Source organism: Monodelphis domestica, chromosome 8 (assembly GCF_027887165.1).
Source record: "Monodelphis domestica isolate mMonDom1 chromosome 8, mMonDom1.pri, whole genome shotgun sequence".
NCBI classification, from domain to species: domain Eukaryota; kingdom Metazoa; phylum Chordata; class Mammalia; order Didelphimorphia; family Didelphidae; genus Monodelphis; species Monodelphis domestica.
The window spans coordinates 71,227,819-71,299,387 of NC_077234.1; the positions used below are offsets into that span (position 1 = coordinate 71,227,819).

The 71,569-nt window shown below is 40.9% G+C and overlaps 2 protein-coding genes and 2 long non-coding RNA genes across 9 annotated transcripts in view; 2 read left to right on the forward strand and 2 right to left on the reverse strand.

The window, feature by feature from the left end:
• Window positions 1-6,535, reverse strand: part of CATIP (ciliogenesis associated TTC17 interacting protein) — a 7,754-nt gene extending 1,219 nt beyond the window's left edge. For 3 of the 6 annotated variants that reach the window (XM_056808219.1, XM_056808218.1, XM_056808223.1), the window contains exons 1-8: window positions 6,483-6,535; window positions 6,206-6,298; window positions 5,133-5,333; window positions 4,734-4,789; window positions 3,924-4,010; window positions 3,557-3,724; window positions 2,942-3,066; window positions 540-616 (exon numbers count right to left, since the gene is read on the reverse strand). In XM_056808219.1, coding sequence (XP_056664197.1) covers window positions 540-616; window positions 2,942-3,066; window positions 3,557-3,724; window positions 3,924-4,010; window positions 4,734-4,789; window positions 5,133-5,333; window positions 6,206-6,298; window positions 6,483-6,495 — 820 coding nt within the window. In that variant the 5' untranslated portion in view covers window positions 6,496-6,535. Of the gene's footprint in view, window positions 1-539; window positions 617-2,941; window positions 3,067-3,556; window positions 3,725-3,923; window positions 4,011-4,733; window positions 4,790-5,132; window positions 5,334-5,454; window positions 5,539-5,836; window positions 6,142-6,205; window positions 6,299-6,482 lie in introns of those variants that run through there. The other 3 variants (XM_056808220.1, XM_056808222.1, XM_056808221.1) reach the window with 3 other exon arrangements.
• Window positions 6,536-16,490: 9,955 nt separating this feature from the next.
• Window positions 16,491-44,325, reverse strand: LOC100011627 (probable hydrolase PNKD). The gene is made up of 9 exons (XM_056808526.1): window positions 44,041-44,325; window positions 27,202-27,317; window positions 25,878-25,990; window positions 24,747-24,805; window positions 24,235-24,327; window positions 23,509-23,672; window positions 22,090-22,176; window positions 21,206-21,321; window positions 16,491-18,980 (listed from the first exon to the last, which is right to left on the reverse strand). The coding sequence occupies exons 1-9, from the start codon at window positions 44,208-44,210 to the stop codon at window positions 18,807-18,809; spliced, it is 1,092 nt and encodes a 363-aa protein (XP_056664504.1). The 5' UTR covers window positions 44,211-44,325; the 3' UTR covers window positions 16,491-18,806.
• On the forward strand, window positions 21,288-23,793 carry LOC130455977 (uncharacterized). Its single transcript, XR_008914257.1, has 2 exons — window positions 21,288-21,426; window positions 23,243-23,793. It is a non-coding gene; the product is annotated as an uncharacterized LOC130455977 (long non-coding RNA).
• A 12-nt stretch (window positions 44,326-44,337) lies between the features above and the next one.
• On the forward strand, window positions 44,338-47,936 carry LOC103098996 (uncharacterized). The gene is made up of 3 exons (XR_008914256.1): window positions 44,338-44,770; window positions 45,249-45,499; window positions 47,729-47,936. It is a non-coding gene; the product is annotated as an uncharacterized LOC103098996 (long non-coding RNA).
• Window positions 47,937-71,569: the final 23,633 nt, after the last annotated feature.

A 71,569-nucleotide genomic window follows, 5' to 3' on the forward strand; every position in this document is an offset into this window, starting at 1 on the left:
GGTTCAAATCTAACTTTGCTGTGTGACCCTGGGCAAGTCACTTAACTCCAGATGCCTACCCCTTACCACTCTGCTACTTAGAACTGATACTTGTATTGATTCTAAGAAAGAAAGAAAGAAAGAAAGAAAGAAAGAAGAAAGAAAGAAAGAAAGAAAGAAAGAAAGAAAGAAAGAAAGAAAGAAAGAAAGAAAGAAAGAAAGAAAGAAAGAAAGAAAGAAAGAAAGAAAGAAAGAAAGAAAGAAAGAAAGAAAGAAAGAAAGAAAGAAAAGAAAGAAAGAAAGAAAGAAAGAAAGAAAGAAAGAGAAGGAAGGAAGGAAGGAAGGAAGGAAGGAAGGAAGGAAGGAAGGAAGGAAGGAAGGAAGGAAGGAAGGAAGGAAGGAAGGAAGGAAGGGAAGGGAAGGGAAGGGAAGGGAAGGGAAGGGAAGGGAAGGGAAGGGAAGGGAAGGGAAGGGAAGGGAAGGGAAGGGAAGGGAAGGGAAGGAAGGAAAAAAAAAGCTCTAGGTCACTGTTCCCATACCTGACTTGACCCCTTACTTACCCTCCTCCCTCATTATGGGCTTCTTGGTGATGATGCAAGAGAAGGGGGATCCCACCTGGATTCTCTTGGCCAGGTGCCTGACATAGAAGGAAAAGAGAATATGAGGCACTGAGAATGGTAAAAGTGGGGTAGGGGGAAATTTGGAGGGGAAATAATATTCAATTCTTCCCTCTCTTCTCCTGGTCACTCATTCATACCTCCCACTGACTCTCAAATTCATTCATCACCATCTATAGTCAACTACCATCTATTTACCTCTGTGTCCACCATGAAAAAAAACTAGGCAACAATTCATGTGAAAAAAGTCCATGGGTCTCAGTGAAATGCAAGATCAATAATTATAATTAGTCTCAGGAGGCAGTTAGGTGGATTAATGGATTGAAAACCAGGCCTAGAGACCAGAGGTTCTGGCCTCAGACACTTCCTAGCTGTGTGACCCTGGGCAAGTCACTTAACCCCCATTGCCTAGCCCTTACCACTCCCTCTGCCTTGGAACCAATAATTCTAAGACAGAAGGTAAGGGTTTTAAATAAAATTATAACTAGTTTGAGAAAGAACTGATGGCACGTGGAAAATGCTGAAACATGCTTTTTAAACTCTATTATTCTTAAATTTGGGGTCTGTGTTTCCTTTTGCAACTTGACTAATAAGGAAACTTTTTTCATGACCAGACATGTCTAATTTATATAAAATTTATATAAAATTACTTGTCTTCTTAAGCAAGGAAGGCAGGAAGAGAATTTGGAACTCAAACTTTTTAAATAAGTGTTAGAAATTTCTCTTTACATGTAATTGAGGAAAAAATAAAATAAAAATTATATGAAAAAAAAGGAGCATGAGAGGGCAGCCAACTAGCAAATGAGAATCTTAGATTGCATCAAGAGAGAAAAAAGGTCCAAACAAGGCAGATAGAAAACTCTATTCTTCCCTAGTCAGACTGCATATGAAATATTATATTGTTATTTTTTCCAACCCTTTCCTTCTGACTAAGAATCAACACTAAGTATTGGTTCGAAGGCAGAAAAATGGTAAGGGTTAGGCAACCTGAGTTAAGTGACTTGCCCAAGGTCACACAGCTAGGAAGTCTCTGAGGCCAGATTTGAACCCATAACCTTTTGCCTCCAGCCTTGGTTTTCTATCCACTAAACCACCTAGCTGTCCCATAGATCAAGTTTTAAAAACACACCTGCAGAGAATTCAGCTTTGTAGGAACATATCAGAATAATTGACAAGATGATTCCAGTAACATAAAGGAAAACCACTTTAAAAGATGTCAGAACTTTGAAGATAATCAAAGGACAGATGTTGACATATGGCCCCCACCTCTTGGCAGAGTGCAGAATGAGACTTTTCAGGTGTTGTCGATGTGATTTTTGGAAGGATCTTAGCAAACTGGAGTGAATCCAGAAGGCCAACAAGTATGGTGTGGCTGGAGTTGTTCAGTCCTTTTTCAGTCACATTTGAGTCTTCAAGCCTACATTTAGGGTCTTTTTTTTTTGGCAAAGATACTGGAGCAGTTTGCCATTTCCTTCTCCAGCTCATTTTATAAGGAGAAAATGGAGACCAACAGGGTTAAATGATTTGCCCAGGGACACACAGCAAGCAAGTGTCTAAGGCTGGATTTGAACTCAGGAAGACATCATCTTAAATCCAGGTCTATCTGCCACACACTGTCCTACAAGCATGGTGAGGGGCCTGGAATATGCCATGTCAAATGAAGATCTATAGAAAGAAATATGGCTTGGAGACAGCTAGATGGTTCAGTGGAATGAGAGCCAGGCATGGAGGTGGAAGGTCCTGGGTTCAAATATAGCCTCAGACACTTCCTATGTGTTCTTGGGCAAGGCACTTAAGCCTAGTCCTTTCCATGCTTCTGCTTTGGAACCAATATACAATATTGATTCTAAGATGGAAGATGAGGGTTTAGAAAAAAAAAAGGAAATATGGATTTCAGGCTCAACAAACCTGAAAAAAATTGGGGGGAAGAGGAATGGTCATTCTGAGTTTGTTTCCCTTTCTGTAAAATGAGGGAGTTTGGATTCACTAAATTCTAAAGTCCTTTCCAGATCTAAATCTATCATTCTTGAAATGAAATGTGTTACCTCAGGAGTAGTGAGTTTCCAGTCACTTGAGGTATTCAAGTAAAGACCAAGGCCAAATGATCACTTGTCAGTGACATAGAGATTTCGGGTTAGACTTGTTGACCTCTGAGGTCCCATCCAGTCCTGACATTCTGGGATTCAGTCCCACCCCCCACCTACATCTATACCCACCATTCACACCTTTACTCAGTCATTACTTTGACCCCCCATCCCTATCCCCTTACCTCCAGATTCACCATGAGCCCCTCTCACCCATTACCAGCCATCGGCTACGACCCTCTACCCAGGAAGCTGGCTCACCCATCAGCTAACAGGTAGTACTGCCATGTCATGGGGATGTCTTCATCAGAATGCATTGTCTGTTCTACTACCATTGCTTCAGTCCTCTCGGAGCCTAACTGAATGGTTTGGAAGCCCAGAGATTCCTACGGGAGGCAGGGATGGAGAGGCAAGAAGGGCATGGATCAGGGGCACCCCTTTCTTCCCCAAAGCTCAACTGGACCCCCTTCTCCCTGCTTCCCAGCCCTCCCTCCTTTACCCTGTCTCAGTACCGCTTTTCTTTGTTGAGCCCTCAATCCTCCCTGAACAATCTGAACCCCGTCTTTTGTCCTGCCCTTGGGGGCCTCCCGGGGGTCCATGAGTGGGAAAGGACATAGTGGCTGGCTTTTCTCCTGCCTCTTCAGTGCTCTCTTTTTGGCCTCTCATTTTTTTTTGCCCTGAATGGTGCCCAACTCCAATCCCCTGGTCTCTGAGCCACTTCTTCCTCTCTCCCTCACCTCTTCTCCCACTTAGGACCCTAGATAACTTCTCTCCCAATTCACCCTTCTCCCCTAACTTCCTGCCAGATTCCAGACCATCCACTCCCTTTCGGCCGCTCTTCCCTCAGCTCATCCCCAGACTACGCAGCCCCCTCACATAGGTGGAATGGCAGAGCTTTCCTTCTGCATCGAAGGTCAGGAATTTGGCGTTGTGGGGAACCTTCCGTCGCCACCCCATCACTCTTAGTAGGACCAGGTTGGCAGACTCTGAGATGAACCCATTCATGATATTCAGGTTGAACTTAAACTTCTCTGTCTTCACTGCCTGCCCAAGACATTATAGGAGTCAGAATTCCTCATGGCAAGGGGAAGGGAGAGGGGGAGAATGGGAGTTAGTTAGGGGAGAAGAGCCCTAAGATGAGTTTGGTTCTTGGTCCAGCACCCCTGGCCTAGTAAACGTCCAGTGTGGCCATTCAGAAAGGAGCCCAACAATTCCCTCCCTCTCGTCGAGGATGCCCACTCACCTCGCCTTCCTTGACGCTCCTAGTCATAACCATGTTTCCTTTGCGCCTCATTAAGGTGATCTTCCTGTCAAATGCCATTGGGAGGAACTGCCACGTTTAAGAGGAATGGGGAGCCATGGGAACAAGTTGATGAGGGGACTAAAGGCTTAGAGGAAGGGCAAACGGGATTGGGAGAAGAGCCCAAAGGAACAGCTAGAATCCTGGAGCCCTTCTTGAGTGATAGTGGGCGCCCCTGCTGGGGTAGATCTCTGATCTTGGGATGGGGTGTGTTAAGGGTCAGTTGACCCTAGGGATACTGTAATTGGTATTGGGGAGAGCGGAAAAGGACCACTGGACAAAAACTACCCTCTATTCCTTCCGAATCCTCTCTTTGTCTGTGTTACATGCTATTGAGGGGATGGAGCCTAAATTGTGGGGAAGGGGAGATTTAAGACATTAAAGGATTCTGGGGCACCTGAGAATAGCAACAGCAACTCAGGCAGGTGAAGTTTTACAATTTGCCTTCCTCACATCATTCTGGTGAGGTAGGGAGGACAAAGATGAGCAGTTCTATTTTGCTGATTAGCAAACAAGATGAGAACCAGAGTGACAAAGTAACTTGTCTACAGTCACACAGTGTTCAAGCCTAAATTTGAACCTGGGTCTCCTGATTTTACATGTAAGTGCTCCTTGGCTCATCCAAGGTCTCCCAGCCTCCCCACGCTCCCAAATCTTCCCCTGATGGGCAGAGCCTCTGTCCGTAGACCGAAGCTAAGCGCCCATGATGATGGAGGAGAGAGAGGTCAGAAGAAAAGAAGGGGGTCATGACACCTTAATAAATTCATGATGGTGCTGTTCATATGTTTCCAACGACCAGGAGACATAGCCTAGAAAACAGAAAGGAGGACCAGAAAGAGACCTGATGCAAGGGGGAGAACTTGGTTGTTTGAGAGATGAGTAGAAGGGCAGGGAAGTTGTTGGGAAGAAGGTTCTGACACTCTATGGACTGGGGTTTGGGTTTGGGACCCAGACTGGAAAAGCAGGGTTAAATCCAGCCTCCAAGAGACTGCTGGGATGTCTGGAGATCCCCTGATCCTGTTAGAAGAAAGCTTTGCCTGAGGAGTTTCTCCTGCCTCAACTCTGAGCATGAGATATGGAGAGAAGAATGGAGGAGCTCAAAGGATGGATTGGTTGGAGGCACAGGGGAGCGGCAGGAGCCAGGAGCCCTACCTGAGATAGAGGTCCCACAGGGTATTTCATCCAGCTGGCCCCTGCTGGTAGCATGCACCAGGGCACTGAGTGTGAATTCCCCCTCAGTGGTAAGGAAATATGCTTGTCTTATGTCCACAGTATACTCCCCCAGAGGCTGGCCACTCTCAGACACCATGCACAAGGTCTCCGAGAAATAGAGCAGCTGAATTTCTTCTTTACCTATGATGGGCAAGAGAGGCCTGGGGGATGGGTCCATACAAAGCTCTGTTTCCTCACCTTCCCCACCACTCCCACAGCCATCCCTCCGACAGCCCAGGGACATTTGTTTTCAAACCCTTACCTTCTATCTTGGTATCAATTCATAGAGAGAACAGTGGCAAAGGCTAAGCTGGTGGGGCCAAATGACTTGCCTAGAGTCACCCAGCTAGGAAATATGGGAGGCCAAATTTGAACCCAGGTCCTTCCAACCCAGTAACTTTTAAAGAGCTAGCCTCCCCTATTCAAACAACAATTGTCCATCATGGTTCAGAAGAACTTGGGCCAGGAGAGAGGGAGGAACAAGGATAGCTAGCATTCCCAAAGAGACCTGAAAATCATCCAGAAGAAGGGGGTGGGGGCTCTTAATCTGGGGTCAGGGGGTACCCAAGAGGTCCTGATAGATTTCGGGGAGTCTGCTGAACTGGGAGGGGTGAGAATTACATATCTATTTCCTTTGTCCTTACATTAAAATTTAGTATTTACTTCAATTTAAAAAGATTATTCTGAGAAGCACCAAAGCGGTTCTCTGAGAAACAAATTCCGAGAAGCCCTGCTCTCCTCTAATCCCAGCAGGAAGACACCTGACAGATTATGGAGGCGAACTCCCTTATTTCAGAAGTTCGAGCCCCTCCTTTGACATTTAGGGACACTGAGGCTCCGAGGCTTGAGATCACGCATGGTTAATGCGTGGGCCGCCAACCCCGCTGGTTTTCCAGAAGGCCACAACTGAATCTGAGCCCAGGCCCGAGGAGCAGCTTCTTCTCTCTTCCCCCGTGCCGCCCCCCCCCCCCCCCAACTCCGCTTCTCCCCGTCCCCTAGGCACCCGGTCTCACTGAGCGAAGCAAGAAATTCCAAGGCTTCAGAATTGACTTCAAGTGGGGGCGGCGGTGGTTCCGGCGGCACTTCGGGCTCCTGGGTTTTGAAGCCTGGGGACACAGGTTAGACGGACTGCGAGATGGGGTCCCCAAAAGGGAGGGGGCCGGAGGCCAATTCCAAGCCTCCGCCCCTCGGGGACACAGGATTCTCTAGGAGGACTAAGGATGAGATGGGGAAGCGCCTTCCCAGCAGAGAGTGACTCGCCAGCACCCGCAACGCAGACCCCCTCCTTACCTTTGGGCGGCATGCTGCCTGCACCCGGGTATGTATCCGCTGGTCCCCATGGCAACCCTCAGTCCGCAGTCTCTTAAAGAGCCATCACCTGTTTTATTCCGCCCTTTTTAGCACGGCTCCCAAATTCATTGAGGAGGGAAGTTTTCAGGGATGGGTTAAGTCATCGTGTGTGGTGTGTGTGTGTGTGTGTGTGTGTGTGTCTGTCTGTCTGTCTATCTGTCTGTCTGTGTCTGTATCAGTGTCGGTGATATAAATCAACTCAGTTCAAAAATGATATATTTAATATGTGCAAAGTGCTGTCTCAGGCGCCAGAGGTTCAAAAAAGAAATAAAGCCAGCCCTAGTCCTCACAAAGCACTTATATTTTACTGGGGAAGGGAGTACAACATCTAAACATTATCATTTCAGGAAGGGGGTCCCCAGCAATCAATCGACAAGCATTTATTAAGTGTCTGCTTCAGGCCAGGAACCATGCTGGGCACTGAGGATACAAAGCCGTTCTTGCCTCAGAGGATTTTACAGTCTCGCAGGGGGAAACCTGTTTGACCATTTATAGGTATGTACAAAGTAGATAAATACAAGGTCGTTTTGAGAGGAAGGTTAGGGAGCAGCTAGGAAGATCAGGACAGGCTTCTTGTTGGAGCCTTGAAGGAAGCCTGAGAATCTTTTTTTTTGTTTTTTAAATCAGCTCTGATATCTTTTGTTTTTACATTGCCTAAGTTTCTCTTGTTCCTTTGATCACCCTTCCCAGAGACCCATATCTTATAATAATTTTTAGAAGAAGAGAAGAAAATTCAGTGAAGCCAACTAACATAGTAAAACAATTTGACTGGGGGCAGCTAGATGGTTCTATGGATTGAGAGTCAGGCCCAGAGATATGAATTCAAATCTGGCCTCAGACACTTCGTGACCCTGGGTAAGTCACATAATTCCCCTTGCCTGGCCCTTACCACTCTTCTGCATTAGAACCAATACACAGTATTGAAGACAGAAGGTAAGGGTTTTAAAACCCCCCACATAATTTGATTTTATATGCAAAGATCCACACCCATGGACCCCATCTCTGCAATCTTGGGGAGGGGTCTTCATTGGTCTTTCTACTTTCATAAATTCCATTTCAGATTTTTTGGGTGGTGTTCTTTCCATTAAGGTATTATAATTATGTGTATTGTTTCCCCACCTTTATTTTCTGCATCATTCCATATAAGCCTTTGGCTCTAAGAGGTTGAAAGGAGTAGAATGCCTTTCAGTCTATCCATAGGCACAGAGAAGCAAGAGATGAAGTGCCAAATTCTGGGAACATTCAGTAAGTCAGTTTGACTGAAATAGGAAGGTTGTTTTCAACTGGTGAAACAAGTTGTGCCATATGACTGTGGTGGAATAATATTGTGCTAGAAGAAAGGATCACCAGTATTGTTTCAGAAAAACCTGGGAAGACTTCTATGAACTGATGCAAAGTACAGTGAGCAGAACCAGGAGACCATTGTACATAGTAATAGCACTATGGTAAGGATGATCAACTGTGAAAGACATTTATCTATTCTGATCTATAAAATGGTCTAAGACAGTTCCGAAGTACCCATGATGAAAACTGCTCCCCATCTCCAGAGAAATCAGATGAATTAATAGTGCAGATTGAAGCATCCTTTCCCTCCCCCACTTTATGTTTCCTGCTACTATTGGTTTGGTTTGGTTTTTGCAACATGGTTAATATGGAAACATGTTTTACATGATTTCACACATGTATAATTGATATACTATCACTTACTTCTTAATGGGGAAGGGAAGGGCAAAAGGAGGGAGAGAATTTGAAACAAATTAAAAAAAAAAAAGAATATTTGGACCTTAGGTAAGTCACTTAACCCCCAGTGCCTAACCCTTACTGCTCTTCTATCTTGGAACCAAAATACAGTATTGATTCTAAGATGGAAGGTAAGGGTTTAAAAAAATGATAAAATAAAATTAATGTTTGTCAGAAAACAGTTGTCAAAATCATTTCTACATGTAATTAGGAAAATAAATAAATAAGCAAAACAAAATTAATTTTATTTAATTAATTAATTTTGAAATATTTTTCAATGGTTACATGATTTATGTTATTTCTCTCTCCTCCTCCCCCTCCCCTTCCCAGTATCTGACACGCAATTCCACTGGGTTTTACATTTGTCTAAAATGAATTTTAAAGAGGCATCTAGGTGGCTCAGTGGATTGAGAGCCAGGACTAGAGACAAGAGGTCCTGGGTTCAAATTTGAGCTCAGATACTTCCTTAGCTCTGTGTCCCTGGGTAAGTCTCTCAATCCCCATTGCCTAGCTCTTACTGCTCTCCTGCCTTAGAACCAATACACAGTCTTGATTCTTTTTTTTTCCTGCTTTTTTCTATATAAAATATTTCATTTTACCAATTACATGTAATACCAATTCCTACATAAATTTTCTGAAGTTATATGATCCAAATTGTCTCTCTTCCTTCCTTCCCTCCTCCCTCCTGGTGCTGGCAAGCAATTCAATCTGGGTTACACATGCGTTATCAGGCAAAATCTATTTCCACATTGTTCATTTTTGTAAGAGAAAAATTATAAATAATCAAAAACCCAAATAAACTAAAGTGAAAAACTGTGTGCTTTGATCTGCATCTGGACTCCAACAGTTCTTTCTCTGGAGGTAGATAACATTCTTTGTCATAGGTCCTTCAGAAGTGTCCTGGATTCCTGAACGTACCCAAGTCTATAACAATCGATCATTCCACAATATTGTTTTTACAGCATACAATGTTCTCCTGGTGCTACTTACTTCACTCTGCATCAGTTCATGTAGATCTTTCCAGCTTTTTCTGAAATCATCCTGTTCATCATTTTCTTACAGAAAAATAGTACTCTATCACCAACATATATCAAAATTTGTTCAGCCATTCCCCAACAGACATCCCTTCAACTTCCAGTTCTTTGCCACTATAAAAAGAGCAGTTATATTCTTTTTTCTACAAGTAGTTCCTCCCCCCACTCTCCTTTTTTAGATCTCTTTAGGATACAGACCTAGTAATGGTATTTCTGGATCAAAGGGTATGCACAGTTTTATAGCCCTTTAGGCATAGTTCCAAATTGCTTTCCAGAATGGTCAGATCAGTTCACAAGTTCACCAACAATGTATGTGTCCCAATTTTGCCACATCCTCTCCAACATTTATCACTTTCATTTGCTGTCATATTGGCCAATTTGATAGGTATGAGGTGGTAACTCAGAATTGTTTTAATTTGTATTTCTCTAATCAAGAGGAATTTAGAACATTTTTTCATATGATTATTGATAGCTTTGATTTCTTCATCTAAACATTGCTTATTAATATCCTTTGATCATTTGTCAATTGGGGAAATAACTTGCATTCTTATAAATTTGACTTAGTTCTCTATATATTTGAGAAATGAGACCTTGATCAAAGAAATTTGTTATGAATTTCCCACCCTCCTATTTGTTATTTCCCTTTTAATCATGGTTACATTGGTTTTGTTTGTACAAAACCTTTTAAATTTAATATAATCAAAATTATTTATTTTATATCATATAATATTCTCTGTCTCTTGTTTGGTTATAAATTCTTCCCTTCTCCATAGATCTTAACAGGTAAATTATTCTGTGTTCTAATTTACACAGTCTTCATTCTAAGACTAATAAGTTTTTTGTTTTTTAAATTGATATTAAACAAGAAAGCAAGCTAAATGCTATAGAGATTCATGATTTCATGTGTTATTCCTTTTCCCATTCTTCTGTTGCTGCTTCCTGGTGATTGTCAAGTTCTGAATAATACAAAATTTAAAAAAATTTTAATAAAAAATTAGTGTTAAAACTAAATAAATAAATATAGAATGAAAAAATACAAAGGGGATGAAGGGAGGTGATGTGTAACAAAACTGGAAAAGTTGGTTGGAGCCAGACTGTAAAGGGCTTCAAGTTCCAAACAGAAGAGTTGGTACTTGATCCTAGAGGCAGGAAAGTGATTGAACAAGGGAGTGACACGATTCAACTTGTACTTTAGGAAGAGTATTTTGGCAGCTGGGTTAGTTGGAGAGAATAGAAACTGGAAACTCAAGGCTTAAGTAGGAGTCTAGTAACAACAGTCTGAGCAAAGTGATTTATGGACCTGAGCTAAGCTGGTGACTGTGAAGGGAAGAGGACCGATGATCCCTAAAGGTCTCGTCCACCTTGGAGAGTTATACTTCTGTAAAAATTATAACTAGAGGACCCATCCCTAGCTGGTGTGTGATTAGACACTGAATGTCTCTGGGTCTCAGTTTCTCTATTCATCAGATAGAAATAGGTGATTCTTCAATGCTTATCAAATTCTTCCTATTCCATCATTCTATTCCTAAGGTCAGTCCTTACACTTGAAAGCAGCTTTGTTGATATTTAAAGCCAATTGCCCACTAGGGGTCACTGCCCCACCAGCTTCAGAAAAGCCCCCCCACCCCCACCTGCTGGTACCTACCACGTGGAGGCATCAAGGGACTCCCCCCCCATCCCCCACCAACTTCATCCACCCTAGTACTACCAAAGATACATCACTTTCTACCTTGCTTCTTTCTCTGATTTCTGCCACCCATCAGCCTCGCCCAATTTGCTTCTCACCCAGTCTAAATTCCATTACGACATGTGACCCAGGAAAATGAAACTAGCAGTGATTGGTTGGGTCAATATTCCCCAAGACCAGGAGTCAACAACCTTTTAAGGAAAAAGAGCTATTTCCCTCTAATATTCTTGCAACTTAAATATATATTTAATGTTATCTATAATCCATTATGATATTGATATATTTAAATACCTATTTAGTTTAAAACATTGAAAATTCAGCTAACCAAACTTGTAAAGTCTTTATATTTAAATTCATTTATTTCAACTGATAAAGTATCATGACTCTTTTTTTACTCACTAGTATTCTTTATTCATTCTTTTCACTCATTTTTTATTCATAGTTAATATATACCTTTTTCTTCTAGTTTCAGGGGGGTTTGCACATCTGTTGTGTTAGTGCACCACAATTTTTTTCTTTAGCAGTTCCCATATTGTTGGGCATTTAGGTTATTTCCAGGATTGTTGGAGTGTCATGTTAATGTGTGTGAGTGAGTGTCTATAATTATCTATAATGCTATTCTGAAGATCTTAGCCACATAGATCTTTTTTGGGATTTAATAGCACTTTCAAGGTACATTCCTAACAATGAACTTTTATCTTATTTTTTAATATAATTTATTTTTTCCAAATACATATGATAAACAATTTTTAATATTCATTTTCTAAAATGTTGAGTACCAATTTCTTCCTCCCTCTTTCTCCTCCCCTCTTCCTCTCTCTCCTCTTCTCCCTGAGAGTAAGCAATTTGATAAAGGTTCTATCTGTGCAACTATGCAAAACATATTTCCATATTAGACATATTGTAGAAGATGTATATCCAAAATAACCCACAAAGAAAACACAATGAAAAAAATAGTATGTTTTGATTTGCATTGAGACTCCATCAGTTCTTTTTTTTTTTAATGGGTCCTTTGGAGTTATCTTAGATCATTGTATTCCTGAGAAGGATTAAGTTGTTCACAGTTGTGATCATTGTATGATATTGCTCCTAGCACGCTATATTCTGGTTCTACTCACTTTATTTAGCATCAGGTTGGGAGTAGGTCTTTCTAGACTTTTCTGAAATCATCCTGTTCATCATTTTTTATGGCACAATAATACTCTATTACAGCCATATGCTAAAACTTATTCAGTCTTTCCCCAATTGATGGACAGTCCCATAATTTTCAATTTCTTACTTCCCCCCAAAAAGAGGTATTAGAGATACTTTTGCACAAATAAGTCCATTCCCCTTTTTAACAATGGAATTTTTAAGACAAAGGGCAGGATGATGTTGGGGGTAATTTTAATAGTGTATTGCCACAGAATTTCTACAAGTTTGTAACTCAACCAGCAATGAATGAATTTGCTGGTACCTTCAAGTCCTACTGTTGTGGGGGGATTTGAGGTGAACCCCCCATCGGGACAAGTACCATTTGCAAGAATACAAGACTCGGGGGCGCTGGGTAGCTCAGGGGATCTAGAGGCCTAGAGATGGAAGGTCCTAGGTTCAAATTTGGCTTCAGACACTTCCTAGCTGTGTGACACTGGGCAAGTGACTTGACCCCCATTGCCTAGCCCTTACCACTCTTTTGCCTTGGAACCAATACACAGTATTGATTACAAGATGGAAGGTAAAAAAAAAAAGAAGACTCCTTTGAGAATTGATCCAACCATTCTGGAGGGCAATTTGGAACTATGCCCAAAGGGCGATAAAAGACTGTCTGCCCTTTGATCCAGCCATAGCACTGCTGGGTTTGTACCCCAAAGAGATAATAAGGAAAAAGACTTGTACAAAAATATTTATAGCTGCACTATTTATGGTGGCAAAAAATTGGAAAATGAGGGGATGCCCTTCAATTGGGGAATGTCTGGAGAAATTGTGGTGTCTGCTGGTGATGTGTGAATTTTAGATTTACTCCACCCTGCTTAGTCTTTAGAATTTTAGCAACCAGGAACGTATACACACCCACTTTAGGATTAAAATTTACGCTTACAGATGGAATACTATTGTGCTCAAAGGAATGAACTGGAGGAATTCCATGTGAACTGGAAGGACCTCCAGAAATTGATGCAGAGTGAGAGGAGCAGAACCAGGAGAACATTGTACACAGAGACTGATACACTGTGGTACAATCGAATGTAACGAACTTCTCTGTTAGTAGCAATGCAGTGATCCAGGACAATCCTTAGGGATTTATGAGAAAGAATGTTATCCACATCCAGAGAAAGAACTGTGGGAGTAGAAACACAGAAGAAAAACAACAGCTTGATCACATGGGTCAATGGGGATATGACTGGGGATGCAAACTCTAAATGATCACCCTGGTGCAATTATCAATAATATGGAAATAGGTCTTGATCAATGACACATGTAAAACCCAGTGGAGGGGGTGGGAGGTGGGGAGGGAAAGAATATGAATCCTGTAACAATGGAAAATTTCTCTTAATTAATCAATTAAATTAAAAAAGAATATGACTCCAAAACATAGCTTAAAAATAAAAAGATAAATGTGTTAATTTGGTAGTAATGTTGAAAGGTCAAGAGACAGGTGCAAGAGTGGACACTGCCTCCTGGAGGAGATGGATTCTGGGCTTTTTATACCCTTTTGACAGCAGGGGCTATGGGAACAGAATGAGGTTGGATAGAAGTAGGGGATGTTTGTCACCTGACTGGGGCTAGAGTGAGGTTTTGTGTCTTGAAGACCCAAAGGGTGACCAGACATAGTTTAGGGGACATGTAGATGTCCTAGATTATAGGACATCTATTATATAGGACTATAGGATTATATATTATATGTATATATAATATATGTTATATAGGATTATAGGACATTATATCAGAGCATAACTGGAAGATATTTATCTGTGTGCATCTCAAAATCTAGGGGAGACTCCAAGAGAAAAATGTGAGTCTCTGATGCCCAGAGTCACCTTTTCCTCAGCATTACAAGAATGCAAGGAAGGAAAGGAATTTTCCTGTTTTCTGTTTGACTTGAAACACTTGTGGAGTTTGGGGTGTCCAAAGGGAAACCCAGGGTCCCATGCCACTACCAATATTGAGTTGTGTTCCTGTTAATGATTAAATATAATTTTTTGAAGAATGATAGCTATATATTCTGTTTCTAATTCTAACCCTATGTCCATTTCTATATACATTTTAAAAAATGGTTAGATCTGATTTCATCGAGAGGGAATTCCTGGGGAGGAACTTCCCTCTGTGAATTATGATAGACGTCTTCTCTGAAATTTATAGACTTAGAGAAGTGAATGGGAACTCTGAGAAATCTGACTTGCCCAAAGTCACACAGCCACTATGTGTCAAAGGTCAAATTTCAGAACTCTGTGACTGGTGGTTGGCTCTCTATCCACCCTGCCACCATGTCTATTTGGACATATTTAAATTACTGGGTGACTTTCAGGGAGTGTCCAGGAGTGCTCCATAATTTCTTCTCTTAAAATGAATGAAAACAGAATTTCATCCTATAGATTTCCCTGGAATGGATTTTGTCTGTATAAAGCAGGAAGGGTATATATGTATTTACTACAGACACACACTGCATATATATTTCACTTAATGGGTGCCAGAGATATTTTACACCAAATTCACTTGAGTTGGCCATTATATCTTACTTCTCTTATACTAGTTAATGTCGTTCAATCGTTTCAGTCATGTCTGACTCTTTGTGACTGTTCTATTTGGAGTTTTCTTGGCAAATATGCTAGTGGTTTGCCATTTCCTTCTTGAGCTCATCTGACAGATGAGGGAAAAGAGGCAAACAGGGTTAAATGACTCGCCCAGAGTCATACAGCTAGTAAGTGTCTGAGGCTAGATTTGAACTGTCTTCCCGATTCCACTTTATCTACTTTACCACCATGAGGCCTACAATTGAGAATTATTTGTTGTTTCTAAAAGATACAATCATGAATGACCTAGGAATTGTAGGAAGGGCCCTGAGGAGCTTTTGTATCCTCTCATGAACACATTAATACAAGTTGGATAAATCAACTAATTGTAGTCTAGGGAGACGAGATAAATTTGCCCCCTGAGGATGATATGGGGAGATCAGGGAACCAAGATTGAAAGTCACAATCTGAGGGTGGCTAAATAGCTGAGTGGATTGAGAATGAGGTCTAGAGATAAGTCCTGGGTTCAAATCTGGTCTCAGACACTTTGTAGCTGTGTGACCCTGGGCAAGTCTCTTCACCCCTATTGCCTAACCCTTATTGCTGTTCTGCCTTAAAACCAATATTACAATATTGATTCTTAAAAAGTTAAAAAAGGGGGCAGCTAAGTGGCTCAGTGGATGGAAAGCCAGACCCAGAGATGGGAGGTCCTGGGTTCAAATCTGACCTCAGATACTTCCTAGCTGTGTGACCCTGGGCAAGTCACTTAACCCCCATTGCCTAGTCCTTACCACTCTTCTGTCTTGGAACCAATGCACAGTATTGATTCCAAGATAGAAGGTAAGGGTTAAAAAAAAAAGGAATCCCTAGGCAATTGTTTTTATTGAATAGTGTTAACTGGGGAAAAAATACAGAACTATTAAATAGTCAGAAAAACCACTCTTTAATTAAGGAAAGGGGTACAATGCTGTTAGATCTCCAGGCAGAGCTTCAAGCTGACACCCACAGGACCTCCCATCTCCAAGCCTGGATCTCTATCCACTAAACCACTCGACTATCCCTTAATTAATGATTATGGACTACTGATGTCTTTCCCCAACTGTCCAGGGCGATCCAGTCATCATGTTCATGACTTTCTTCTAGATCTCTTGACATGGAAGGATTAAAACTCTTGAGAAATTAAAAAATCATTTTATTTTAAATTATTTTACGAATCCATTGCTTCATAAACAATCTAAAATGCCTGGCGGACTCCTGCCACAATCTGAACCAGCACCAGAGAGGACGCAGGGCAGCAAAAAAGCGGGACAAGAGAAAAGGTGTTCCTCTGGTGTGGGGCTTCTGTATCCTTTGTGGCCTCCTCAATCTCTTCCTCTCTGGGACATCCTGAGACATCTCTGATGGGTGGACTTAGAGACCCCAACTCCTTCCCCATTATGGTGTCACAGGAAGAGGTGGGTCTTTGTCCACAGGAGGAGGACACCATACAGCCTTTCCTCCTGGCCACAGGGCTGGGTCACTGAAGTCCAGCAGGGTGCCTGGAGGGTGCTGATTTTTCTGGTTTACAGATAAATAAGGAGCAGGACAGCACCCAGCAGGTAACAAAAGCAAACCTAGTGAGGTAGCTTGAGGACTGGGAGAGATTATTTTAGCTTGAAAGCTGAAGGTTTAAGAAATGTTTCATATAAAAATGATTACAATTCAATAGCAATTTTCTGCAGACACACGTGGTTTCTACTGTAGGATAATGAAAGGGAATTTGAAAAAGAAAGAACAGCTATTAATGCCAAAAAAATATAGATAGATTTTTATTAGGGATACAATAACTCATGAGGGAAGGTTTGTGGCTTACCACACTACAGGTGAAGAAATAAGGAATACAAAGACACAATTGGATCACAGTCACTGGTGAGGCAAAGAAACAACTGGCACCAGAGGGGATGGCGCCCATCAGGTCTGGGTCAATGAGGGTGTGGCAAGAGGAGGGGGGCCAGAAAGAGGCACCCTCCTGGCCCCATGATGTCATTCCTCTTGTGCTGGGCACACCTGGGTCCATTCCACCAAACAGAGTTGCTCTGGGAGGAGGAAGAGAGACAAATGTTTTCTGGGGAGGATTCAAGCTCTCTTAGCAGGAATGTCTGATTGGCTTCCTCGCCTTTAGGCTGGTGTCAATTGGCTAAAAAATTGTGAATTTATAGTAATGGAAATTTTACATACAGAAGACTATAGAGAAGGGGCAGAGCAAGAGTACTGGGAAGAAGGATGATCCTGTCTACAGCAGACAACCCATCTTAAGGAGCAGTTTTAGCTAGACTATGACACTTCCCCATGTGAACCATTAGTCTTTTTTCCCCCATAACCTTTATTTTCTGTCCTAGTAACAACTAGTACAGAAGGGCAAGGGCTAGGCAGATGAGAGTAAGGGTCTTACCCAGCTGGGGTCACCCAGCTAGGAAATGCCCGAGGCTAGATTTGAACCCAGATCTCCCCAACTTCAAAGCTTGCCCTCTATCCATTGAACCACCAACCGCCCTGTGAACCAAGACTCTTAAACAATAATGCCATGTTATTCTGGAGATTTGGATAAAAGCAGCTGGGCTCTTCATCTAAACCTTAAAAAGGAGGCAGCTCAGAAAAATGGAAATATACTGTGTGTCTTCATTCCATTCACATCATCATCATTTCAAGTCTGTAGTTGACACTATTATATATATATATATATATATATATATATTGAGCAAAGGGGAGTTGATCATTAATTTTCTCTCAAAAAAACAAACCCCACAAACCAGTCAATATTTATAAAGAAAGGAAAAAAAGAAAACAGGCCTCTGAGCAAGAAGCCCCAAGTTCAGGCTTTGCCTCTTAAAAGACTAGAATAGCTGATGATATTGGTGAGATTATGCATGTTTGTGACACTAAGGAAATCCCAGATCGAATCCCCCCACCCAAAAGAAATGAAAAGTAATGGAGGGGGTTTCCAAGAATTGATCTTGAGTGTGAAGGGTAATTTCATATTCCAGAGGGTCTCTCCAGCTACACTAAAGATGGAAGGAATTCGATTAAAAGTAGAGAAAGAAGGATGTAGGTGAGAAAAAATGTACCACCGATTGGAAGGAAGCAGGAGTCAGTGTCATAGGAAACTCTGGGGTCTCTCTGAAGGAACCAGCAGCACCTCAGAGGCTCTTGCTGCTGCCATGGCTGACAAGTACTAGAATAGAGGCAAGTCTCTATTATTCAGAACTTTGCCTCTCTAGGATCTTAGGGTTGGAGTCAAGCAAAGGGGTCTTTCTTAAAACACTGTTTTCTTTTGGAAAGTTGGTGTGGGACGTGAAATATTGAAGTACAGTCAAGGTAAGAGGAGGGCCACTAGAGAAGGAAATGGAATGCCTCCTCGGCCTTTCTATTTTCCTTTGGTCCTTGGAGCTCACTGCAAATACGAGCCCTCCACGAAGGATAGGAACCAGGAGAATGGGAGGACAAAGAGATTTTGGTTTCGAGTGGAAGGGGGTGTTCTAGGAGAACCAAAGCAGGTCAGACAAGGAACCCCACTCGCTACCTTTCCCCAAAGAAGCTCAACACTAGATTGATCCCCTTTAAGGACTTTATTTCAAACTCCCTGAAAGGGAAGGAGTGGGGAGGATTCGATCTCGATCCCAGTGGCCCTCCTCTCCCCCCACCCTTATCCTGCTGCCACTGCTACAGAACCTACTTGAGGTCCTCAGTGAGAAGCAGCAGCCCTGAACAGCCACTCTAGATGGATGGAGGAGTCTAGGGGCGGAAGTCGGGGGACTCACCTAAAACTGACCAATATCCTCCTAGACTCCAGTCCGAGGGAGGACGGGAGGGGACGACGCCTCTCTATTTCCTTTCTCCCTTCTCCGTTTCCATCCAGAGCCACCAACCCCCTTTCCCTGGAGATCTCGCTTTTCATTCACCCCCTCCTTGGAAGTCTACCATGAACCCGACATCCTTTTTGTGCCTCCTCCCCAGAGTCCGAGTGAGGGAAAGAGAGGCAATGCTGGGGAGGGCAAACGTGCAGATGAGAGGGGAGGAAGGGGGCGGGGCATGAAAAGGGACCCAACCAATAGGGATCTCATTTGCCCTTATGCTGATCCTTGCGTCTGCGAAGCTCTTCCAGTATGCGGGCTCTGGAGGGGCCAGCGTCCCCTCCCGCGCCAGGCAGCGGTCCCAGGGCTTCCTGCAGAGCAAGGCAGTGAGTCCTCAGGAAGGGGTTGTACGTCTTCTCCTCCCCGAGGGTGGACGGGCACTGTGGGGAGGGAGCGAGAGAAAGCATTAGCAGCAGGGAAGGGGAAACTGAGCGAGCTACACGGGCTTGGAGTGGGGAAAGGCGGCACCCCAAACGGAGCACTGTACTGGGGATGCTCTCTGACTGGGAGAGAATTTAGATCGCTGTCTACCACACTGCGACTTTTTTCCCCCCCAAAATAAATTGCTAACTAGCCACACTTCCATTTATATTGTCATTCATATAGTAAATGAATAAATCAAATAAAAATCAAATTTAAATATTTTTAAAAGGAGGGCAGCTGGGTAGCTCAGTGGATTGAGAGTCAGGCCTAGAGACGGGAGGTCCTGGGTTCAAATATGACCTCAGACACTTCCCAGCTGTGTGACCCTGGGCAAGTCACTTGACCCGCATTGCCTAGCCCTTCTGCCTTGGAACCAACACACAGTATTGACTCCAAGATGGAAGGTAAGGGTTTATATGTATATGTATATATATATATATATATATATATCTCAGTAAATAATGTATTTCTTGGACCCAGATGCAAGATTTAAATTGCTCTCTTGCATTCCATTTGACTTTTTTTGGAGTTCTTTTTGGATTGACTCTCAGGCTATGCATGAGTGTGTCATCTGCACATTCGTACTGTCATGGATCCCAGCACAGATGCCTGGGGCACTCCGATGCAGACTTCTCTGCAAGTTGCCATCAACTCATTCATAACTATTCTTTGGTTCTGACCCTTCGGCCTTTAAAAATTCACGCCTGTGCACAATAGCTAGCTCTCACCTCTCCCTCCTTTAAGGGGTTTTTGCTAAAATCTAAGGGAACCACACCTATGGCATTCTCTTGAGCTAGCAGTCCAGGAATCTGTCCAAAAGGAAATGAGGTCAGCCCTAACCTTTTCTTAAAGAGGATCAAAGTGATCATGGATTCCTTCTCCAGATAGTCAATAACCAGCTCTTTAATAATATGCTTTTGAATTTTAAACTTCAAATTCCAGCTCGCTGGCCTGTAGAGGCGCAGAGATTGCATTTCCTTTTATGAAAACCAGGCCATTTTCCTTTCTCTAGTTCTGAAGGATGAAGATTTTGCAGTGATTACTAGCAATGGCTCCAAAATAAAATCTGTCCTCTCTCTTTCTCTCTTGTTTTTAAATCTTTACCTTCTGTCTTAGAATCAATACTAAGTACTGGTTCCAAGGCAGAAGTGTGTTAAGGGTGAGGCAATGGGAGTCCAGTGACTTGTTCAGTCAAGGTCACACAGCTAGGAAGTGTCTGAGGTCACATTTGAACCCAGGACCTCCTATCTCCAAGCCTAGGACTCTATCCACTGAGGCACTTGCTGCTCTTTTACCAGTTCTCTTAATACCTGAAGCATTCAGGGTTAGTCATTGAATCAGAGATGGCTGGGTGGGGAGGTCTCTTACTTTCCCCTACCTAAAATGACATATGTGGGCTCACCCAAGATATCAAAGCCATTAGAAAGACTACATAGCACCACAGATATTTCTTTTTGGAGGTATAAAAAGTGGTTTTTTCTCCTTGCTAACCATATAAACTTGGGTGAGTATCTTACCCTCTTAGGGCCTTGGTTTCCTCATTTGTAAAATGAGGATGACGATGAAACTGTATCTTAACTACCACACATAACTGTTCTCTCCTTTGCTCCCAATATTCCCTACTTGTGTACACATCACATCTCCTTTAGTGGATTATAAACTACTGTGCCTTTTGGGGCTGTTTCCTTGCATCCTCAGTGCCAGGCAAAAAAAGAAGTGCTTAATGGCTTAATAAATATTTGCTGAATTGAATTAATTGGCTGAAACCACACAAATGTTAGTAACTACGAGGATCAAGATTTAAACCCAAATCTCTTAATGCCAAGTCGAGTGTTCTTTCTAGGGTGATAAGCAGATTGGTACTTCCCCAGAGTGGGGAGGTGAGCTTGTATTTTTTTTTTCAATCGGAGAGCTGGCTTGGAAGATTAGAAAAAGGTCTGACTTGAGAGCGAGAAGACCTGACTATCGTTGACTTTATGCATATCCTTTTTTCCTTTCATGGAAATTCAGTTAACATCAGTAAAGTGAAGATAATACTTTACCGTCTGTGAAATAGAGATAATACTTAGCCTCCTTCCTCTGCTGGAAAGTTGTGAGTATGATAAAGGACTAAAAGGGGGAGTTATTACAAATGCTGTTATTATTTCTCTTCCCTGGGGTGTCCCACGCCTCCTCTCCTCACCGTGCTCCTGTACTGAAGGCGCTGTTGCTGAACCCACTGCATTTTCTTCTCTCGTGCCATGTTTTCTGGCTCCACCAGGCCAGCAAAACTCAGATTCTCCTCCGAATACTCATGACCTGGGCCATAAAGGGGAGAAACAAGAAGGGTGTTACCTGATAAGAAAAAGGTGCCAACCCTCCACCCCCTTCAGAACTCCATGATTGGGCAACTGCAGGATTAAGGTGAGGAGTCCAAGCTTCAGACAGCTTCTCCAAAGCAGATGTTTTAAATCCATTTCCAACCAAGAGAGAACCACCAATTAACACACACGATGACTGATCACAAACTGCACCTCACACTATTCCCCTCTAGCCCATGGAAGACTGTTTTCAACTGAGCTATGGCTGTTAGGCAGCCCCTCCCCCCAGTCACCCTTTGGGCTGGGTTCCTGCTAGTCAGGAACCAATTCTGAGTGCCCTTCCCCCTCCCATGTAACCGAGCAGGGCCATCCCTTAGGGATAGAATCCAGCAGGGTGTTTGAGGCTCTCCAGGTTGATGCTAGGGGTGCTAGTTGGCTACGTGGCATTGGGATGCTGGGCCCAGAGGAAGAGGAGGAATGCCATTCCACTTGCTTGGGAAGGGGGGAATTAAGGGAGAGCAAAAATCCATCCAGACAGCAGATTCAGCCAACAAAAGCAAACTACAACGGGCTCTTTCAGAGCTGGGGTCCTGTGCTCTAGAAACCTGGATTATGTTTTGTTTTGGGTTTTTCCTCTTTCTTTCTGGGCCTTCTGTTCCCTGTGGGCAATTTTTCTAGCTCGGCAGACAGTTTTCCTTGCTCCCAGGTTGGAAGGCAGAGGGAGAGGGAAGTGTATCGGTAAAGAGGGCAACAACAGTGCTTCTACCTGGCCAAAGCAAGGTATCGTCTCCCAGGCCCATGATGAGGTCCAGTGAGTTCAACATAGTTGGAGGTGACCCTTCAAATATTCTGCCTAGAGGAAAGAGAGGAGAATGTGATGAGATACACCATGAGGGTATGAAGTGGGTTAAATGTAAGGGTTTAGTTACGTCAGTTTTTGGTTCTTGGCTTCTACTTAGTCCTCTCATCTTTCCCAGTCTCTCTCCACCCCTACAACTTAATAGCCTTTATCTAGGGAGCTGGGGGACCAAGACCTCTGCAATTTTCTGCCTCTTCAGGACTGTAAAAATAATAAATGGCGATGAGCTACATAAAAATATATAGATGGGAAAACTATGCCAATACAGGTTCAAAACTGTTCAGATACTTTGATAGATATAATCAAGAGTATCTTCAGTGATGAAGTGAAGCTCAAATGTGAATTTCCCTTCAGGGCCAGATGCAAGGATATTAAAGAGACTCTTATTGTAAAAATAAAATATTTATTGAAATATTTAAGAATAACAAGGATTTCTAATTCTAAGAGATTCTAAATCCACCCAAATAAACTCCCTGGTTCTGCAAGGAACTGCTTCTCCTGTGTTTCACAGGCTATACTACTCCTCCATGATCTGACTAACCCAAATTTATACTATCTAAATAAAAACTACTGCTATTATCCTTCTAAATCTTAACATCACCTTCAAGTTATAAAATAGCAAAGGCTAGCTGGTTGAGTCTCAACAAGAATCAAGTTAGGACTCTGAGTCTCCCAACCAAAGACCAGGTTTTTCTTTGATCTTCTCAGAGTTAAATCAATCTATAAAAACTGCAATAGATAGTCAATAGTATTTCCCAAGTTGGGAAAGGAAAACATTGAGCTCCTTCAGGTCTTTCCCTCAGAGAGAGAGAGGAGCAAAGATATTACCTCCTCCAGCCCTGAGAGAGAGTCTCTTAAGTGTGTGTCTGCCAACTACCAGAGACCAATTGCCAACTGCCAGAGAGAGTAATTGACACAGAAAAATGGTTATAACTATCAACATTTGAAATTAACACACTCTCAGCTCTGCTACTAACTCCAATTCTTTCTCAAGCCACTACTCTACTTTTTATCCCTAAACTAATAAAACAATATTTATTTTCTAATATCATCCTTACAGGACCTTGATTTTCTTCACTCGATGTTGGGGGAAACCAACTGAATTTTGATGCTACACAACATGTTGGACATGTAGCCCTTTCCCATGAACTGGACAAGAGTATTCTTTGGCTTGCCTAATGGACCCTTGGGAAATTTGCCCATTTACTTTGGTTTTCTGGTTCTGTGCCTCCCAATACAGGGGCCTCTACTCCACCACCACAGGCTTCGATAGGAATGTTCCTCCCTTCACCAGTGCCCCGTCCCTCACCTCAGGGTGGGACTTACCACAGCCAGAAAGAAAGAGAAGGTCCCCTGAAAAAAGGCAAGAAGGGCCTTTGTAGGGTTCTCCATCCAGCACATAGACCATGTGGCCCCGAGTGTGACCAGGGGTGGCCAGAGCCTGGAACTGAAGCCTCCCCACACTCACCATATCCTGATGGCAGAGGGGACTGGGGAAGGGAGAAGAGAAAAGAAAAGACCTTAATTTGCATATACTTTAATCTTCTTCACTCTCACTGATGCTTGGCAAAGGGGCAAAAGAAGACCCTGGAGAGGGGTTCCTCAATTCAAGATAGATTGTCTCACTCAACCTTTCAAAAGCTCTGACCCAGAGCCTTGAGCCCTTGTTCCAGAAGCCCTGAGAAAGGACTGACAAGAAGGAAGAAGGTGGTCTGGGTGTGTTGAGGCCTGTCTCTCAAGGGTTCAGCTGGAGGAGAGAGAGAGAGAGAGAGAGAGAGAGTGTGTGTGTGTGTGTGTGTGTGTGTGTGTGTGTGTGTGTAACAAAATGGGGATGATGCTAGGGAAAGAGTATCAGACAAAAGTCCTCTTCAGGGCTATAGAAGCCTGGCTAGGGGGGAAGCAGGAGAGAGGAGGAACAAGAAAGAGGCAAAACAGAATGACCTCTGATGGAGTGGACTGCAGCTCTTGGGGCAGGTTGGGACCACAGTTCTTTAAAGTTTTGACTTGACAGCAATTCTTGGGGAAAAGGCAGGATTTGGGGAGATGACTTACTGAGTGAGGTGAGCAATGCCATCCTGGGGGTTCCCGTAGACTCGGCATCCTCTATGATGTCGTCTCAATTCCCTATTGCCCCCACTGTGGTCCCTATAGTGCAAAGTGCAAGGCAATGACAGAGAAATCATAATAGGTTAAATATGGGTCCCATTTTACAATGTTCAAAGCATTTCCGTAGGGATTATTTAATTTTATCCTTGCAGTTTTTGAGTTAGGGAAAAGACATGCATTTTAGACGGATTCAAGCTTTAAGGAAGAGAAACAGCTTAAACTCATAAGAATCTTTTTTCTTTTGGTCCGGCCCCATGGACCTGTGTTGTGTTAGTATGCAAGCTACCTCTCCACAATAAAAATCAACTCATCTGTCTTTATAGCCTTCACTCAGGAGTTCTTAACACGGGACCTATAAAACGTGTCTCCATGCTTTCGCAGTTAATTTTCTGGGAGGCATTCAAAGTTCCCTCCCCAACCTTTGGACATAGACTTACTTCCTGTGTCAGTGCCCTTACCAGTGTTTGTGGGTACAGAGAATGGCAACCAAGGTGACCCCTTCCTTTTCAATGGCGGCCTGAGGAAGAAAAGCAGAGACAGAGAAGTGAGGAGAAAAAAACAAAACAAGAAGCAAAGCGAGAGAGCTGAGCAGAGGCAGTAAGACAAGAGAGATTAAATTCCTCATCATTATATGTTTTGGAGGTAAGAGAAGGGGGGAGATCTCAGAGCAATTATTTGCCAAGCCCATCTCTTAAGGGCAGCTAGGTGAAACAGTGGATAGACTGGGCCTGGAGTCATAAAAACCTAAATTCAAATCTGGCCTCAGACATTTACTTGCTGTATAACCCTGTGCAAATCATGTAACCCTATTTGCCTCAGTTTCCTCAACTGTAAAATGAGCAGGAAAAGAAAATGGCAAGCCACTCTAGTTTCTTGCCAAGAAAACCCCAAATGGGGTCACAAAGAATTGGACATGACTAAAAAATGACTGAATATTAACCCATCCCTTATCTTCTTATTATCTCATCTTGGTTCTTTGTCCTGTCCCTACCTGTAACTATTTGCTATTGCCTTCATACGGCCCAAAAACAGCTGAAAAGGAGCTTTAGATCATCAAAAGATAATGACATCCATTTCTTTTTATTTTGAAACACTTACATTTTGCCTTGGAATCAATACAAAATATCTGTTCCAGGGCAGAAGAGGTCTAAGCAATTGGGATTAAGTGACTTTCTCAGGGTCACACACCTAGGAAGTATCTCAGGCCAGATTTGAACCCAGATCCTCCCAACTTCTGATCTGGCTCTCTATCCAGTGAGTCACCCATCTACCCCAATAACATCTCTTATTAAAGATCCCTTGCCTTAGGTAGTAAAGGATATTTGGTTGGAATGAATGATGAGGAAAGGGAAAGAGTAGGTATTAGGAAGAGGGAGAAAGGGTTACCATCTTGGATTCGGTTGGGTCCTAATATCAAAGGCAATGGATAGAATCCAGATTCTGTGATTCCCCATCCTCAACTGCTTAATTTCCACCCCTGGGCAGCCAATGTGATCTAAAGATGTGAACATGGGTGTGTGGGCAGGCAAATTAAAATACTGGGTGAATTGGACCCAGGCACCCAATCCTATACAATACTATATTCTCACCTGTACAGCCCTTGGATCTGAAGGGTCAACAGCTACAGCTAGCTTGGACTGGGTGTCGATGATGAGGTAGCTATAGTTGTCAAGAAGGACTGGAATGGGCAGCACCTTCACTCCTGGAGGGGTAAGAAGACAGTGATGGGACTCAGGAAAAGGAGAAGGGCTAGGAAACCATGGGGAAAGGTGGTAATTTCCCTCTCCCCATTGGAGAGGAAGTTTGTTTTTATTTTTTAAATTTATTTATTTTAAAAATATTTTTCTATGATTACATGATTCATTTTCTCTCCCTCTCTTCTTCCATCTCCCCTCCCAGAGCTGACAAGCAATTCCACTGAGTTGTACGAACATTGTCACTTGATACTTATTTCCATATTATTCATTTTTGCTGTAGAGCAATTTTTAAAAAGCCCAAACCTCAAATCACATTCCCATATATATATATATGATATAAGTGATGTCATGTTTTACTTTTGCATTTCTACTCCCATAGTTCTTTCCCTCAATGTGGATAGCATTCTTTCTCATATATCCTTCAGGAATGTCCTGGATTACTGTATTGCTACTAGTAGTAAAGTCCATTACATTGGATAGTTCCACAATGTTTCATTTTTTGTGTATAATATTCTCTTGGTTCTACTTATTTCACTCTGTATCAGTTCTTGGAGGTCTTTCCAATTCATATAGAAACCCTCCAGTTCACTATTCCTTTCAGCACAATAGTATTCCATCACCATCAGATACCACAATTTGTTCAGCCATTCCCCAATTGGAGGGCATCCCCTCATTTTCCAATTTTTTGTCACCCCAAATATTTTCCTTCCTTCTCTTTCTTTCTTTTTTCTCTTTCTTTCTTTCTTTCTTTCTTTCTTTCTTTCTTTCTTTCTTTCTTTCTTTCTTTCTTTCTTTCTCTCTCTCTCTCTCTCTCTCTCTCTCTCTCTCTCTCTCTCTCTCTCTCTCTCTCTCTCTCTCTCTCTCTCTCTCTCCTTCCTTCCTTCTTTCTACATAGTAGGTACTTAAGTAAGGCTGTTTTTTTTTTTAAACCTTTACTTTCTATCTTAGAATCGATACTAAGTATTAGTTCCAAGGCAGAAGAGCAGTAAGGGCTAGGAAAAGGAATTCAGTGACTTGCCCAGTGTGTGCCCAGATCACACAGCTAGCATGTGTCTGAGGCCACATTTGAACCCAGGACTTCCTATCTCTAAATCTAGCTGCCTCTTAAGTAAGGTTTAATCAAATGAAATAGCATTTACATACAGGGGAGTGGCAGAGATGGGGGTAAGAAGATCAGTTCCAATCAAGGTAAATTCCAGGATTGGATTCAGCTTACCATTGAAGACTCGAGGCTGAACAGCTGAGTGACCATCTGGAAATCGATGTCGTGCCCTCTGAAGCTGTTTTTTGTACAAGAGGTAACCCAGCCAGGTTCGTGCATACAGGTTGTACCTGAAGAATCCGGAAAAATAAATGACTTTGTTTTCTTCCTTGATGCTTCCCAATTCCAACCCATTGTTCTGGACAAGCCAGTCTCTTTCCTGTCCTGTGCTGTGGATGCTCCCTTACTCCCCCAACTTCTTTCCCCCACCATAATTCCTGCCAACTCTGTCTTCTCAGCCCCTCCCATTTTATATAGTCTGACATTTAATTTTTTTTATTTTTTATTGCAATAAACATGAAAAATATCAACAAACTTAAATATTTCTACATCTAAAAAATCAGAATAGGAATTGCAAATGAAACTATGAATTTGTTATATGGTTTTTTAAAAAGCATATATTGAATTTTCACAGTTCTGATGTTATATTTGTGAATATAATTGAATATAATCTCTGGGTCCCCTTCTGATCTTCCTTCTTCTTTTCTGATATTTTGAATTTTTCAATTTATTATTTATATTATTTTAAATTTATTTTTTTTAACCTTTACCTTCCATCTTAGAATTAATGCTATGAATTGAGAATGAAATGAAATGAGGAAAATGCTGCAGCTAGGAAGCATTACAAGCCAGATTTGAACTCCAAACTTCCCATTTCAAAGCCTGGCTCTATATCACTAAGCCACCTGGCTTCCCCCTCTTTTCTGATATTTTAAAAATGTTCCATGGACACTATATTCTTTTTCTTCAACTGTGGTAACATTATCACTATCCTCCTTCTCCCCAACCACTGATTGGCTCAGGGGTCTGAGATGAGGGCGTTTGATGTATGTACCTTGTCGCCTGAGAAGAAAAGCTTTCAAAGACACCAGTGAACCAGCAGCGTGACCAACCGCAAAGCTATGTTCAACTGAATCAACTTTGTATCCTCAATGAATAGTCTTTCCTTGCTCTGAATGTTCTTCCCCTGCTATGACTAAATAGACATCTTTTTAACTGTTAGATGAACTGTGAGCATCTTATGTTGTTCCAACCTCAAGCCTGAGGTACCAGCCCAGCCCAAGTCAGGTCTGGTCTATTCTGTATAAGTGGAATTTTGAGCCCTTGGACCTATCCCTCAGAAATCCTTCAGCATTTCCCAGAATTCCTCTCCTCTCTCCACCATGTTTGTGTGGTCACTTGTATATAGTTCGGTGTAAGCCTTGTCCTTGTTCTCTTTTTCTCACAACCGAGCTGGGTTCAGGTAGTTCTTTTACTTTAGTTATTATTAATAAAACTTTATAAAATATAATACTTAACTATTGAATAGTAATTTAAAAACCCACAATTATTACCCGAATCTTTCTAGTTTTCTCTGAATCCATCCTTTTCATCATTCCCTACTGCATAATAATATTCATTACTTTCATAGGTCACGGGTTGTTAAGACATTCCCCAACTGACAGGCACTCATTTTCTTTCACGTTGTTGGATACAACAAAAAGTACTGCTTTCATTATTTTCTCCAAGTGGTTCCCTTCCCTCTCTTCCTTGACCTCCTTGGGAAGGTCCTGTCATTTGTAATTCTGCAAATGTCTCGGAGGAAGCCTTCTCTGATCTGGAGAATCTCAAAGGTTCTTGGAATTCTAGTTTTCTCTTTCACCTTCAAATGTCTGTCATATATTTTTGTCACAAATAAGTGTTAGATGGGAGGACCTGGGCCATTCTCTTTTCCCCACTGTAACTTGCACCTCCCCTTATACATAACTGGTGGTCAGCAATCATTCATTAAACAGCCATGTCCAGTTTTGGAACTTCCCTGATCAAAGAAAAAAGGTCCCAGGAAACATGAGTTAAAGGGAAGAGCTAAGATAGGTGGAAAATAGAATAAGTGAAGAGAAAAGAAGTATAGATGGTTCCATCTGGAGAAAGAAAGAAAGAAAAGACTGACCAGGGCAGAGATACTATTATTGTCTCCATTTTGAAGATGAGGAAAACAAGGCAGACAGAAGCTAAGTGACTTTCCCAGGATCATACCTCTAGTATTGGAGGCAAAACTTGAGCTCAGGACTACCTGATGCCAGGAAGACCGTCCACTATACTATGTATACCCGTGTGGGAAAGAAGGGATAATGTTAAGTTCATAGAAATAGGACAGAGGAACCTAAAGATGGATCATTAAGTACAGCTTTATTTATTATTATTTATAATATTATTAATTATTATCAAATATAGATTAATTTAATATAACATTATTATTAATATACTATATTAATTTATTATTAAACAAGAAGCCTGCTCTTTTCCCTCCTTCCCCTTTCTCTTATGTTCTTATAGATGAAATCACCCTATATTGAAGCCAAAGGGATCTCATCATGCCTTCTGGTGGTCCTTCATTTCATGTTAGAATGTTCTTCCTTAAAGTTCCTATATGTGCAAAAAATGTGTACCAGCTCTTTTTGTAGAGTCAAAAAACTGGAAACTAAGAGGGCTCCCATCAATTGGGGAATAGCAAAACAAATTAAGGATTATGATTATAATGCAATACTATTTATTGTATAGTAAGAAATGAAGAAAGAAATGGTTTCAGAGAAACCTTGGAAGATTTATAAAAACGGATGTAAAAAAACAGAGTGAAGTTAGCAGAACCAGAACAATTTTTACTTTAACATTAACATTGCAAAAATGAATACTTTTGAGAGGAACAGGGATAAATTCAATGATCAGCCATAATTCTAAAAGACCAACAATGAAGCTTGTTGCCTACTGCTTGACAAAAAGGTGATAGACTAAAGATGCAGAGAGAGGCACATTTTGGGGAATAGCAATATGGGAATTCATTTTGCTTAACTATGCTTATGTATTGCTTGGGTTTTCTTCTTTCTTTCTTGGAGGAGGAATGAGGAAAAAAAGAAATGGTTAATAATTGAAAAAAACATTTAATTTAAAAAGAACAAGCAAAAATGTTCTTCCTTATTCCTAACCGCCTTACTTCCTCCTATCATTTCAAGGAATCACAGTTTTAGAGTTACAAGAGATTTGGACGTTCAGTCTACCTACGATTGAGGAAAGTGAGGCATAGAGACTGATTTACCCCAGTCAGTAAGGAGTAAAGCTTGGATCTGACTGCCCCACAGGTCCTCCAACTTCCTTACAAATACTGCCCTGTGATCCATTCCTTTTTTTTCCTTCTTCACTATCTTCTCTATATGAAAATGAATTATAACAAACCTCCAGTCTCTGTATAATAAATCACACCCCATCCAGACTTTTCATTACTCTTCTATTCTCAGTTATTGTTTATTTTCCCCATTTCCTTATTGTTCTATTATCTTTATATTTCAGTTGTTCCCTTTGACTCCTGTTTATCTGATCTAAACCCTTCATTTTTCAGAAGAGAAAATTGATTTTCCCCTCTGATGGTGGGGCAGGACTGGAACCCAGGTGTCCTAACTCCTGCCTTACTGTTCTTTCCTTTATTCCTCTCTACCCAAGCCAGACTGGTCTGGTGGCTAGCTAAGCAGTAAGACTTTGGTAGCTGCCTGGGTCTTTGTAGTCTCCCTTCTTCCCTCCCCTAGAAACTTCCCCTCTCCCCAAGATCAAATACTTAACCCCTCTCTCAAGGGAAGTTAGACACCAAAGACTCTAGGATGGGCCGCTTCTCTTTTTGGAGGGCTTGGGGAAGTAGAGTGCTGAGTGGCAGGAGACTAAAGCAGAGAATATCTCTGAAAGAGGAAGCTGACTAGATGAGAATAGAGGTGTCAGCATCAGGGAGCAACTGGTCAGGAATGAGGCAATTGGAGCTACCAACTCCCCACCCTCCAAGATGGCACAGAGAGGTGGCTGCCCCGTACAGTGGGTCTTTGATTCCTCTCTCTTGCGGTCAATGTCCGGGGTTCCCTCCCTAAGGAGGAGGCAGGCTGGACGCCAGAATCTTAGGCTTGGCTGCTCCTCTTGGGTCTCGGGTTCCCTCCAGATAAAATGGAAAGCCCTCCCTCCTACCTGCTCTGTGATGCGGAACTTCGGACCAGAGAGACTGAATGTCAGTTTCAGGAGGCGGGTTTCAGTCCTTGTCCTTGACCTGGAGGGTGGACGTGTGAGAGCCCAGAAGCCTGGGTCTCTGTCTGTGGCTGCACCAAAGGGCAGCCCTTAGGACTCAGGCATTCGACTTACGGCCAAATGTACTCACATGACAGTTTTTTTCAATGGAGAGAAAAGAGTGTGACCCAGCTAGGATTTTTAGCAGGAGAAAGCATTTTCCCTAATTTCCTAATTTTTTCTCTTTGGAACTAGTCGCTCAGTAGGTCAACAAGCATTTAAATGCTTACTATATATGAGTCACGGGGTTGAATTCCCCTTCTAAAGGTGGGGGTGGAGGGAGATGACGCTCAGACAATAGTGAGTGGTGGATAGAGTTCTCTAGACCTGAAGTAAGGAAGGAGGTCTGGAGTTCAAATCTTACCTCAGACACTTACAAGTTATGTGACCCTGGACACATCCTTAAACCTCCCTCTGCATCCCTTGGGATAACAATAGCACCTACCTCTAAGGGTTGTTGAAAGGATTAAAGGAGAGAATACTTGCCTCAGATATTAACTAGTTGAATGATCCTGGGCAAGTCATTTAATCTCTGTCAGGCCTGGGTTCCCTTATCTATAGATGAAAATAATGATATCCCTTGCCTCCCAGGGTTGGGAGGATAAAGTTGAGATAATATTTGTATAGTGCTTAGCACAGTGCTTGCCACATAGAAGGTACCTGTTATAATAATTATAATAATATTATATAATAGAATAAAATATATAATATATAATTAATAAATAATATATAACATAATATAATAATAAATGCTTGTTTAAAATAAAAATTAAAACTATGGATATATAAGAGATACCCAGAGCAGATCAAAAGTCACCTTAAAGGGGAGGCACCAGAAAGGCCCCAGTTTTGGCTCCTTGGCCAAGCTCTGAACAATGGTTGGGTTCATCTGCCTCTCTGGGAAAGCATACTCACTCTCTTTCATGGAACAGCTAAAAATTGAAACTAAGAGCCAAGGTCAAGTGGTGTTAAGTCTAGAGTCAAATTTGAGCCATGTCTTGACTGAATATATACTCATTCAAGTTTGTTCCGTGGTCTTCCACAAACACTTATTAAGTGTCTACTCAGAGGAGGTGAAAGACAACTAGCATGAGGTACAGGACTTGCCACAAAGTCAGGAAGAAGACCTGGATTCTAATCCTAACTTTGACACAGGTGGGCTGGGCAATCTTTTTTTTTTTAATTAAAAAATTACATTTAATTAATTAATTAAGAATAATTTTTTCCATGGTTATATGATTCATGTTCTTTCTGCCCTCCTCCCCAGCCAATGAGCAATTCCACTGGGTTTTACATGTGTCATTTGATCAAGACCTATTTCCATATTATTGATACTTGCACTAGGGTGATCATTTATAGTCTACATCCCCAATCATATTCCCATCGACCCATGTGGTCAAGCAGTTGTTTTTCTTTTGTGTTTCTACTCCCACAGTTCTTCCTCTGGATGTAGATAGCTTCTTTCTCATAAGTCCCTCAGAATTGTCCTGGTTCATTGCATTGCTGCTAGTAGAGAAGTCCATTACATTCAATTGTGCCACAGTGTATCAGTCTCTGTGTACAATGTTCTCCTGGTTTTGCTCCTCTCATTCAGTGTCAATTCCTGGAGGTCCTTCCAGTTCACATGGATTCCTCCAGTTCATTATTCCTTTCAGCACAATAGTATTCCATGACCAACAGATACTACAATTTGTTGTCATTCCCAAATCGAAGGGCATCCCTTCATTTTCCAATTTTTTTGCCACCACAAAGAGAGCAGCTATGAATATTCTTGTACAAGTCTTTTTCCTTATGATCTCTTTGGGGTATGGCTGGATCAAAGGGCAGGCAGTCTTTTAAAGCCCTTTTAAAGTCCTTTAAAGCCCTTTGGGCATAGTTCCAAATTGCCATCCAGAATGGTTGAATCAATTCACAGCTCCACCAGCAATGCATTAAAGTCCCAATTTTTGGTCTGGACAATCTTGGCAAGTACCTTTTAGTGGTCCAGGTAACTAAGACTATTAAGTTGCAGAAAATTAATTGGCCCAAGCTGGAGGAGGGAGCTTCTTAATTAAGAGCTTCCTATAACTATGAAACCATAAGCATTGTGCCTGTATCCCAAAGAGAGCAAAGATGGGGGAAAGACCTATTTATATAAAAATATTTATAGCAGCTCTTTTTGTAGTAACAAATAATTGGAAACTAAGGGAACACCCACCGATTGGGGAATGACTGAACAAGTTGTGACATGTAGTTGTAATAGAATAGTATTGTGCCATAAGAAATAACAAACAAGATGAGTGCAGAAAAACCTGAAAAGACTTCCAAGAACTGATACAGTGAAGTGAGCAGAACCAAGAAAACACTATATATAGTAGCAGAAATACTGTATGATGACCAACTATGAAGGACTACACCATTGTCAGCCTAAGGAATTTATGATGAAAAATGCTATCCATAGCCAAAGAAGGTGCTGTTGGGAGTATGGTTGCAGATCAAAGCATTCCACTTTTCATTTTATCTCCTTCATGAGTTTTTTCTTCTACAGATATGTGCTTTCTTTCATGGCATAAGGAATGTGGAAATAATGTATTGCATGAAAGCACTGGTATAACCTAAATAAGATTATTTATTACCTCAGGAAAGGGAAAGAAGAAAGGAAAAAACAGATAACAATTGGAAAGGTACAAGGAATGAAATTACAGAAGACCTTAAATGCCAAAATGAGATGCTTATATTTCATCTTAGACCAGTAGGGAGCTACTGAAAGGATTTTGAACAAGGTAGTCAACTCTGCCTTGGGAAGATTATTTTGGTAGCCCTATAGAGGATGGTTAGATAAAGGAGCCAAGGGCAAGACAGTTAGGAGGCTATGACAATAATCCAGAAAAGAAGTGGGAAGGATCTCAGATGTAATGATGACTGTGTGAATGGGGAGAAGAAGACCGGATTTTGTGGAGGTAGAATTAATAAGCCTAAGCTATTTATTGGACTTGGGAGGTGAGGGAAAGAATAAAGAATGACTCCAAGTTATGAAATAAAAAAGATTGGGAAATATGGAAGAGGAAGAGGAGAAATGCATGGAGTGTTGTGTAGTAGGGGAGGATAGCGAATTCTACTTTGGACATGTGGAGTGTAACATGCCTAGAGGACTCTGAGATGAAAATGATCAAGAGGGAATTGGAGATCCAGATTGGAGATTCGTAAAGGGTTGGACAAAGAGATGCAAAGATATAGAAAAGTAAAGTAGATTATTCTGGAATGGTGTTTACCCATCACTGGCATTCTTCCCACAAAGGCTTGATGACCATTTGTCTGGTGAAAGTTGAAAGGATTGTTGTTGAGGTCTCGATTTCCTCAGGAGAAGACTAGATTTGATCCCTTTGAACTCTATGTTCCTATGGTTTTGGAAGGCATCCTAATGGAATTTACCAAGGGGGAAAGAAAACCTAAAGGAAGATAAGAGGGGCCAGCACAAATAGTATTGGCTAGAAAGAGACCAATGATAACCCAGCAAAAGAAAATGAAGAACAGCAAACAGGGAGGAAGGTAACCAAGGAAGGGAAGGGTGAGGAAAGCCAAGGGAAAGGGATGAAGATGGTCCGCAGTATCACAAACAGAATGAGTCCAGGAAGGTGAGAACTGAAAAAAGGCCATAGGATTTGATAGTTCAGAGATGACTAGGACATCTAGGTGGCTCAGTGAATTGAGAGCCAGGCCTAGAGACTAGGTTCAAATCTGGCCATAGATACTTCCTAGCTGTGTGACCCTGGGCAAGTCACTTAACTCCCACTGCATAGCCCTTATCTCTCTTTGCCTTGGAACCAATACACAGTATTGATTCTAAGACAAAGGGTAAAGGTTAAAAAAAAGAAGAAAAAGAGATGTCTAATAAACCTTGTGAGAACAGTATCAGGAAATTGTAAGAGATGGAATAAAGATTGGAAGGAATTACTGTCTTGCTTCTACAGTTCTTTAGAATAGTTGGGTGTGTTAAACAGACTGATATTCTCAACTGACTTGAACCTGATCGATGATGGTAAATATGCACTTTTATGCCAATAAAGTTAATGAAACTGGGTCTTTTGCCTTTAAATTAGAGAGATTGATTTATAAGGAATTTGTTCCAGTAATATATTTTAATAAATTCAACAGATGTGATATCAGGAGGGGAATGTTTTCAGTCTCAAATATTAGCCACAAATACTATAACCTTAAAGTACTTCATCCTTGAAATTTGTGTTTTCTATCCCCTGTTCAGAGGAATATCTCAATTCAATTCAAAATATTTGTCATCCATTCATGCTTTCTTTTGTTTTATTTGTTAATTTTATCCTTTTAATTTTATTTCATATCCCTTTTAATCTTGGAATTTGTTATATTTTTCTTTTACAGATTATATGCAGATACAATTTTAATAATTGTGTTTTCTTATGTTTTAACAAATTAAATGGGTTGTAAGAAGTATAATGAATATCATACTGAAAAAGTATATAGAAGTATAATGAATTTACATTGAAAAAGTCATATAGGAAGTACATATAAGAAAAGATTACTAGGGTAGATGAATGGCATAGATTGTCAGTTTGGTCACTAATGGGGATTTTTTTGATCAGTTGTTTTTCTGTGTTATAAGATAGTATTCAACTTGGGGAGGGAGGGAGGGTTAAAATGACTGATATAAAGACATAATTCATTAATAAAACATTAAAATAAAAAAGAAATTACATTTTCCAACTCATAGGATCATAGATTTGGACCTGAAAGAGATCTTAAAATCATCTAGTCCAATTCCTTTTATAGATGAGGAAACCGATACCCAGAGGAAAATGACTTATCCAAGGTCACTTAAATAGCAGAGTCTATATCTATTTGAACCTAGGTCCTCTGACTCTAAATTCAGCATTTTTTACCCTTTCCCTCCTATCCTGCCATGTGTTCCCTTTACAACTCAGTTTGGCTGCTTTTCCTAAATTTCATTCTTAAGTTCTTAAGTATGGAGAAGTAATATATGCTTCTCCAGATTGGAGACTATTTTTCTTTCTTTCTTTCTTTCTTTTTTAACCCTTACCTTCCATCTTAGAATTAATACTGTGTATTGACTCCAAGGCAGAAGAGTGAATAAGAACTAGGGGATTAAGTGACTTGCCCAGGGTCACACAATGAAACCAGAAAACCGATCCAGTCAGGGAAAGAGAAAAATATTTCCTCCACTTTTTCCAGCACAGACCTTGGCTCAAAGCATTAACATGACCAACTGAGGGAGTCTTCCCACTCCTTCCATCTCAGTTAGATATGCCCATCCAGTGACATGGGTAAGACCTTGTGGTCCAAGTTCCTACATCCCTTGCCCCAGCTTTAAGGCAAAGATTAGAAGTTTCCTCCTTTTGGAGAAGCAAGAAGGAAAGGAAGAGAAAGATGGGGAATCCCACTTCTAACTAGTTGACCCAATCTCTCTCCTTTTTTTCATTCTCCTTCCCTCTTTTTCTCCCCATCTTTCTCTCTCCTTTTTTCCATGTATTTACTTTGAGTGTTATTTCTCTCCTTTTTTCTCTTTGTTCTGTCTCTCCCTCCCTCTCTCTCCCCCCATTCCCTCATCTCTCTTTTTCTCCCCACCTCTTTCTCCTTTTTTCTATTTACTTTCTCTCCTTCTTTCTCTTTGTTTTCTCTCTCCCAGCCCCACACACTCCCTCATCTCTCTTCTTCTCCCCACCTCTTTCTCTCTCCTTTTTCCTGTGTATTTATTTTGGGTCTTCTTTCTCTCCTTCTTTCTCTTTGTTTTCTCTCTCTCTCTCCCCCCCCACACACACTCCCTCATCTCTCTTTTTCTCCCCACCTCTTTCTCTCCCCCTTTTTCTGTGTATTTACTTTGGGTCTTCTTTCTCTCCTTCTTTCTCTTTGTTTTCTCTCTCTCTCTCTCTCTCCCACACACACACACTCCCTCATCTCTTTTTTTCTCCCCACCTCTTTCTCCTTTTTTTTTCTGTGTATTTACTTTGGGCATTCTTTCTGTTTCTGTTCTTTTCTCTTTCTCTCTTTCATTTCTGTTCTTTCTCTCTCTCTCCTCACCCCCTTTTTTCTTTATCTTCCAATTCCTCAAACCAAAACCATCTAGTTTTTCCAACTATGGGGCTTCCTAAAAGTTTCTCTGACTCCCTGCTAGACCACATTTTTGACCTCCCGCTCAGGCTGAGGAAGTCCCGTGGTCAGGGGGGCCCTTAGATCAGCGCCAGTCTGCTTTGTTTCCACGTTCCCTCACCCCCACCTAGTTGTCATACTCATCATGTGCCAGGCTTTAGGAACAAATGAACTCTGGAGGCTTAGTCGTATGCTTTTCCCCCTTTTTAATGAGGGTACCCAAACCAGAAATCTTCCACAGGTTGGGGGACAGAGGAAGGAAAGTCTAAAGAAATGGAATCTTGGTGCCTGGTCATTATACTAGCATCTTAGTAGGTCCTAATTAAAAAAAAAAAAGGCTAATCCTCTTTGTCAGAGCTGGTGAATAAGAGGAGGGAAAGGAAGTTGTAGTGGGTGACTTGGGTTCTTGTGTTCTTGTCATGGTGAGAAAACAAGGGAAGAAGATCAACGGACAACTCTGACTTGGAAGACCACTGGCAGCTCTTCCCTAGCAAGAATGACAAAGGACTGAAGATGTCAATGTCATTTCCAGAAAGTAAAAAATTAAAATGGAGAGAATTTTGCCATCATTTGCATGAAGCCCTCATTGTGGTCTGAGTATCAACTGCTTTCGCTAGTATTCACTGGTCCTTGAAGGGGATCATTGGGGGGCCCCTTTCATCCTGGCTGCCTGGGGAATAAAAAGGCTCAGCCCAGGGGAAAATGATGTCAGAAATCTCATTTTACCTCCTTCTTCTTTCCAGGGGAGTGTTCTCTTGGTTACTAGCTAGGCTGATTTTGCAGGAGGAATTGGGGAGGGTTTTATTTTAACCTGGAATCCTTTGCATTTCTTTTCACCTCTTATTTTTAACTCTTACCTTCCATCTTGGAGGGAGTTTGTCCTATTAGATAATTAGAATCAATACTGTGTCTTGGTACCAAGGCAGAAGAGCAGTAAGGGCTAGGAAATGGGGGATGAGTGACTTGCCCAAGGTCTCATTGCTAGGAAATGCCTGAGGCCACATTTGAACCCAGACCTGGATCTCAATCCACTAAGCCACCTAGCTGTCCCCAGGTCCATGAACTTTTAAAAAATATATTTTTTTGAAAACCATATTTCAACACAACAGGTTTTCTTTGTAATCCTTTGTCTTTTATTTTATGCAACTGAAAATATTATTCTGAAAAAAGAGGCCCATTGGCTTCACCAAACTGCCAAAGGGATCCATGACACAAGAAAGGTTAGGAGCCTTTGAACCAAAGGAAGAACTCAGTTCTTCTGACTCTGGGTCAAAGAGCTTGCCCATGATGCCACACTCTCTTGGCCATGGGAGGTACTGAGTCTGGGGGCCCCTTACCACTAGATATGTAGGAAATTCTGGACATATCAGAAAACATAGCATGCTCCCTCCCTTATTTGTAGAGGTGAAGGACTATGGACATGGAATAAGACATATACTATCAGACATAATTGGTTTTTCTAAACTGCCTTTCTTCCTTGATAATTCTTTGTTCTATTAGATAACTTGCTGTTTTGGGAAGTGATATATTTAGAAATGAATGTGAGGTTCAAAAAATTAATATATTAATATAGTTCTATTATTACAAATACATTATAATTTTATATATTTATAATGTACATATTTATTATATGAAGTTTATTTATTTTTATTATATTTATTATATATTATTTTATTTATTGTATTATATTATATTATATATTATGTTATGTTATAAATTATAACAAATTATAATATAAATAAATTTTATACATAAGAATATTTATATATCAATCGTCACAATTATTAATATATTAATATCAAAGCATAGGAGGCTGGATTATTGGTAACTCTCTCTCCTTCCTTCCACTTTCTTGTTGAAATCAAGACAGTTGCTCTTATCAAACCCAGATAATGAGTTGCCTCTTGCAAGATGTGTGACAGTCAATAGTCTCTTTGTCTGAAGGGGCAGGACACAGAAGAAGACAGAGGGGAGCAGGAAAGCAGCTTCATGAAATGAGAAAGAACTCAAGAGTTTATCCTGTGAATAAATTATCCCAGCTTGACTCTGTTGGTACCCTCTTAGGCCTCAGGGTAGGTAGCCACCCAAATTCTCAGCCTTCCTGGAAGCTTTCAATTCAATTGAATTTTACAAACTTTTCTGCTATGATTTTTAGAGGCAGAAGGGATTTTAGAGATTATTTAGTCCAACTACTTTTGTTTGCAGATGAGGAAACTGAGGCATGCAGAAGTTAATTGACTTGGGGCAGCTTCATAGAGTGCCAGGACTCAGACACAACCTAGCTGGGCAAGTCACTTACCCTTATTTGCCTAGTCCTTGCCCTTCTGTCTTAAGAGTTGTTACTAAGACAGAAATGTTTGTTTGTTTGTTTGTTTGTTTGTTTGTTTGTTTTTAGGAAGTTAGTTTCGGTTTTAAAAGATTACTCTATTTTAAAAAAATTAATAATATGAAAATAGGTTCTGAGTAACAAGACAATGTATGACCCAGTGGAATTGCTTGTCAGCTCTGGGAGAGGAGGGGAAAAGGGAGGAAGAGAACACAAATCATGCAACCCTGGGAATATTTTTAAAAAATAAAAATTATAATAAAAAATGTTAATTGACTTACCCAAGGTCATTCGGGTAATAATCAAGCAAGATTTGAAATAGGATTCTAACTCCAAAATCCAGTGTTCTTATTACTTAGAGAATACTATTGAGCATTGAGAAAGAGAAAATTTAACTAAGACTCATGGAGCTTAGCAGGTAGTTAAAAGAAGTCAAGACAAACAGACATAACAGCAATATGAAATAATAATAATAATAATAATAATATCTATCTAGCTGGTTATGAGTCCAGGGGAAATGGGATGTTAGTTATATCTCTGCAGAAGGAAAGTCTCTTCTTTTACCATGGATACAAGTTCCTTTTCACCTCACACAGAGAAAGCAGAAAGGGGAAACTGAGTCATGCAGCAGCACTCACACATGGAAAGATTCCTTCCCTTTACCTCCTCCCCATGAGGATAGCATTCAGCATGCCTCGTACAGGGGGGAGTCAAAGAAGAACATATTTGTAAAACCAGCATGGTGAGTGTATACAGTAGGTGCTTTTTTCTTTTTCCTTCAGTCTTTTTCTGTCATGTGCGGGCTTTATATAAACAGATTATGTTTATGATTATGTTTTCTGCCCACAGGCAGTTCATAATCTATTATTTTTTAACCCTTACCTTCAGTCTTAGAATCAACACCTAGTATTGGTTTCAAGGCAGAAAGAGTGGAAAGGGCTAGGCAGTGGGGATAGGTCACATAAGCTAGGCAGTGTCTGAAGCCACATTTGAACCCAGGACTTCCTCTCTCCAAGCCTGGCTTGCTCTGAAAGCATGTATTTCTTTCTCCCTGCTCCTTCCTCTTCTCCCCTCCCAAATCACCAACTAGTGCCCGCCTGGCAAGGCATATTTGCTAAATGAATGACAGCAGAGACTCCTGGGAAGGAAAGGGATTGCACAAGGTAGGAATGAGGGGGAAGGGCACCCTTTAGCAGAAATTTAGCAAGAAACACGTATTCAATGTCTACCACATGCAGATACTGCGAAGGACAGGGGATAGGACGCGGTTCCAGCTCTCAAAATGTAGTATCAAGGGGGATCCGGTATGTGAATAACTGCACAAATGAGAGGATATACAGGAAATAATGAGGTTCATTTCAAGGGAGAGACACTAGTAACAAGGTTAATAAACCAGCAAAGATGAGACTGATGGGTAAGAAATGTCATCCTTGATCCTGCCTGCAGAATGGCTGACTCTTACAGAAGTCTCCCTGTCATCCCTACATTCCCTAGGCAAACAAACACCTCTCCTCCAAGCCATGCTGTCAACCACTCCTCTCCCCACCTCCTTCTAGGGCTGTGCCTCCCTTGATCTACCTTCCATCACTCAGTTTCCCCAAAATGTACTCTATCCAGGTTTCCAGTCCCCCCCCCCACCTCCTGCCCTGCTCTTCCTGCTGGAATCCCTGGTCTCTAGGGTCCCTTTGTGTTGCCTCCAGCATCCTTCCTGCCTAAGGGGGCCCCTCTCCAGAGCACCAGCACCTGCCTATTTCCTTGATAATGTTTCCTGCCAGCACCACTCCTCAGAAGGAGCCACTCCTCCCATGTTCCCAGCCCGGATTGCTAGGGAGTTTACATCCCAGGCACCCAGTTCTGCTAGTGGCATTTGGCAATCTATGAACCAGGTCAATGTGGAAATCTGGAGTCAGGAAAATCCACAGAAACTGGACATCTGCTGGCCTTGCGTGCTGAATGTTTCAAGTAGAAGAGCTTAGGAACTCCAAGTAGTTCAAGAATATCCAAGCCTTTAGAATTCTGTTTTGGAGGTTCTGTTCTCACAAATCATATTTCAAGTCCCTCAGATTGTGTCTATGCTAATTCATGAGTGTTGGAAGTCAACTTGACCCTCCCAAGAAGAGGTGGGCAATTTTGATAATAAGGAAGAGTTTTGCTTTTAAATGGAAATCAGGGCATGGGGGTGGGGAGGGAAGAAAATTTAAAAATACATATATATATACTGTTTCTAAAATGTTCTTTACAGAGCTAAAAATAAGTTTACTTTGATAAGTGAATCATCAGAATACTTACAAAATTATCACATATAGTCTATTTAGAAATGTGAATTCTAAGGGGCAGCTAGAAGGTTTAGTGGGTTGAAAGCCAGACCTAGAGATGGAAGGTCTTGGGTTCAAATATGACCCAAGACACTTCTAGTTATATGACCCTGGTCAATCGACTAACCCCCCCCTCCTCCCCCCCCACCTTGTCTAGCCCTTATTGCTTTTCTGCCTTAGGACCAATCCTTGATACTAGATAGAAGGGAAAGAGGGAAAGAAGGAAGGAAGGACCTGGGTTAAATCCTGGCTCAGATATCGGCTACCTGATTCTGGGCAAATCACTTAAGTCTGTTTCCTCATCCGAAAACTGGGACTCACAACAGCACCTTCCTGACAGGGTAGGCAGCAAGGAAAGGGATGCCTGTATAACATGTGTTTTATGGAGTGCTACAAAAACATTAGCTGTTCTAAAAAGGTATCTATAAATCTCATCCAAAGACCTCTGAGACATAAAGCAGAGCACTGAGGGGTATTACACAAACATGTCTTCTCAGCTGGACCTCCAGCTCCACCATAATTCTGATCTGAACACCAAGGATTCTGCCCAAGAGCAGGAATCCATGGCTTCTCCTGTATTCTGTGCCATGGATTTATTTATCACCCTTTCCCTCTCTGCTCCACCCCCATCCCAGGCAGAGTGGGAAGAAGAGAAGGACCTTCATTGCTTGGAAGAGTCATTACCAGAGATTTACTTTTCTTGGGTGGGAGAGGAGGAAGGGATTGGGTGGGGGGGAATGGGTCTGGCTAAGAGATCCCTTTCTACATCACAAGGAGAAAGGGAATCTTTAACTAAGGGTTGATTCAAAGTATTTGGGACTGTGACAAACAAGACACGAGAGTCTGGTAAAGTGAAATTTCATCATCATTTGGGCCAGATCCCACAATCTTTAGCTTTTTTGGTCTCTCTCAGTGACCACAGGCCAACATCAGAAAAACTGGAAAAAAAAATGGATGTCATTTGGCTTATTCATGAGAGGGAAAGCCAGGGAAGGGGCTAAAGGATTCACACAGTCTCTTCTCACTCAATGATGGGAGAAAGGAGCAAGTCCCCAAGCTTTTTATTAAGGCCTCACTGCCTTTCAGAGCCCCTACCACTGGATGCTGGCAATTCCCTTCTCTCCCCCTCAACCACAAGCTCAACACCTCTCTAGTCTAGCACCTCCTCCACTGAAGCTAGAATCCTCTTCTGCTTCTCCAAAGACTGTCCTCCCTGCTCCCAGTATCTGTGCACACCACTCCCCCCACTTCCCAGGCCTTCCAGGGCCACCCCCCTTACTCAGCTCCCTCCGTTTCTGTTCTGCCCCTCTCTCAACTACCTCCTTCTACCTACCCCCCAACTCCCTCTCCAGTTCCCTAAATCCGCCTCTCCTAGTCTGTCCCCCCTTTCCCACCTACCTGTCTCCCCTGCCCTTCTCCCGTATCTCTGCAATCCCCTCTTCTAGAGCCTCTGCATCTCCCCCACCTCTCTCATCTCCACCTTCACCTTTCGTGGATTTTCTTCCCCTGCCCCCCAATCTCTGTCATCCCCTCTCCTGGATCCTTCAGTCTCCCATCTGTGCTGTTACCCCAGTATTTCCCCCCTTTCTCATCTCAGTCTTCTCTCCTGGATGCCCCAGTTTCTGCCGCCCAGCTCCCCTAGTCTCTGCCCCTAGGTTCCCCCATCTCTTCCTTTCCCTCTCTTGTATCCCGCAGTCTCTGCCTCCCCCCCCCCCCCCGCCCCAGCTCCTCCATCTCTGCCTTCCCTCTCCTGGATCATCCAGTCCCCCCCAACCCCCACCCCCGCCTCCAGCTCCTCATCCCTGTCATTCCCTCGGCTGAATCCCGCAGTCTATCTGTCTCTCCCCGCCCCCCTCCCCCATCGCATCCCCCTTACCGGTTCTCGCCAGGCCCCGTCTCCCTTCCTCCAGCTCCCAGCCCCCTTCCCAACTCTCGTCCGTGTCCATGCAACACACTAACCCGATCCGAAAAAGCAGCCTCTCACTGCGGGCCATGAGCAGGCCGGCGATGCCCCAACGGGGTCGACTACAGCGGGTCCCGGTGAACAAGAACAGCAGTAGGACAAGAAGGACGAGCCCGCAGCAGGCGAGCGGGTACAGCGACGTGGCTGGGCAGCCCAGCAAGGCCATGCTGGGGGCCGGCTCCGCTGGGGAGCGGGGAGGGGGGCTGGGGGCGGGGCGCTGCTAGGCTACAGCCCGCCCAGGGCTCCCACACAGTGGACCACAGGGGCAGGCCCCGCCCCCATCCTTGACCTGGAGCTTCTAGCCCCGCCCCCTCCATTGACACTGGGGCCAAGCGCCTCCGCTGCTTGCAGTCCCTTCCCACCCCCGAGGCCTTTGCGGATGGCTATTAAGTTTACCCGGGTCTTTGGGTCGCTGTGGGCCCTCACCGACGATAGTCTGGGAAATGGTGGGGAAGGGGTCTAGAGAAAGAGGGGGGCCTGTGGGACCTGCACCAGCGATTTCATCCTTGAGACCCTAAAATATAGGGCCTGTCGGCGGAGTCTCCATCTGGGTCCCCGTTTTTCCTTCCCAGGCTCACCCCGGCCCCATTCAACAGGCATTTACAAAATCCATCCTCCTGGCTGGGAGTCTTCCCGGCAGGCTGCCGGCCGCTGGTGCAAGAGACAATGAGTTCAGTCCCTGCCCCTGCCCAACAGAAGGCAGGGAGAATAAGGCTCGAATAATGTGTGCGTTGGCGAAGGTTAACGCTATCGTGCGGGGGGGGGGGGGGGGGTGTCAGCAGGTGCGAGCGAGGCGGGGGGGGGGGGGGAGGGGAGGTAGAAAATGCTAAAAACATGAGAATCGAGGCCTACGCTAGAAGGACTGGGGGCCAAGATCGTTCTGTACCCTGATCCAAAAAGGCACAGGAAGGACAGGAAATGCTGCACACCAGCTACTGCTTGCTACCTCTCCCACTGGGAGACGACCGAGTCAGGAAGGAGATTAGGCAAACTTTTGTCTTTCCACCACTCCCTCCTGAGCTCCGACCACTGCGCCTGGATTCTGGCCACCCCTTCCCCCACCACTGGCACCTCAGCTATGGAAGAGGAGGGAAGGATTGGAAAGGGGGTCAATGGGTTGAGAAACCAATCGTCTGCCCAGGCTGCAAAGCAGGCTATTTCTGAGTCAGGAAAAAGAGTTGGGTGCCTTTTGTCTTCCTCCTAGCTCAGTCCCAAGATCCGCTGTGTTGCTTGTTCTCTTCATTGAATTTTTGGCATCTTGAAAGTAGAGGTGAGTCCCCCTAGCAGAGGAGGTGGAGCAGGTAGAGAAGTCCCATCCAATCCCATCTCAAGCTGCTTTTCCTAAAGGATCTCTGCAAACTCTGCAAACAGGAGTTTCTAAATAAAGGATCCTGGACTTTCCTGGAATGGAGGGAAATTTCTTTTGGTTTTCCCCAGAGTCTGAAAGGCTACCAGGTCTGTTTTGCGTTTTTGTGTGTTAATTTTCTTTTCTTTTCTTTTCTTTTCTTGTTGGTTGGTTTGTTTTTTTGGAGGACTCTCCAGACTCAAATGACTAAATTAAACACCTATTGGTCTCATTAATTAACACTTTTTAAAAACACCTTCAGTCTTAGAATCAATACTAAGTACTGGTTCAAAATTAAGGTTAAGTAACTTGTCCAAGGTCACAGAACTAGGTGTCTGAGGCCATATTTGAACCCAGGACCTTGCTCTCTAGCCACTGAGCAACCTAGCTGCCTCCATTCATTAACTCTTGAACTGACTTATTTCCCAGCTCATGGGATCATAGAATTTAAATCCAGGAGACTTAGAGATCATCTAATCCAACCACAAGGGTAGAATTCAAACCAAGGCCCTCTGACTAAATTTGTTAGATTTTTGTTCTTACCACATTGAAAATGAGAAAATGATGACCTCCCCCTTTTGATAACATGTTCCTGTTTAGTGTCTGTCTCATTTTACTCCCTTATGGATGAAGAGAAGACTTGTCAGACCTTCCAAAGATCCCCTTTTCCAGCCTTCTGCCTCCAGTCTTCACAACCCATTCTCAAATTCAGGTGGATAGAGGCCTCTCTGGTAGAGATGGTTCTTATCCTTTTTTGTGCCTGGATCCCTTTGTCAATCTGGTAACCCCTTCTCAAAATAATGTTTTTAAACTCAGAAAACAAAATATGCATTGGATTACAAAGGAAAATGAATGATTTTAATTGAAATGGTCACCAACATATTTATTTTTATATTTTACATATGTAATACAACAATAAAAATAATTTAATAGATAAGTACATATTTTTAAACTAAATTTGTGAACCCCAGCTTAAGACCACACACACACTCCTCTAATTGCTGGGAAGTTCCAGGGAAAGATTTTACCCTTTTACATTTCTCATAGGATAAATGCCCTAGGGGTTGCTCAGAATATGTCTCCTTTCTCTTTCCCTTTCTCATAAACTTGAATACAATGCATAAAGGGAAATGTGTCCCACCCATACACACCCTTGCATTATATTAACATTAAGAGAGAATGCCTGACTAGTGTGAATTTTAAAACTACTCCACCCTACTCAGACCGCACTTTAGAAGATCTGATTTAGCTATTTCCTGATTAGTAACAATGGAGATACTTGGTTTAACAGAATCAGGTCTTGGAAACTCTAAATTTCTCCACCCTACTTAGTTTAACAAGGTCAGGAATGCCTGTACCATACTCAAAGATTTAATTATCTGAGGAAATGGCCTTCAACAAACATGTGCAGGAAAAGCAGACAGACCCCTGGGTTGTCCTAAGTCAAGCTAAGCTATCATTCATACAAATGAGACGCAGGAAAGTGACGTAAAACTATCTATATAATGCACGGCACTTCCTCTCTTCTCTTTCTTTCCCCAGAGAGGCTAATTTGTTTGGCATCATGCTAAGCGTTCCAACATCTTGTCGTGGTGGCAGCTATTTGTCTGGGTTTGGCTGTGAGTTTGCCCTTGAACTGATTCAGGTTCAGGCATCTTGGCTGAGCCCTTTTGGAGTTCAGGCTGATTCCTTCCTCCTTTACTCTCCAAAACTTTACCTTCCTAGAGCCTCTGGTCTTCCTCCTAGCACTAGCCAGGTGGGAGAAATCCTATAACCTTTCCTTCTTCCTTCTTAATTTCTTTCCACTATGTCAATTAAATCACCATAAATTTCCAGCTAACTTGGTTATTTTTTTTTATATTTGGGATATCCATGACGATCAAATAATTAACATAGTTTAGATCACAACGCTAAAATTATCCTTTACACTAGCTAGCTATTCAGGCTACAGTACATGTGTATACTGCCAGGTAGTGGTACCCTCAGCCCTTAGCTATCAGTTGAAAAGTCTGTGCAAGTGAGAAAAGTTTTTAAACTTAAATCTCCTTATACTCCCTCTGCACATGTGCAGGAGAACCTGCTTGGTTCCTGTATTTTCCAGCCTTTCCTTTTAGTGCCTCCTGGTTTCTTACCTAATCTTGAGAATGATTTAAACCTATCAAAACTCACCATTCACTTGTAGGTGTTTACCTACATTCCCTCTGGGTCCTAATCTCTTTTTTTCCTAACTTCTTATGACTCCAAAGGATTATTGATTCACATATAGATCATATTTACTAAGCAAAATGGAAAGGTATAGCATTAAAGTCTGCTATAGCTTGACTTCTCTTGTGTTCCAGCTGCCACTGTTGGTTGGTTATCCAGACATGAGCATCTCAAAGGCCTTTATACTAAGCACATTGGTCTCAAAGGAAAAGAGGAAGGTGAAGACTCAACCCCTCACCCCCAAGTCTGGCTGCTCTTCTTTGGGTCCTATTCAAAACACCTATAAAAAATGCATAAATTTTTGTATCACTTGCAGAATAGCTAATAAATAGTACCAAAGCACTCAGAATACTCTTTCTATTTTTTTCTCAAAAAATCTTTACCTTCTGCCTTAGAATTGCTACCAAATATCAGTTCCAATGCAGAAGAGCATTAAGGGCTGGCAACTGAGACCGTGACTTGCCCAGAATCATACAATTAGGCAAAAAGAATCCTTAAATAGATTCTACTAAAAAGATCTCCTGGAGAAAGAAAAAAAAAGAACAACTTAAATAGTTGGAATATTCAATGCTCATGACTAGGCTGTGCCAACATAATAAAAATGAAAATATTAAATTGACAGTTTTTATTCTATTAACCAACATTGTATATAATTTCTTTTTAGGTTTATTTATTTATTAAAACCCTTACCTTCCATCTTAGAATCAATACTTCAATACTTGAAGTATTGCTTCCAAGGCAGAATAGGGGTAAGGGCTATCAAGGAGGAGGTAGTTAAAGTGACTTCCCCAGAGTCATGTAACTGGGAAGTGTCTGATTATAATATCAACTAAACTATTAAAGAAATACTTTTCTGAATTTAATACTATAATAACAAAATTCCCTTGGCAAATAAAAGATCTAGTATGTGTGTCAAAAGAAGTAATGTAAAAAATGGTAGGAATGAAATGAGAATGACACTTCTAGTCCTCAACATTCTAAAGCAGAAGTCATCAAAAACATTTGTCACTGGTTAAAAAATAGAGAAGTAGGTCAACAGAATAGACTAGATGAGAGAATCAGACACAATGGAAGTCAGTAACTTACTGATAAACCTGAAAACAAATTACATGGGAAAGAATTTTCTGTTTGAAGAAAGAAAGAAAGAAAGAAAGAAAGAAAGAAAGAAAGAAAGAAAGAAAGAAAGAAAGAAAGAAAGAAAGAAAGAAAGAAAGAGAGAGAGAGAGAGAAAGAGAGAGAAAGAGAAAGAAAGAAGAAAGAGAGAAAGAAAGAGAAAGAAAGAAAGAAAGAAAGAAAGAAAGAAAGAAAGAAAGAAAGAAAGAAAGAAAGAAAGAAAGAAAGAAAGAAAGAAAGAAAGAAAGAAAGAAAGAAAGAAAGAAAGAAAGAAAGAAAGAAAGAAAGAAAGAAAGAAAGAAAGAGGGGGGAAGGAAGGAAGGAAGAAAGGAAGGAAGGAAGAGAAAATGAATATGATGAATATTGAAAAGCATGGAACCACATGAATTGATGCAAATTTAAGTAAAAAGTGAAACTATGCCTAAGTTTCCCCATGCTTAATAAATGGTTACTAATTGACTGGAGGGAGATAAACACAATGATTGTAATAATTTAAATGGAAAAAACAACCACAAAACACTCAACAATAAATGAAAAGCTTAGCCTGAAAGAAAAGGCTAGAGGACACTCTCTTCCTGTTTCTTTGCAAAAGCAGCTGTTACGTTGGTGTGGTGCATTGTATATACTTTCTTCTTAAGTTTATTTTTAAGTATTTTTTTTATTTTTATTTTGAGTTCCAAATTCTTTCCCTCCTGCTCCTCCCCTACCTGTTCAAAAGGTAAGGATTATAATATCGATTATACATAAGAAATCATGCAACACCTATTTCTGTATTAGCCATGTTACAGGGGAAAAAAAGCAAGAAGAAAAAGAAAAAGAAGAATAAAAAGCAAGAAACAAAGAAAATGGGGGGAAAGAGTTCCAATCTGTACTCAGAATTCATCAGCTCATTCTCTCTGGAGATAGATGACATTTTTCATTAAGGGTCCTTTGGAATTATCTTGGATCATTGTATTGATTGGGGTAGCTTCGTCTTAAACAATTGGTGATCATTAGAACACACCATATACAATCATGTAAATCTCAGATTTTTCTGAAACCATCTTGCTTGTCATTTCTTATAGCTCAATAATATTCTATCACAATTATATACAACCATTTGTTCAGTCATTCCCCAACTGATGAGCTTTCCCTAACCAATTCTTTGCCACCACAAAAAGGTATTGCATAATTATCAATAATATGGAAATAGGTCTTGATCAGAGATACATGTAAAACTCAGTGGAATTGCACATCGACTGGGGGGAGGGGAGGGGAGAGAGGGAAAGAACATGAATCATGGAACTATGGGAAAATATTCTAAGTTAATTAAATAAAAATTTCAATTAAAAAAAAGTTATTGCATATACTTTCAGACTTTTTCTTTTAAACCCCTTACTTTCTGTCTTAGTAACATTAGACAGAAGGACAAAAGCTAGGCAATTGAGGGTAAGTGACTTCCCCAGGGTCATACAGCTAAATTTGAACTCAGGACCTCCTGAACTGTCGCTCTATCCACTGTATCACCTTCTGCTCTACTTTCAGATTTTTTCAATGTAGAGATGGGCTCTGCTGACTTTTTTCTCTTCTTTTTTTCCTTTCCTTTAAAAAATATTCTTTGTTTTGTGAGATGGCTCTCTGAAAGGTGAAAGATGGAGAGATAATGGGAGAAATTGAGGAGATGACCCCCCCCCCCCCCACCAGTAACTATTTATTTATTTATTAAAGAAAGAAGCCTCAGAAGAGGAGATGGTTGCTAGAGGAAAGATGCGAAGCTTTCCGCTGTCCCTTCTAAAAAGCCCCTGAATCACGTGACCTCTCCCTTCATTGACTGTCATCCCTGCGGCTCTTCACTCCTACTCTAAGAGCGGCGGCGGCTACTTCCAGGCGTGGGCAGTGAGGCTGCAGAGCCGGAGACTGTCACAGGAAGTGTTGCAATTGTATTTATCGGATAATCGGATCAGGCTTAGGGTGGAGCTCTGGCCTTTGATAAAGAAGGTAAAGAACTCTAGTCCCGGACTGGTATAGACCGAGACGCCAAGTTTAGTGTATCCGGGGAAACCAGTTAATTCAGCAGGGGCAGGAGAGGTCCCCAGAGGAGGAGGAAGCACCTGTACCACCTTGCAGAGCCTCATCAGAGACAAGGATTGGGCGAAATCTTCCTGCTCCTCAAATAAAAATCTGAAAGGTTTTATTCTAAGGCTCGGAACACCTTCCTGTATCCCTTTCTCTGCCTTCCAGAGGGGAAGCCCCTCCTCTGCAGGCGGGAGAACCATTTTTCCTATGGGAGAGCCACAGCCCTCCTGAAGAAGAGGCAAGACAGGGAATGTGTAAGCCCCAAGCAAGGACCCAAAATATTCCTCTCCTTCAGTATTTACTTAATTGTACAACACTAGGCACTTTCTGAGCCTGTTTTTTTTTCTTTTCTTTTTTAATTCTTACCTTCTGTCTTCGAATCAATCCCGTGTATTGGCTCTAAGGCAGAACAGCAAGGGCTAGGCAGTGGGGGTTAAGTGACTTGTCCAAGATCACACAAGTAAGACAGTTGTCTTTTTTCTATTTTTTTTTTGTAAAATCTGATTAGCATTGATAGGATGGGTTGGGGGATCAAATGTGAGAGTATAGGGAAAGTGCTTTGCAAATTTTAAATGACTATGTGTTGATGTTTTGAAGTAGATATCAGTTTTTAACTTCTGATGGAAATCTTTACTTAAATGGATTCAAGTAAGTGCTTTTACCACAGGCACGCTGATATGAAGTGGATGGAGTCATTAATTGGTGAGGTCATTCTGGAAAACAATTTGAAATTATGCAAAGAAAGTGACTAATGCAAATGCTGTGCCTTGGAAGCTTCTTCCATTGTACCGCATCCCCCTTTCCAGGATCAAACTCAGGACCTTCAGCTTATGAGACAGATGTGCTACCTACTGCAATAAGAAGGCACTCAGTATTTGCTTAGTCCCACCTAACTAAGATTGATTGTCATTTACCTTAGGGTCCATTATTCAGTCTGAAACTGCTAGCCTGAGATTCCCTTCAGGGTGGATTCTTATGGGAAAGGGGAAGAAGTACAAGCTTTGGGTCTCTAACTTACAAGCTAGTCCTAAAACTTGGGGTTCATCAGATCTTATTAGACTACAAGTTTGGGTTTTCTAGATTCCGTGATGACAATCCTCATGAGTTCAAATCTGGCCTCAGACACTTACTAGCTGTATAACCCTGGGCAAGTTACTTAACTTTATTTGCCTTAGTTTCCTCATCTATGAAATGAGCTGGAGAAGAACATGGCAAACTATTCCAGTATCTTTGCCAAGAAAACTCCAAAATGGGTCATGAAGAGTCACACACAACTGAACAAATAATTTCCTGACTCTAGACTCAGCACTCTATCTGCTGTGCCACCTAGCTGCTTCAGTGAAATCTCTGGATCAAAGGATATAGACACATTAATCACTTTCACTGCATAATTTCAAATTGTTTTCCCCAATGAGTGGACCAATTTATGACTTCCTCCACTGTGTGTCAGTATGCCTGTGGTAGAATCATTTGCTTGAATCCATTTAAGGAGAGATTTCCATCAGAAGTTGAAAAACCGGGAGGCAGAGTCAAGATGGCGGCCTAGAAGCAGCAGAAGTTCAGACCTCTGAAAACTCTTCCTTACTGATCACAAACTGAATGCTCCTGGGGACTGAAAATCAAACCTAACAACAGGACAGAGCCAAGGAACCCTCCTGCGGGACTCAATCCAAAAGGACACCCCCCCAAAATCTGGAATCCAAGAACATTTGGGTTTAAGAGGAAGGCAGAAGGAAGGTCTCAGGACCCGTTCCCCGCCCCCCACCTAGGGCCCTAAGCCTCCGGTAGCATTGGGAACCTCTGGGCGGGCAAAGGCACTGGTCTGGAGGGAGTATCTTGTGGGCAGGGCTGTGCCAGGCTCAGAGCATCAAACATAGGTGGTAGGGAAGGAACTGGAGAGGGAGTGAAGAGCAGGAAGCCTGGTCACAGAGGCTGAGACCCTCCATATCGCTCCAGCCTTCCAGGAGGTTTTGGCCTCAGGGCACCAGCCCAACCTAGCTGAACTTAATCTCATCAAAAGTCTTCAGAGGTCAGGGAAGCCCAAACTCCATCACCCCTCCCTCATAGACTGCTGAACTTTAATTTAATCCAATCAAAAGCCTCCAGAGGACAGGGAAGCTCAAACTCCAACACCCCTCCCCCACAGACTGCATGGAGATATCTTCTGTCAAAGCTCCAAGAGGGGAGACTGACAGAAACCCCCAAAACTGAAAAAAAATGAGAGGAGCAAGAGCAAAGACAAATATGGGGAGCAAAGAAGGGGTAAATATGAGCAAACAACAGAAAAAGAAGAAAGAAATTACAATAGACCATTTTTGTACAGGCAATGAGCAAAGAACTAACAGAACAAAGGGGGAGGGATCAGCAAACAATGAATCAGAAATCCCAGTGAATTGGATACAGGCTTTGGAAGAACTCAAAATGCAATTCAAAACATAATTAAGAGAGGCTGAAGACAATTGGGAAAAGAACTTAAAAGCTAAGATAAGTCATCTGGAAACAGAAAATAGTGTCTTGAAAGCCAAAATCAAGCAGTTTGAAAATGAAGCAAAGGAGATGAAAGATGAGTCAAAGAAGATGAAAGATGAGGCAAAGCAGATGAGAGATGAGGCAAAGAGGATGAAAGAATACCTCCAAAGAAAATCAGACCAGAAGGAGAAGGATGACCAAAAAGCCAGGGATGAAATCCAGTCTTTAAGAACCAGAATACAACAACTAGAATTAAGTGACCTCACAAGGCAGAAGGACACTATAAAACAAAACCAAAAGAATAAAAAAATTGAGGAAAATATGAAACATCTCATTCACAAAACAGAAGATTTAGAAAATTGTTTGAGGAGAGACAATTTAAGAATCATTGGTCTACCAGAAGACAATGACAAAAGAAAAAGCCTGGACATAATACTATAGGAAATTATTCAAGAAAACTGCCCCAATATTCTAGAACAAGAGGGAAAACTGGAGATCGAAAGAATCCACAGATCACCTCTTGTACTTAATCCCCAACTGACAACACCCAGGAATGTTATAGCCAAATTCAAGAACTATCAGACCAAGGAAAAAATATTACAAGCTGCCAAGAAAAAGTCATTCTGATACTATGGAACCATTGTGAGGATAAAACAGGATCTGGTTGCATCTACACTGAAGGACCGAAAGGCATGGAATATGATATTCCGGAAAGCAAGGGAACTAGGTCTACAACCAATAATCAAGTACCCAGGAAAACTAACTATATTCTTACAGGGGAAAATATGGTCATTCAACACAATAGAAGAATTCCAAGAATTTGTAAAGAAAAGACCAGACCTGAACAGAAAATTTGATGCCCAAGCACAGAACTCAAGAGAATCATCTAAAGGTAATTAAAAAGAGGGGGAAAAGAATAACAAAACAACACAACAAAAAAACCCACCTTTTTTAAAGAGACCGAATAAGTTAAAATGATATGCATGCCTATAAGAAAAGAGGTCATTGGTAACTCTTAAAAACTGTTGTTACCACCTGTGCAGTTAGAAGAATTATACTTAGAGGGAACAGTGACAAACTGTATAGGATGAAAGGACAAGACATAAATAAGTATATAGATATATATGCATAAATACATAGACATGTGTATATATACATATATATATACAACTAGAGCTAAAAAAAGGTTAACACTAAAAGAAATGGGAAAAGAAACAAAAGGGGGTAAATTTATATCACAAAGAAGCTCATGGCAGGAAGGGGGGGGGAGAATATCAATACACTGGAAGGGTAAAGAGGTCAGATACAGGAAATACTCAACTCTTACGTGCATTGAAATTGACCCAAAGAGGGAAGAACAATCCAATCCATTGGGGCAGAGAATAGATTCGCACCCTATAGGGGAGTAAAAGGGTAGCAAACGGACTGGTGGGGAGGGAAGCAGTATAAGGGAGGGAGAGGGTGGGGGGTAGTTTTAAAAAGACTGCAAATAAAATAAGGGGGGGAATAAGAAGGGAGGGGGTAGAAAGGGAAGTAAAATAAGGGTGGGAACTAGGAGGACTGATTAAAAACAAACATTGGTGTAGAAGGAAATAGTGAAAGAAGAAAAGGTAGAACTAAGAATAGAAATCAAAATGCTGGGAAATACACAGCTAGTAATCATAACTCTGAATGTGAATGGAATGAGCTCACCCATAAAACGCAAGCGAAGAGCAGAGTGGTTAGAATCCAAAACCCTACCATATGCTGTCTACAAGAAACACACACAAGGAAGGTAGATATGCATAGGTGAAAGTAAGAGGATGGAGCCAAATCAACTGATAAAAAGAAGGCAGGTGTTGCAATCATGATATCTGACAAAGCCAAAGTAAAAATAAATCTAGTTAAAAGAGATAGGGAAGGTAATTACATCCTGATAAAAGGCAGTATAGACAATGAGGAAATATCAGTACTCAACATGTATGCACCAAATGGCATAGCATCCAAATTTCTAAAGTGGTGGAGCTCAAGGATGAAATAGATAGAAAAACTATACTAGTGGGAGACCTGAACCTTCCTCTATCTGATCTAGATAAATCAAACCAAACAATAAATAAGAAAGAGGTAAGAGAACTGGATGAAATCTTAGAAAAATTAGAGTTAGTAGGTATGTGGAGAAAAATAAATGGGGACAAAAAGGAATACACCTTTTTTTCAGCAGTACATGGTACATTCATAAAAATTGACCATGTATTTGGGCATAAAAACATTGCAAACAAGTGTAAAAGAGCAGAAATAATAAATGCAACCTTCTCAGATCACAATGCAATGAAAATAATAATTAGTAAGGATACATGGAGAGGTAAATAAAAAAATAATTAGAAATTAAACAATACAATTCTCCAAAACTGGTTAGTCACAGAACAAATCATAGAAACAATTAATAATTTCATTGAAGAAAATGACAATGATGAGACATCCTTTCAAAACCTATGGGATGCAGCCAAAGCAGTACTCTGGGGGAAATTTATATCCTTGAGTTCATATATTAACAAATTAGGGAGAGCAGAGGTCAATGAATTGGGCATGCAAATTAAAAAACTAGAAAGGGAACAAATTAAAAATTCTCAGCTGAAGACTAAATTTGAGATCCAAAAAATCAAAAGAGAAATTAACAAAATTGAAAGTCAAAGAACTATTGATTTAATAAATAAGAGTAGAAGCTGGTACTTTGAAAAACCAAATAAAATAGACAAAGTACTGCTCAGTCTAATTTAAAAAAGGAAAGAAGAAAACCAAATTGACAGTATCCAAGATGAAAAGGGAAACCTCATCTCTAATGAAGAGGAAATTAGGGCAATCATTAAAAACTATTATGCCCAATTATATGGCAACAAATATGGCAATCTAGGTGATATGGATGAATACTTACAAAAATATAAATTGCCTAGACTGAGAGGAAGAAATAGATTACCTAAACAACCCCATATCAGAAAAAGAAATTGAACAAGCCATCAAAGAACTCCCTAACAAAAAATTTCCAGGTCCAGAGGGATTCACAAATGAATTCTAACATTCAAAAAACAACTAATCCCAATATTATACAAACTATTTGACAGAATAAACAAAGAAGGAGTTCTACCAAATTCATTTTATGACACAAATATGGTACTGATCCCAAAACCAGGCAGGTCAAAAACAGAGAAAAAAAAAACTATAGACCAATCTCCCTAATGAATATAGTTGCAAAAATCTTTAAAATGATACTAGCAAAAAGACTCCAGCAAGTTATCACAAGGGTTATTCATTATGACCAGGTAGAATTCATACCAGGAATGCAAGAATGGTTCAATATTAGGGAAACCATCCATATAATTGACCATATTAATAAGCAAACTGACAAAAATCACATGATTATCTCAATAGATGCAGAAAAAAGAATTTGATAAAATACAACACCCATTCCTATTGAAAACACTATAAAGTTTAGGAATAGAAGGGCCTTTCCTAAAAATTATAAACAGTATATATCTAAAACCATTAGCAAACATCATCTGCAATGGGGATAAACTAGACCCAATAAGATCAGGAGTGAAACAATGATGCCCATTATCACCTCCATTATTTAACATTGTTAAGTTAACCTAGAAACACTAGCAGTAGCAATTAGAGAAGAAAAAGAAATTGAAGGTATTAAAATTGGCAATGAGGAGATCAAGCTATCACTCTTTGAGGATGATATGATGGTCTACTTAAAGAACCCTAGAGAATCAACCAAAAAGCTAGTCAAAATAATCAACAACTTTAGCAAAGTTGCAGGATACAAAATATCCTGCATAAGTCATCAGCATTTCTATATATTTCCAATATATCTCAGCAGCAAGAACTAGAAAGAGAAATTCCATTTAAAATCACCCTAGATAATATAAGATACTTAGGAATCTATCTGCTGAGACAAACACAGGAACTATATGAACACAACTACAAAACATTCTCCACACAATTAAAACTAGATCTAAACAACTGGAGAAACATTAATTGCTCATGGGTAGGACGAACTAACATAATAAAAATGACAATCCTGCCCAAATTAATTTACTTATTTAGTTCCATACTCATTGAACTACCAAAAAACTTTTTTACTGAATTAGAAAAAACCATAACACAGTTCATTTGGAAGAACAAAAGATCAAGGATATCCAGGAAAATCATGAAAAAAATGCAAAGGAAGGAGGACTTGCAGTCCCAGATCTCAAAGTATTCTATAAACAAGGGTCATCAAAACAATTTGGTACTGGCTAAGAGACAGAAAGGAGGATGAGTAGAATAGACTAGGGATAAATGACCTCAGCAAGATAGTCTATGATAAGCCCAAAGATCCCAGTTTTGGGGACCAAAACCCACTTTTTGATAAAAACTGCTGGGAAAATTGGAAGACAGTATGGGAGAAATTAGGTTTGGATCAATATCTCACAACCTACACCAAGATAAACGCAGAATGGGTGAATGGCCTGAATATGAAGAAGGAAACTATAAGCAAATTAGGTGAACACAGAATAGTATACTTGTCAGATCTTTGGGAAAAGAAAGTCTTTAAAACCAAGCAAAAGCTAGAAAAAATCACAAAATGTAAAATCAATAATTTTTATTACATCAAATTAAAAAGTTTTTGTACAAACAAAATGAATGCATCCAAAATTAGAAGAGAAGGAACAAATTGGGAAACAATCTTCATTACAAAAACCTCTGACAAAGGTCTAATCACTCAAATTTACAAAGAACTAAACCAATTGTACAAAAAATCAAGCCATTCTCCAATTGATAAATGGGCAAGTGACATGAATAGGCAATTTTCAGTTAAAGAAATCAAAACTATTAATAAGCACATGAAAAAGTGCTCTAAATCTCTAATAATCAGAGAAATGCAAATCAAAACAACTCTGAGGTATCACCTCACACCTAGCAGATTGGCTAATATGACAGCAAAGGAAAGTAATGAATGCTGGAGGGGATGTGGCAAAGTTGGGACATTGATGCATTGCTGGTGGAGTTGTGAATTGATCCAATCATTCTGGGGGGCAATTTGGAACTATGCTAAAAGACTGTTTGTCCTTTGAGCCAGCCATAGCACTGCTGGGTTTGTACCCCAAAGAGAAAATAAGGAAAAAGACATGTACAAAAATATTCATACCTGCGCTCTTTGTGGTGGCAAAAAAAATGGAAAATGAGGGGATGCCCTTCAATTGGGGAATGGATGAACAAATTGTGGTATATGTTGGTGATGGAATACTATTGTGCTCAAAGGAATAATAAAGTGGAGGAATTCTATGGGGACTGGAACAACCTCCAAGAAGTGATGCAGAGTGAGAGGAGCAGAACCAGGAAAACATTGTACACAGAGACTGATACTCTGTGGCACAATCGAATGTAATGGACTTCTCCATTAGTGGCAATGCAGTGATCCTGAACAACTTGGAGGAATCTATGAGAAAAACCACTATCCACATTCAGAGGAAACACTGTGGGAGTAAAAACACTGAAGAAAAACAATTGCTTGAATACATGGGTCAAAGGGATATGGTTGGGGATGTAGACTAAATTAAAATCCTAGTGCAAACAACATCATTGAAATAGGTTTTGACAAGGACACAAGAAATACCCAATGAAATTGTGTGCCGACTGAGGGAAGGGTGGGTGGATGGGAGGGAGGGAAATAAAGTGAGTATTGTAACCAAAAAAGTAAAATTAAATTAAAATTTAAAAAAAGATTTAACAACAAAAAGAAAGAAGTTGAAAAACCATTGTCCAATCCATTTTTCACTCTGTTTTTAATATTCCATTTCATCATTGGCTGGTGCTATAGGTGGTATTAACATCCTAGGAGGAGAGGTATATGCAATCTATACAATAGAGGAGGGTTGAGTAGAGTCCTGTGTCTCAGGCTCTCAACATATTGGATTTCCATCATAAATGGAAGTCCCCTTCGACTCCTGTGATGCTGGGTGGGAAGGGAAGGTCCAATCTAAATATTCATAGTGCCAATAGTAAACTATATGGCTGTCTTCTTAACTAGGAGACAGCAACAAATAATAGTGATCTTCAGGGGACACCTCTCTCATTCGTATTCCTTATGTTGGGCTGTGGCCTCTTATTGAGTCTGCCTTTAAGTACCGTGGCAGGGTAAGGGGTACAGCATATTAAAGATATTGGAACTTGGTTTTCCAATAAATCTTTTCCTATAGTTTTCCTCAGAGTATCAAAGGGTGTGGTTGCTAATGTAACCAATGTTTATTTGGTTCTTTCCCCCAGCAATTTCCTGGATCTGCTAAGTGCCAGAAAGAACAGGGAACTGTGGGATAGGAGCTGAATTGCCCCAGGACATTTTAATATCTAGGCAGCAAGGTAAGATTAAGAAATGTTAATAAATAGTGTTGCTACTCAAACATCACACCTTTCATTTTCTCTGTACTAAGGAACATGAAACTATAGCAGAACACTAAGATCAAAGTCAAAATTGCTGGACTTACCAAGAGTTATTCCAGAAGAGGTTCAAAATATAACTGAGACTCAACATACAGTGAGCTCATAGAATGCTTTTTATGGACACTCTTTGCCCAGAGGGAGCAAAGGATGATGTCAGAGATATATCAGGGACACTCTGTGATACTCAAGGTCCAGGTCTCAAATAATGATGTTAGAAAACAGTTTTTTAAAAATAGTTAATAAATATTTATTGCATGTCAACTATGTTCCAGGAACTGTGTCTAAGTCTTAGGAATTAAAATACAAAAAGGGGCTTATTCCTTGCCTTCAAGAGGCTTAAAATCTAATAGAGGCAGAGTACAAAAAGCAGCTGAAAAAAGCAAGGGTGGGAGAGAGGAGAGGGAAGAATGGTACCCATTGTTTTCATTTTGGGGTTTGGGTTTTATATGAGTTTTGTCTTAGGCAATGAACAATATGGAAATATGTTCTGCATGATAATACATGTATAACCCAGATCAAATTGCTTACCTCCTCCAGGAGGGGGGAGAGAAGAGAGGGAGGAAGATAACTTGGATCTTGTAACTTCAGAAAACATTATGTGGGAAATTGTTATTACATGTAATTGGCAAAATAAAATATTGGGGGAAGAAAGAATGGAACCCATTAAGGGACATAGGGGAAAAGTCAGAGAAGTCCCAAAGTAGTACAGCCAGGTGAGAAATGAGGAGATATCTGAGCTGAGTCTCTTCCTTAACTGAAGGTTTTGAATTTCACAGCCTCACCTCTAATCATGATGACAAAGAGTAGTGATGAGGAGAAATACCTCCAAGACTGTTGGAATCAGAAAGTATCTGTTCTGCTAATGGCCTCTGGGCACATCTGTTTCCTTGGCAAAACTAAAGTTGAATCTTAACAATCTTAAACAATCTTTCAATTAAATCTTAAATTAAAAATCTTGACAATCTTTGGCGAGTGGGAACTTCAGACCGTACTAGCTGTGGCAGATTGCGAGGTGCTTGAGGGTTTGAATGTTGCAGTCCTTAGTTTTTAATTCTATTCAGGACATGTGCTCTCATCTAGAATGTGAATGTTTAGTCTGTGCGGTCCCACAAAGTTAGCAAGGAAATGAGAATTTTTCATGGGAATGAGAGTAATAGAAGCCAAAAAGTTATAAAAATTTCTGTTTTCAACCTTAGACTAAAAGATGAGAAGAATGTGGGCTAATTTCTAGATGTCTTAAACTATAAAACTATGAAGTTTCATGGGTAACTCAGGCCTGTTTGTTTCCATGATTGCAGGAGAGACAGAGGATACCCAGTTAAGGTACTAGCATCCAGTCCAAATTCACACATGCGTAACAAGGACTGAAGATGGGCTGCACAGTTTCAGCTCAGAGCCAGCCACCTGATAGCTTAAGCAGAGATGGAAGTCTGGGTAGGTGGGAGGTTCTGTGAAGGGACAAATTCCTATAGCTTAGGGTTAGGGGTCTGAATACTCAAAGTACCCATGCTTCTATATATGTAGCTTCTCCCATGTCTTGGAGGAGAGAAATGGGGAGCTCATATTTTATTATTGCAGTGTCTTGCAAAATTCTAGGAGACAGTTGACTTGGCACAACAGAATCCCAAGCTTTTATAGGACAAAAATTTTCAAGTTCTTGGCCTAAAATCTTCCCACCCCCACGCCCCCAACCCTTACCTGCCATCTTGGAATCAATACTAAATATTGTTTCCAAGGCAGAAGAACAGTAAAGGCTAAGCATTTGGGGTTAAGTGACTTATTAAAATTTGAACCCAGAACCTCATGTTTCCAGGCTTGGTTCTTTATCCACTGAGCCACCTAGCTGCCCCCTTGGACCAATAGATTAAGCCTTAATTCACACAGACTGAGATAGCCATGGTAATATGAACCTCTTGCTTCCCAACTGAATTCCACTCTTGCCACCCAACTGTATTCCACACTTGCTACTATCAGTTCCAAAGTAGAAGGGCAGTAAAGGCAGAGTAGTCTGGTTTCCAAAAGGGCTCACACAACTCAACATATCTTATCTGTGGATAAGATAAAAGTGGATCCTTTTTTCTCCAATTAATATACCAAATTAAAACTTTGGTGACTCTTTCCATAGCTTCAAAATACAGAACCCATCAATGATTGGGTCAAGGTGAGGATTTTCAGTGTTGTGACCCAAATGCCCTATTAGGCAACCTAGTGGAGCAGTAGCTAGACTGCTGGACCTGCAGTCAATGACACCCTAGTTTGAATTCTGCCTTGGACATCTATTCGCTATGTGACCCTGGACGAGTCACTTAGCTTTTTTCTGCCTCAATTTCTTCATCTATAAAATGTGGTTAATTGTAGCACATCCTTCCCAGGGTTGTTATGAGGATCAAATGAGTTAACATAGATGAAGTGCTCCGCAAACTTTAAAGTCTATACAAATATTAGCTATAATTAGGGTCTTGGATCTTTTCAGAAAATCTCAAGTGGGTCCTTACTCCACCTTCTACCACAGAGGCTCATGTTTCAAAGGAAATATTCCTTCTGCCATTCACATGGGGTATATACTAGAGTTTATAGAATTACTATAATTTCTCCCTCATAGTCTGATTTCTCTGAGAGCAATGATCCCCTGGGATGCTGGGCCAGGTTTATTAATCTCTACAGACAGTGCCCAGTTGGTGTAGCGTCTTTCCATCCTGGGCTTTTATGAGGGCTCCTGGGGTCCTTGATGAGAGGATTAGTCCTAATGCTCCATCTCTCCCTAGAGTAGACTGAGATCTCGAACTGTCAAGCCACTCTGGTTCTCATTTTGGTTTGAGGAGGTAGTCGAGGGTATTGGCAGAATTGTTATTTCCATTTTCTTTCTTGTCTGCTCATCACCTCTCATTCATCATTCCTAGGAAGCTTGCCACTTCTAGATTATAGGGGATCTGATTAACCAACTAATGCTAAACCTAGTTGCAAAGCCAATCTCATTGTCCAGGTAAGGGAAGGAATGGCCTGCTTGGAAAGAATCCACAATGGCCACTCCCTGGAGAAAAACCAGTTCTAGTCAATAGATAGATAATAGTTAATAGATAATCAATAATTAGTCAATAGGCATAAGGACATCTGTCCAGTCTCTGGTGTAGTGGGAAGGGGAAGGGAGGTAAGGGTTAATAGAATCAATCTGCAGTGAGATGACACCTACTAAAGGACGAATCCTCCGTGAGAATTTTTATATCTGATTTTTTTAATCTCTTACCTTCTATTAGTGTCAATTCCAAGAAGGAAAATTTGTAAGAGATAGGCAATTGGGGTCAAGAGACTTGCTCAGGATCATACAGCTAGGAAGTATCTGAAACCAGATTTGAACCCTGGATATCCCATGTCCAAGCCTGGTGCTCTATCTACTGAGCAACCCATCTGCCCCATATTAACTGACTTTTATGTACCCTTTGATCAGGAACATTCTGGCTTTAGGCTCTTTTCCAGCCTTTCAAGGTTATTTATCTGTTACTTTTGCCTTGGCTAGAGAACCCCCTAGGCTACAATACCTAGCATTCAACACAGCACAACCAGAATTATTGCAACAGTCCTCCAGGCGAGAAAAAAGCTACAGCAATCATTATAATCACTGTCTTTGCTGTCTTGGCAATTTGGGGTTTAGCGAATGCCTTATACACATACTTTGGTCTTCAAAGCAACCCTATCAGAAATGCTGGCGGTACAAAGAAATGGAAAAGGCCAATTCTGAAAGACTTATGGACTAAGAATGCAGTCTACCTCCAGAGAAAGAACTACTGGAGTCAGAATGAAGATGAAAGCATTCGATTTATCACGTTAGTTCATTTATGGTTTTATATGAGAATTCTCCTACAACAATGACCAATACAGGAGTATGTTTTGCATGATGATACATGTATGATACAGATCAAATTGCTTACCATCTCTGGGATGGGTGATGTAAGGGAAGGAGGGAGATAATTTGGACATTATGATTTCGGGAATTATAAATTGAATATTGTAAGTACATGTAATTGGGGAAAGTGAATATCTTTGAATGAAAAAAGAAGAGGCCAAAAAAGGCCCACAAAGAACTTGCAAACTAATGGAGGAGACAATAGTGTTAGCTTGCTTTTACTAATGGAAGGCCTGACAAGAGCTAAAGTGTCCTGCTTGTGGTCAAATAGATAAGTGTTAGAGCTACTGAAGCAGGAATTGAAGTACTCAGGAGAATGAGTCTGTATGAAGTCATCACACTCATTTTTGAACCCCTTGCGACCCTGGCCAGTTCTCTAACTCGGAACCTGGGGGGCGAGGTTGTTTTTTTAAACTCTTATTTTCTGTCTTAGAATTGATATAAGTATCTGTATGTCTATAAAAACACACAGTAAAGTAATTAACCATAATAAAAAGTCTTTATTAAAGTGATTGAATATAGCAAGGTAAGGTCAAAATGGGTACATGATTTAGACATAAAGGGTGATACCATAAGAAAGTTAGGGAGGTATGAAATAGTTTACTGGTCAGATCCAAGGGAAAGAGAAGAATTTGTGACTAAACAAGAAATAGCATTATGGATGTAAAATGGATAATTTTTATAATACTAAATTAAAAAGGTTTTGCACAAAACAACACAATGCAACCAAGACTAGAAGGGAAACAGAAAGCTGGAAAAAAAAAGTTTTACAGCAAGTTCTCTGATAAAGACCTCATTTCTTAAATATTTAGACAACTAAGTCAAATTTATAAGAATACAACTCATTCCCTAACTGATAAATGGTCAAAGGATGTGAACAGGTAGTTTTCAGATAAAGAAATCAAAGCTTTCTATAATCATATAAAAAATGCTCTAAATCACTTCTAATTGGAGAAAGGCAAATTAAAACAGCTCTGAAGTACTTCTTCACACCTATCAGATTTGTTAATAAGACAGAACAGGAAAATGATGAGTTTTGGAGGGGATATGGGAAAATTGGGACATTATTGCACAGTTGAAATTATGAACTAATCCAGACATTCAAGAGATCAATTTGGAATCCTGCCCAAAGGGCTATAAAACTGTGCATACCCTTTGATCCAGCAATATCACTACTAGGTCTTTGTCCCAAAAAAGGTTTTTTAAGAGATGGGGCTGCTATTCCAACAAAAAGTACTTATAGCTGCTCTTTTTGTGGTGGTAAAGAATTGGAAATTGAAGGATGTCCATGAATTGGGGAATGGCTGAACAAGTTGTGGTATATGATTGTAATAGAATACTTTCATGCTATAAGAAATGACAAGCAGAATGATTTAAGAAAAACCTGGAAAATATAGCTGAACTGATGCAGAATGTAGTGAACAGAATCAGGAGAACATTGCACTTTATAATAGCAATATTGTATACTGATCAACTGTGAATGACTTCGTTGTTCTCAGCAGTACAATGATCTAAGACAACTCCAAAAGGCTTGTGATAAAAAATGTTATCCAACTCCAGAGAAAAAACTGATAGTGTTTGAGTGCAGATTGAAACATTTTATTTTCCACTTTCTTTTCTTTTTTTTAATTTTAATTTTATGGTTAAAAACAACAACTCCATCTTAGAATCAATACTGGGTATTGGTTCCAAGGCAGAAGAGCAGTAAGGGTTGGGCAATGGGAGTTAAGTGATGTGCCCAGGGTTACACAGCTAGGAAATGTCTGAGGTCATATTTGAATCCAGGACCTTTGGTCTCTAGGCTTGGTTCTCTATCCATTGAGCTATTTAGCTTCCCCTTCTTCCACAATGTGACCAATATGGAAATATGTTTTGCAAGTTCACACATGTATAAACCAAATCACATCACTTATCATTGTAGGAAAAAAGATGAGAACATTTGAAACTCAAAATTTTGAAAAATTAATGTTAAAAATTTATGCATATATAATATATTTTAATATAGTTGGGGTGTATTGGGATATATAATTAATACATTATATGTATAATGTATGTTTTATATATAATTGGGGAAAATAAAATATTAAAATTAAATGACTGTTTGAATGTGATACCTTTCTACTTTACTGTGTATAATTAGAATTTTGCTCTCCAGAATTCTCTTTCCCAGCTTCCTATGTTCCTTCTCAATTTACTTGCTAACTAGGGAGGAGATATTTTTGTGTAGCTCCTCCCCCTCTCTCTCTTCTGGGTAAGAGGTAGGCAGGTGAATTTTACTCCTGTGTTCTTTATTTAGGCTTTCTCATTTTGTTTCTTTTATTTCTTCTACTTCAGATTATTAATAAATCTTATAAAATATTATACTCGGAGTTATTTGGACATTAATATAAACCTTGCATTTCTGGCAACCAGTGATTTTGGAAAAAAGTTCTCAGTTTTTTTTTAAGAAAGCTTTTGAGTAACATGGAGATAGGATTAACTCTTCCCTTGCCTATTTTTAGCTAATCAGATCAAGAATTTTAAATACTCCTATTTGACACTAAATAAGATAGTTCACAAGTCATTTACTAGAGTAAGCTCACACCTCTAAAGTTCACTGCCCTCACCCCTTGGACAGTGCCAGGCAACTTGAAAGACTGCATTTGGTTCCTGTAAAGTTGGGGAGCTACAGGAAGTAACATGGAGAAAACTTCTTTAAACAGACCAGCCTGAGGACTCTCTCTATGTTGGTGAGCCAAACTGGCGGAGGAGACTCCTTCCCTGAATCCTGCATCAGGTGGTGAGTGGAGTGATTCCTTCTTTGGTTCTTCAGAGACCTCTCATTGGTACTTCTGTTGGACACTCCCTTCAGCGTGAGTTCTGGTGAAATTCTTGGAGGTCTTAGCTTTGGGTGTGCTGAACGTTCTTTGTTGATTCTTCAGCATCTCCTGGCTTTTTAGATTTTGGCTTCCTAATTAGGTCTTTGGATTCTGGTGAGATTCATTTTCAGATTCTCATTTGTGGTCTGGAGACATTAGGATTAAACTTGGGGTCTTTGTAGCTAGATAGTACTTTCTGTCTCTATCTACATTTTTCCACTTTCACTCTTTCCACCTCTTTGTAAATTTAAAGCTGCTAAAAGTCATTTTGACTTAAGCTGTAATATTTTAAAATTGGCAACCACAATATTACTTTAGAACTTTCATATTGCATAAAAACCTAAATTTAAATTCTTACAGTAAAGAATAGGGAGTTTTCCTGGTGGTGAAGACCCACCAAGAATGGGAGCCAGATAGTGGTGTCTCTGTCTGATGGCTTCTGGCCAAAATGGATAAGTTTCTCCCCCCAGCAGTCTGTGCACAGTCCTCCCATTGCTCCCCCCACCCAGCACTGTGCCCTCACTGCTCCCTCACTGCTGCCTCTCATAGCTGATTCCCTGAGTTTCCCATGCAGAACATAAAATATATTTTTTCCTTATATTACTAACAGCTGAGTGGCCAGCACTGGCCCCCTGTCTTTTGGCTCAGTTACATCCTCCACCACCTATAACCACATGGGTCTCAAGCCTGTGCTAGCTGCTTTTTAGCAGGGGAACATAATTCGGAGCAGCCTTTCCACACTACTCACCCCAACCCCAGCCTGGCAAACCCAGGGAGGCTTCCATGCTCCTGCCTGTGGGGGTAGGGACTGAGATGTCACAGGGCCACTGGTTTTTACCCGTGGGGGGAGGGGAAAGAAAAATACTTTTCAAAACCTCTTAGCTAACTCCTGAGTTGTTGTTTTTTTAACCTTCTAGAAAGTGTTTTGCTTTATCTGTAATCAAAAGCCACATAGCTTATCTGAGGAGTAATGATGTTACAAAGCATGGTTCAAACTCTAAGGGAACAGTTTTTGTTCCCAGAGAATTTTAATGAGTTAGAAAAGCTTACAAGTTCAGATTGGCTCTGTTTAATACTGTTCCTGGGAGTGTTTCTTTTCATTGGACATTTCCCAACTTATTTTTCTCCTCAAAAATAAACAACAGAAAGCTAGCTTGCTAAAATTACAAACTCAAATGGAAAATTTTGAAAGAATCTTCAGTGATCTCAAGATGCAAAAGGAAGATCCCTCCCCATCTATACCTCAGGTTGATTACCTCTTCTCTTGCCTTGTGAAGCTTCTGACCACACCAACCCCTTGCCCAACTTCTCCCCCACCCTCCCCTGTCCCTTCTCCCCAACCCCAGTCCTCTTGCTCTGCCTCCCTATCCCCAGACCAACCTCTCCCCCTCAGCTCACCCACTTATCCCCCTACCTTTCCCCTTACTAACTCCATAGCAACACAGACATCCCACCAAGAGGAAAAAACTGCAAATAATTCAGTTAAAGGCCCATTTCCCTTAAATGAAGTACCCATTTTCAATAAAACTGGAGATGTGATGTCCTTAAGGCACCACACACCTTTTATCTCCCAAGATCCTGAGAGAGTCAAGCAAAATACCCCTTCCTTTGAAGATAAGCCTATTGTAATTATTATGAAGCTTAAAAACATTTTTGTACATGTGATCCTGCATGGCAGGACATGGAAAATTTGCTTCAAGATTTTTTGACAGAAAAAGAGAAAAATAATTTTTTTCCTCTTGTTAATAAAGCCTGGGAAAAGAAAGCTAGGGGAAGACTGGCTAGGGGAAGACCCTAGATGGAATGTTAATGAAGAGGGAGATTATTAACAACTAGGCCAGGCTAGAGAGATATTACTAAAAGCAACAAGAGATTGTTCTGATAGGGAGGGTATGTGGATGAAGTTTTAGAATCTTAAGCAATCAAGGGAGAAAACTCCCTCACAGTTTATGGATGGTGTAAGGATAATTTTATAGTTGTGACCTAAACTATATTTCATTATTGGTTGTCATGTGATATCCCAAATAATAAAATACCCAAGTCAGCTGGAAATTATGGTGATTTTAATTAATATAGAGAGAAGGAATTAAGGAGAAGAGAGAGAGAGAGAGAGAGAGAGAGAGAGAGAGAGAGAGAGAGAGAGAGAGAGAGAGAGAGAGAGAGAGAAAGAGTTAATTTAAACTGCTCTGGCTCAAGCTGAGCCAGGCAGGAGTTAAAGGCCTTGGCCAAGGGACCTTATCACACACCACGAGACCATCTCAAGGAAACTGTCTGAGGGATCTCCTCCAGGCTTGAGTTCCAGGATCAAACTGGTGTCCAGGCCTGCTCACAGGAAGTCACCAGCTAGATCCACCTCTCCAGGGAAAGAGAGCAAAGAGAGGAAGTGATGTGCCCTATATAGATGGTTTTACATCACTTTCCTGCATCTCATCTGTACCAATGGTAGCTTAGCTTGACTTAGGACAGCCCAGGGGTCTGTCAGCTATTTCTGCACATGTCTATCAAAGGCCATCCTCCTAGATCCTTAATTCTTAAGTATGGGTACAGACATTGCTGGCCTTGTTCGACTAAGTAGGGTGGAGCTTTGTAAAGTTCACAAGACATTCCTGATTCTGTTAGACCAAGTATCTCCATTGTTACAATCAGGAGATTACAACTTCATCTTCCCCTAAAGTAGGGTCTGAGTAGGGTGGAGTAGTTTTAAAGTTCACAATAGACTTATTGAACTGGGAGGAAGATACATAGATCTAGATCTCTCCAAAGAGAGAGATAGCAGGCAAATTAGGAGACAGTTTGTAAATAACTGTTGCAATGTGGTCAAAGATTATTTTAAGACAAATTGCCTAAACTGGCCTAATATGGACCTTGAGGAATTGAGGAGAGTCATGGTTTATGGATCTAAAGGTTATGAACAGAAAAATGATGAAACCAGAGAATTAGTAGAAACATTAAGGAAGGAAATAAAAGCTTTAACTGAAAGATTTGAAAAAGAAAAAGCAGGTCAAGCAGTAGCCATTATCCCTTTGCAGAAATCAAAAAATTAATCATTAACATGTCACTTCTATGGAAAAAATGGTCACATAATGATGAACTGTAAGAAGTAGAATCATGTGATTAGGAATAATAACAAATATAGAAATAGTAACCCAAATGAGACAAATGGTAACTCAAACCAAAATACCTAACAACAACATATCCGAAGTGGGGCTTGTCCACACTATACTCAGGGTGAAAATGCCCCTCAGTGTGGGGGATCCCAGAGAAATATCCAGTATCTTTATGAAGGTGTGAGGGGTGGGTTAGGGCCCTAGAATCAGATAGTGAAACCTTTGATTTCCCAGACCATGATGTTGTAATGCCAGTTATCCCAATCCATTCTCTACCCCCCGCCCCCATAGTGATGAGCCTCATGTTACCCTGAAAGTTGGAAATATGTATTATGATTATCTCTTGGATACTAGAGCCACCAGATCAATATTGATGAGTACACCTGATTCTGATTGTGATTCCATTGACTCACTAAATGTAGTGGGGGTATCAGGGCCATTCCTAAAGGTCCCAAAACTTTCCCCTCAAATGGTACCTATGGGACTCCTATCAGAGTGTAAGAATTGAAATAATATTTCTACCCAGATATATATTTTATAAAGTTTATTAGAAAGGGTAGACAATTATCCCTCTAAGTAACCTGAGGTGATTTTCTCTTGGTCTCACCAAATGCCATAGTATGCCAGGAAGACAGCAAACATCTCCTTTTAGAGCTGCATAATAGAGGCCACAAGGTCTCAATGGCAAAGGTTCAGTGGTGTCTCCCCAAAATAAATTATTTAGGGTTTATTTTAACTGCTGGTGCTCACTCCATTTCCCTTAAGCTCATTGAATATATTCAGAAATTGAGCACACCCTCCACTAAGAAATAATTAAGAGCAATTTTTGGAGCAGCAGGATTTTGTAGACAGTAGATCTCTTGCTATGGGGAAATCACTAAACCCCCTATAGCAGTGACAAAAAATGTAGTCCCTGAACTGCTTAAATTAGAGGCAGAACACCTGTCACCTCTTTCTAACTTAAAACAGCCTATCCTGTCTGCCCTTGCTCTAGATATCCCAGATTACAACAAGCCATTTACTTTGTATGCACACGAACAGAGAGAGGTAACTTCAGGTCTTCTAACTCAAACTTTGGGACCTGTTCAGCATTCAGTTGTTTGTTATTTGGCCCAGCTAGACCCAGTAACATCAGGAGCACCACCATGTCTTAGAGGTGTAGGTGCCACAGCCTTGCTAGTGACTAAATCTGTTGATTTAATCTTGGGATGTCCTTTAACCATAATGTGCCCACATGAAGTCGAAGCATTGTTGCTAAGACATGGGCATTTTCTGATCAGAGAATTACAAGGTATGAGGCAACCTTGTTAGGTAATGAAAATATTACCTTGAAACACTGTACAGTACTTACAGTAATCCTACAACCTTGCTTTCTGATTTACCAGTTTCAGGAGAACCTTTGCACAGTTGTGAATCCTATATAGCACTTTAAGGCTTGCAAAACTTTTAACATGTTATCTCATTTGACATCATTTGTTTTGATATAACTGTGTGAGGTAGGTGCTATGATTATTCCCGTTATACAGATGAGGAAACTGAGGCACTAAGTGACATTTCCAGGGTCACAAAACTCAGTATGTGTCAAAGGAAAGATTCAAACTCAGGTTTTCCTGACTCCAAACCAAGAGCTGTGCCATCTCCCTGCTTTTGAAAGGTGGCCACCATTCATATATGGGTAGGTGGGAAGGGAATTCCTGGGTGGGACTGGCCACATTGAATTTTATATTTAATTTGTGTTTGTTTTTAAATTCTATGCTGATGCCCCTCCCCTTAACAATACTGGAACAAGTTAAATGTTCTAAGCAGAGAAGCAGCAGTGAGAAGTATGTGGAAAATGCTAAATATATAATAATAATAACAGTCAGAATTTATAATAGCATTTTAAGGCTTTCAAAGCACTTCCTTGAATCAACTGGGAGGAAGGGGCTATTAAAACAAAGTTAGCCATTGGAACAGAGTCAGACTGAGTGACTCCCATATTTTTTTTTAGTGAGCAATTTTTTGTTTATA

Coding starts and splice junctions, on each gene's coding strand:
- LOC100011627 (XM_056808526.1), bottom strand. CDS start 44,210: ATGGCCTTGCTGGGCTGCCCAGCCACGTCGCTGTACCCGCTCGCCTGC. Junction 27,318..44,040: donor AGGCTGCTTTTTCGGATCGG/GTTAGTGTGTTG, acceptor CGGATTCTTCAG/GTACAACCTGTATGCACGAA. Junction 24,806..25,877: donor CAGATCCAAGGGCTGTACAG/GTGAGAATATAG, acceptor TTTCTTCCTCAG/GCCGCCATTGAAAAGGAAGG.